Below are 53730 nucleotides of genomic sequence, written 5' to 3'. Positions count from 1 at the left end.
AGGGCAAGAAAGGGATCTACAGAAATAAGATACAAAAAGCATTACTAGACCCTTTAAAGTTCTAAATATACTACTACAAGCATATCAAGACCCACCTTGGAGACCAACCTGCATGCCATGCACTTGCCAAAGAATGCCACCACTGAAGGGAGACATTCCAAATGTAAAACACGGGCTCCTTGTTGTCCCATCATCCAAGGGCATCTCATGCTATTTCTATGACGTCTACCTACTCTTTCATCCTCGGTACTAGCCCTACAGATCACCTCTCCCTCATCTGCAGGAAAATAAGCATATCTGCAAAGTAGGCAAAGAGTTAATGGCCTGGAGCTAAATTAAGGACCTTTCCATGAAGACAACACAATGCTTTCTCTCAGCACTAGCTGTGGTGATACCGTCTTAATTGAAGGGCTTGCCAAAGGTGGCATAACCTGTTTCTTTTTCATTACAGGAAATGTGTATCTGAGTGCTGCAGAAGACAGATATACATAGCCTCCAAAATTGGGGTGAGAAAAGAAAGAACAGGATGGGGGTTATCAAAATCAGTGGGACATTAAATGTGACACAGATAAGAAACAGAAAAAATAAGAACATGCCTCACAGTGAAGTAATGAGCACCATCCAATAGGTCCCTGTGATATTACTGCAACCTCCATACAGCAAACGCCCCAAAATAATTTCCTTTTCTGTGAAATGAAATCCAGAGTTTACCAGCAACTTTGGTTAGTATGTTACTGATAAGCAGCTATTCGCCCACAAATTTAAGTACTTGCTGGGACAATGCCATCTAATTGGTTCAACAACTGTATCAACTTTGTAGCTGTGTCCAAAGGCCTGAAGGTTTCAATTATACCTTGCTGTGATCCAGTCTGAGGTGCAAGCTGTTTAGTGTGATCCTAAGCATATATACTCTAATAAGCAGTGACGCTCTAGTAAATATGCAGAGACTGCAGCTTCCCACTAATATAAGAAATGGTAACAGGAACCCCTCTGTCTCAGCAACCACTGGAAGTATACTGACTGCAACATCCACAACTGAGTAAAGCAATGGTGGGCGTCTCCGTGAAGCAAGCAACCCTTGTCAAAATATCTTTCACTGCAGTTGGCCAATTCAAGAGTTTATGGGAATCAACATGTCTTGTAGTTTACTTCCATAATGAAACTGACAGCCAGTCCAGGAATTCCTTCCTTTGTTTAGAACAGTAGTTCCCAAACTCCCCCCCCCACGAAAGATGACTTGAAAATGGCTGAGGGTCTTGTCAGACCACGACATAATTTTTCTGCCTTTTTTAGCAATTGCAATGCTTGTGCTAGATGCTATATGATTTTTAATTGTATGTTATTGCTTCGCTTCTTTTATTTCTTATATTGTATTTTATTGTGTTACAATTTGCAGTCCACAGAACTGAAACGGTAAAATACAAGATAAAGAAATAAAAGAAGCAATAAAGCTACAATTAAAAATCAATATGCAGCCATGCTCCGGACCACCTGAATGAAGCTCGCAATATGGGAACTCCTGGTGTAGAGAAGGTTAATAGAAAGGGTCTGCTTTGTTAAACAAATGTATTATAGTTTTAGTATGAGGTACTTTTTCTTCTTTGTGCTTCACAATATAAAAGTGCAAAATTCTGCAAAAAAAAAGTTGTTAGATGGGTTCAATAATTATCTTGAGAAAGATCTCACATATTTGACAATGAAATCAGGACAGAGTACTTCTGCAACACATAGGAACCTGGAGTAATACATACATGATCTAGCAAAGCCCAATTTCTGGAAGGGCATAAAACCATATGTTTTATGTCTCTTGGCTGCCTGGTAGCCTGCAATGAGAAAATCACCTCCAGGTATCCAAAGTGTTTGCCCCACTATCCAAAGCTATAGATGTGCCCCAAGTTATTAACTGAGGTATGTGTGGACCAGTGAGCTCACTGAATTTTCTGGATTTGCAAGGTTGTCAATACCCTGCTAGCAAGTCAGGCCATATTTTCACTAGAATGCATGGCTGTAGGACAGCTTCACATTTCTGTCACTAAGGGGAATTTTCCCCCTTGCAGTAGACAGGAACAAACACTTGCTGTGTTTATATGGTGAATATGAAATACTATTTTATCTCAGCTTCCTGGGTTTGTTCTTGACATTACCACTGCAGAGTACTATTGCATGGTATAGTAACCTACAAAATTTATTATTTTTTCATTTAAATTTTCTCAACACTTAACTTATTTATCTATCTAGAAGAGTATGCAGCTTGGAGAATTCTCTCTTTTTTTTTACAAGAGGGACCCCCCCCCTCCAAGGTACGGGATCTAGCATATGAATCCTCTCTTCTCAATGTCTGCTCCTGTCTTTGTCTCTTGAAGGAGCTGGGTGCCCTGCTTTGGCATTTTGATTAGTCCTAACAAAGATATTGCCTGACTGTGGATTCAGGAGACTTCAGAAAGAAAAGGACTGCAGTCGCAGTCTCTCACTCCAGCTGACCAGTTTATGATTCAGCTTATTTCTGCTTATTAGGAACACCCGTTAAGAAAACTTTAGACGGTCTCATATTGTTAGCACACTTTTCCTTGTGCAGCAAGAACTGAAACTGTTTTGAGGTGGAGCACCACCAGGAAGAAATGAAAATCGCCTGAAGGGATTATACTGTAGGAGGCTTTAGTTTTACAGCCACCTTCACTGCTCATATCTGTCAGTCTGTTCAGACTTTAAACCCAATTACTGTTTGTTGAATGGGGGAGGGCTAAATGAGAACAGCTTACCTGCCAGTACTGGGACACCAAGAGAAATAGGAAATTTCTTCAAAACCCATAAAAATGGCAACCCCTATGCCATAAGACCCACTGGCACTTAGGACCAGAATTACTGCATTTACAGTCTCTACACTACTCCTTATTGCCTAAGATCACCCCTCCCATTTGATCCAAGAGCAGCCATTTATCCCCTTTTTACCAGACACCCCCAAGCCATATGTCCCCTACCCATCCCAAGCCCTCCAAACTACCCTATCAATACACCCTTCAATCTTCCTCTCTCAAGGAACACAGCTAGAATTGAGGAGCATGGTTCAGCATCTCGGAAGCAGGTTTAACTACCACAGAAAGTAGCTAGATGAGCAGGTAGATCTGGGAAATTCTGAACAGCAGCAGCAGTTAAGATTTTTTTTTTTTAAAGGGGGCAGTAATTGTTTCAATTAATCCATTTGCTCTGGAGGTATAATGACTCAGCCTCCCCATTTTAGGCAGAATTTGCTGATCCAGAGGCTCCAGGTGGAGAAGGCTATTTCTTTTATATGTCCCCTTTCCTATCCCCACACACCTCTCAAATACATTTTACTCATCTCCTGTACCTCCCATTCTCCTGTTACACTCCAATTGTACCTTATGCCCCTCCTGTCCCAATCTGCCAGTTTCTGTCACCCCCTCTCCTGGCCCTTTTACAGTCACTTCTTTCACCTATAAGAAATTTCTTCCCTCATTTTTTCCCTACTCCCAGTTCGTTTCCTATTAATAATAGCAACCTTTTCTCTCACTTTCTAATTTCCTTTAACACCTTCTTTGGCTCTTTCCCCTCCAAGGAGGCTGAAATTCCTCTCCAATTTTTGATCCATTTTCCAGCCATCTTTGCTCAACACTCAAGGAGTTGCAGGTGGTGGCATCGATCCACGCAAAAGGTTATGACATGGCTAGTGGGTGGGTTAGCCAAGCAATGAGGCACTGGGCAGGCTGCAACACTTAAGGCCCACTGAAAGTGGCTGACAGCCCACTGTTTGAGAGATAATGCTCTAAACAAACCATGAGCTATAAGCAAACTCGTAGCTCCAAGTATGCAACGAGTACTTAAACACATCTAACTCATCTGAAAGATGAGAGAAGTTGGAGCCAGGGGAGGGGGACAGAAGTGGTTACTGCTTGTGGTTTGTATAGAGGAAACAAACTATAAGCCCAGGTTCAGATGACATAGCAAGCCAGACTCTGCCTTGTTTTTTTCCCATGGTGCCTGCTCATTTACATTAAGCCATAGCTTGTTTTTAAAGTATGGTTTCATGTTACGTGCAAACTGGGCCAGTCTCTCAACACAGCACCACATGAAGAGTTAATACCATTACCAGACACCCTAAGCCTCACCACACACAAGCACTTGCTTTCATGGTAAGCACTCTTCTTCCTTTTGGTACCTTGGGAAAGCACATCCTCTTCTCTACTGAAGAAGTTCCCTGCCAGAGTTTCTGAGGGCAGCCATCATTTCACACGCCCCACATCTTCCAGAATACTTAGTCAGTGCCTTTACTTTTATTACATGCTATGTTCCACAGAATTTGTAGAAGTGTTACATACACCACCATTTGGGGTCAAAAGTTAGAATTAACAACTAGGGGCCAGCAAAGAACCTCAGGGGTGAGAAAATGTGCCTTGCCATTCTATAGCATTATAGGATTCCGTTTCACTGCTGGATCAGCCATCCCTGAACCTCTAATACAGCAGATGGAGGATGTTGTGTGGAAGAGTTTGGAGGGGGCACTGAAGTCAGAGGATGCACACATCCCCAACCCCAAATTTGAGGGTTACAAGTTGGAGGAACACATCATCAGACCTCAGGGAAGTAGAAAGACTTCTGCAGCAACACAAACACATTGCCTTCCCTTGGACCTCTCCTTTTCTTTCTTTAAAAATCCCTAAATACCTAGGTTCTTCCAAGGTATATAAAGACTATCTCCTTCTTGCTGGCTAATCCCATTTCATCACCATAGCGAGATAGCGACAGCACTATTAGAGTGTTAACGAAGTATTTCACATGCATCATCTTGTTGCATAATCCTGACAACAGCCCTTTGGGGGAGGTCAGTATTAATATCCCTCTTCCAGACACAGGGCTAAGGCTGAAAAGAGAAAGTGGCTTGCCTAAGAGGGCATAGACAGAACTCAAAGCACTGGCGAAATCTGAACCGGGATTTCTTGCCCAGATTGATAATTTGGCTGCAACCTTCTCACACGCTTACATGGGCATAAACACCAATGAATTCAATAGGACTTCCTTCCAAGTAAACTTACACAACTGCAAGTTTTACTCACTAAGATACATCCAGGATAAAAATCAAATGTTATACTCTCCGCTCTGATTGGCCAAAACCTGATCATTTAAATAAACATTATAAATCGGCATCATAAGAACGTCCCAGGCTGGAGCTTTGGCATCAATGCGTAAAATAATTCCTATTTGTTAATTCCAAAGCTGGACCCCGAGACGTTATTACGACGCCGATTTACAATACTTGTTTCAACGATAAGGTTCTGGGACACAGCCGTGGCACAAATTAAGCCCTGCTGCGGTGGCTTTTTCCTAGGCAGGCAAGCTGACTGCCCCACAAACGTCCTCCTAAGGGGCACGCGCTGCTCCCTCTTTCATTCATAGTCATGGCTCACACGCGCGCGCACGGCTGCCTCCGGTAGGGAGATTTTTACAATCCCGGTTCCCGCCAAAGCCGCCCCGAGAGAACTCACTGTAGAAAAGCATGTACTCGAGGCTGTTGGGGCAGCCGCGTTGCTCCACGCTGTAGCTGGCCATAGCGCTCGCTCCAACCGGCTGTCTGAGAGACCGCGAGACAGCAGAGGCTGCAAGCGAAAAAGGACAGACCACGCACTCGCCGCCACCTCCCTCAGGCGGCCTCTTATTAGTCAGAGGCACACCCACCTATCGTCATCCCCGCTCCGCCTATCGCTGCACTACGCAGGCGCGCAATCTCTTCTCCGCGTTTCATCATCCAGGCGCCACGCCGGGTTCAGCGCTGCGCAGACTCTTTAGATACTTTCGTTAGGCTTTAGGGCGGCTTTCCTAATCCTACTTACCTGGGAGGAAGCCCCACTGAATTGAATAGGATTTACTTCTGAGTGTTCATGGTTAGGATTGCAGCCTTAGCTGCCCCAAGACGCCTTGGCTCAGCTGGTTTTGCCGCAAGAGACGTAAAACAGTTACCTCTCTGGTACGACCCTTCTCAACCCCCGCCGCAGCAGCTTTCCAATCGCCTAGAGCAAGGAGCAAGGCTGAACTCTGATAGCCCATTCCCCAAATTCCTTTATATATTTGGGATCTCCTTCGACCCCAAAGAGAATAGAAAGAATCTTTATTCGGTTAAGGGGTATAAGTAGTTATAGTGTTATCGAAAGGCAACCTGGCTTCAGCATCAGCAGACCCATCCTACATACAATACGGAGATATTGAACCGCTCGTTCGCTCTCAGCTCTACTTCTGCGATAAACGCAGGAAGTCTTCCAGCTTTTCCTTCCCACTTTTGGAACGCGGAGCGAGAGAAACCGCAATGGAAGTCTTCCACAAGCTGGTGGAATCCAACCCTTAAAGGGTGGAAGCTGATCCCTTAGGGCAGCCTTTCCCAACAGGTGTGCCTCCGGATGTTGTCGGACCACAACTCCCATCAGCCTCAGCTAGGCTGATGGGAGTTGCGGTCCGACAACATCCGGAGGCACACTGGTTGGGAAAGGCTGCCTTAGGGCAAATTCGGGCACTGCCCCACCACCCGCGGTCTGGCCTCAGCGAGCCACTATTTGCCTGCCTTCTGAGTTACAACCAGTCCTGGGGTGGCGCTGTCTGCCAGCTTCTTTCTCTTTAGTACTCAGCAGGAAGAATGCGTTGGCTCTGCCTGTCGGTGGCTCAGACTCCCATCTACTGTTGGGCTCCCTGTCTTCTGCCCTCCCAGTCCCACTGAGCACGAGCCACCACTGGAGATAATAGTATTTATTTATTTATTATTTGATTTATATCCCGCCCTTCCTCTCAACAGGAGCCCACGGTAGCAAACGAAAGCACTAAAATATAAAAACAGACGTTAAAATACATTAAAACAAAACATCTTTAAAAACTTTTTTAAAGCTTTCAAAACATCTAAAAAAAGATTTAAAAATGTTAAAAAAAAAGGTTTAAGAACATATTAAATAGCAATTCCAACACAGACGCAGACTGGGATAGGTCTCAACTTAAAATGCTTGTTGAAAGAGGAAGGTCTTCAATAGGCGCTGAAAAGATAACAGAGATGGCGCCTGTCTAATATTTAAGGGGATAGAATTCCACAGGGTAGGTGCTGCCATGCTAAAGGTCCGTTTCCTATGTTGTGCAGAACGGACCTCCTGATAAGATGGTATCTGCAGGAGGCCCTCACCTGCAGAGTGTAGTGATCGATGGTATATAAGGGATAAGACGGTCTTTTAGATAGCCTGGTCCCAAGCTTTGTACAGTAGGGCCCCATTCATATGGCAGGTTATGTTCCAGGCCCCCGCCAAAAAGCGAAAACTGCCCAAAAGTGGGGGCCCACTGTGCTCCAGCTGACAGCGATCAGCTAGAGCGCGTGATCAGCTGGAGCGCGGGGGCTCGTGCGCTACAGCTGATCGCTGTCAGCTGAAGTGCAGCAGCTGGAGCTCCCCATGCTCCAGCTGATCACTGCTGGCGCCGCCGTATTAATGGAACGCTGAAAAGCAGGGCCCTACTGTACACTAAAACTAGAACCTTGAACTTGGCCCATAGCAAATGGGCAGCCAGTGCAATTCTTTCAGCAGCGGGGTGACATGTTGATGATACCCTGCCCCAGTGAGCAGTTTCGCATTTTGCACCAGCTGCTACATCCGGACCAACCTCAAGGGCAGCCCCACATAGAGCGCATTACAGTAATCCAGCCTGGAGGTTACCAGTGCATGGAAAACAGTGGTCAGGCTATTCTGGTCCAGAAACAGCTGCAGCTGTCTTACCAGCCGAAGCTGGTGAAAGGCACTCCTAGACACTGAGGTCACCTGGTCCTCTAGAAACAAAGATGGATCCAGGAGCACCCCCAGGCTACGTACCTGCTCTTTCAGAGGGAGTATGACCCCATCCAAACCAAGCAACTAGCCAATTATCTGAACTCAGGAACCACCAACCCATAGTGCCTCCGTCTTGCTAGGATTCAGACTCAGTTTATTGGCCCTCATCCACCTCACCACTGAGTCCAGGCAGCAGTCCAGGGCTTGCACGGCCTCTCCCGATTCAGATGTTATAGAGAAACAGAGCTGGGTATCATCAGCATACTGCTGACACCTCGCCCCAAATCTCCTGATGACCGCTCCCAAGGGCTTCATATAGATGTTAAACAGGATGGGGGACAAGATGGTACCCTGCGGCACCCCACAGCCAGAGCTTGGAAGTAATTCGTTATAAGTAAGGAATTACTTGTAATTCATTACTTTTTTGAGGAACAAGTGGGTAATTCCTTTACATTTTGATTGTAATAGAATTAGGAGTAACTTTATTTCTTTTGTTTAGTAATTGTAATGTTTCCAGCATTACTTTTGGGCATTACTTGGGGTGGGAAGCAGGGGAAGTCTTCTGCTCCTCTGATTTGTGGATGAAAATCATGTGCCTCAAACTGGGCTTCTGTGCTGCATCGCTCTTCCCTCATGCTCTGTGGGTGGGTAGGAGGCGATGAGGGAGGAGGTGGAGAGCATGACGGGTGGAGTGGAGAAAACAATGGATGGTGGTGGAGAAGAACGGAGTGGAGGGAGAAAGGAGCTGGAGGGCAAGAACAGGGATAAAGGAGAAGGAGGCAGCAGGAGAATGGAGATAAAGAACTGTGGAGGTGAAAGATGACAACGCACGCACGGGTGTGTGTCTGTGTGTGTGTGCGAATGTTGTATTTGCACTTGGCACACAAAGTGGCCTCCACCACCCTCTGGCTACTGTGCTGCATTTGCAGTATTTTAGCTTTTTTGCATCTCGGGAAAATGTTTGGGTGAGTGTCCCTTAGTTGCTGGCAGGGCAGGGTCCGGGAGGTGGTTAAATGAGAGAGATTATGCTTGCTGGCTGGGGTGTGTATGTTGCACTTGGTTTGACATGCAAAGTTCCAAGTAGTGGCCTCTGCCTCCCTCCCCACCTCCCTTACCAGCGGAGAGACCACCGTTGCTATCTTATGGATAAAAAGAATTATTCTACTACCTCTGTATGTGTGTGTTTATTTTTAATGTTGTTTTAGGCTTATATGTGCAGCAGCCAAGGCCAGCACCTTGTAGGCATTTTTTTAAAGTAACTGAAATGTAATTGTAGTGATTACCTTTTTAAAAAATTAAGTGATCAGTTACTTTTAGAGTAATTGTAAGGGTAATTACTACTTTTGGGGGCCATGCAATTGTAACTGTAATTTAATACTTTTTAAAAGTAATCCTCCAAGCTCTGCCAGGGGGCCAAAAGACAGTCACCCAATGCTATTCTCTGAGAGCGACCTTGGAGATAGGACTGGAACCACTGTAAACCAGTGCCTCCAATAACCATCTCACCAAGTCGGCCCAGAAGGATACCATGGTCAATGGTATCAAAAGCCACTGAGAGATCAAGTAAGAATAACAGGGTCACACTTCCCCTGTCCTTCTCCCGATAAAGGTCATCCATCAGGGTGACCAAGGCCAATTCGTATCTCATAGTTTATTTCTCCCTTACATAAGAAGAGCCCTGCTAGATCAGGCCAAAGGCCCATCTAATCCAGCATCCTGTTCTCACAGTGGCTAACCAGATACCCACAAGTAAGAGACCAGATAGGTGCGTGCTTCTCCATCCATTACAGATATAGAGGTCAATCAGATTGGCTGTTGAATCTTTCTTCAGCACTGGACTGGCAGCAAGTCTGCATCCTTCCATCACATGAGGGCAGCAGGCTAGCGTGGGAGTGCAGCACAGGCACTGTGACACACACACAGCTCTGCCCTCCCACACCTCACCACTGCGTCACACATTGCAACATCTGCTGAGACAGTTACCTCATGATACCTAATGGTAGGGCTAGCTCTTAGACTGCTTTGATCTCCTGCATGTGCCTTCTGTGCTGCTTACCCATCCTGGGCTCTTTGAGATATGATGGGGGGGATGGGCAGAGGTGTCCCTTCCCTGTCAGACTTTTAATACAGCTTACAGATCTTTTGGGAAGGGAAAAGCAGGGCTTTCATTGTGACCATCCTCCAGTGTTTGCTATAGGAAAGTCAGGTTTGCAAAAACATAGCATCCTTAGCAAAAACAAATGCAAAGTTCTTTCTCATTGTATGCTCTCAAAGAATGTGTTAGTGTACCAAATGGAACTAAAGCTGCCTACTCCATGCCAAGATGCCCGAGGGAAGGGATGAGGAACCTATATCCTTCCATATACTGATGGGAGTCAAACTTCTTTCTTTCCCTGACCATTGGCCATACCTGCTCCAGATGATGAGAGGCAGATTCCAATAACATCTGGAAGGCCACAGGCATTCATCCCTGCACTAGAGGGATCTATACTAAATGATAGCTTTTTGCAGAAATTAATCCTAAACTTGGCTCCTCTCAACAGCTGCGTCCCGACAGGTACCATTTCCCCCTTCACAATACTTCTTTGAACAATGTTGCATCATAGCATCATACTGAGGGGGCTTCTGGGGGGAAATGATGCCACCCTCACTAGCATTCCCTTCCACAAGCTCTCTCATCATGATGCAGCTCATTGTTTTAATGAGCATTATGGAGAGAAAAAGGGCAACCAATGGGATGCAGCCAAATGAAGTAGGGCAGGAAGGCAGGGGCAACCCTGTTGCTGCAGCTGCTGCTGCCACCACAGAAACTCTTTCCCCAAAAACATTTTGCAAACTTCTGCCACCTGAAAAAATGCACAAAGCCTCCAGGGAGATAAAATTTGTAGCCTGTAAAGGGCCCTAAAAGTGAAGTGGCCGCCAGCTTGTTGCACCAGATTCAACTGCTCTTAAAGGGACAGCTGCAGGGACAGGTAGCTTTGCATGCAGAATGTACGGGTTCAATCCACCACTGCCCCCAGCTCCAGATTGGGCTGAGAATGTCCCGTCTGAAACCCTGGAGAGGTGCTGCCAATCCGTTTAGACAATACTGACTTGCAGTGAGGGCAGATGTGATGGTGCAGAGCCACACCCCTATGTTGTTGTTGCTTACCTGGAAGGGGCTGAGGTGAGGTTGAGACTATCCTGTTTTACCAGCACCGACCAATCCAGCACTCCTCTTGGTGCAACTGCACAACCCCAACTTCACCACTGCACCAGACCCATCGAGATAAAAAGCAGCAATGCTAGCGTTAGGAGGGAAGTTCTGCCCCACCACACACAGGCCAGTGCCAATACTGGGCTAGATGAACCAATGGCATGAGGCAGCTGCCTGTGCCCAAAAGTTGGCAGGCCTAAATGCAACAGTGATTTGCAGCAGCAGTTGCAGACATTCTTACAATTTAAAAACTTACGGCAACAAAGAGTATCCTTTATTTTTGTTTCACGGTCAACAACTGTGTAATAGCCACATCGCCACTTTTACAACACAGGACAACTAATTACTTAAAAGGCAGTTCAGAGTTCCACTAAGGAATCTTTACTCACAGTGTACAGTGGAAGACAATGGACCAATATAGGCAGCAGACACTTTGATTCAGCAAATGAATTCTCTACTGGGGTATGTCTTTGAGACTTTCTCATTCAAAAGTGCACACACTCCATTTTCTTGGTGGTTTTATTCTTTGAAATGTGGGTTTAATAATGGATATGAGGCATGAGTGAAATAAGTGAAGCTACCAGCTTTTTGAAAAAAGTGCCTGTCTCTGTGCCTTTAACAGAAGCTTGATCTTCAACCATTAGCATGTAGTAGTGCTGCAAAATTTCACCTCCTGACATCTGTAGATCAAGCTGCTGCCAAAAAGCTGCTGGTCATCTCACAACTTCATGCTATAGAGCTGCATCCCTTCTTGAAAAGAAATCAGTTTGTCATCTCCTCTTTAGGTGGAACAATTAAAGAACAATGAGCCACTCTGGGAGCTTGAGAGCTTGAAAGGCAGGCTAAAACTTTGAAGTCATCATCGAAAAATAAAATAAAGGAACACTCCCTCACTACCCTTCAAGAATTTTTTGAGTGTGCCATCATCATGTAGGTAGGGGTAATCCAACAGGTATGATATGCCTGGACTTTCAAAAAGATGTTCACAGACTCTGTCATCTAAGATTCCTAAGGAGACTTAGTAACTGTGGGACAAATAAACAGATAAAATCACAGATACAATCACAGATAGGTTTTCTTATGGGCATGCACCAGGAAGTAGGAGGAAATAGTTTTAGCAACAAAGGAAATCAAGACACCCCTCTTTTCTCCAAGAATATGTGCTGAGACTGGTGCATTTATTTATTAATAGGAGTCAGGGCTGAGTAATAAGGTAGATGACACCCAATTAGGATTGCCAGGTTCAGGGCCTCAGACTGTATCTTTAGGAGAAGAGAAAGTCAGTCAAGTGCAGGTGTTCTTTGCAACACTGTAATGGGAAAAACCACAAGGTGGAATTCTCCCTTCCCCCTGCACAACTTTTAAAGATACAGAAGACCTCTTGGAATTGTGGTTTTTCCCATTACAGTGTTGCAAGAACACCTGCACTTGGCTGACTTTCTCTTCTCCTAAAGATACAGGATCAGGATCAGGCCCTGAGCCTGGCAACCCTACACCCAATCAGTCACACTGGTGAACAATTAAGAGATCCAAAAGGATCTCTCTAAAGCGGGTGAATAGACAACAAACTGGCAAATGAGATACACATTTGCTGCATTCAGGTATAAAATGCATATTAACACAAAAAATCCCAACCAAATCCCGGATGGGATCTGGCTGGATTAAATATTTTAAAATGTGTGGCCATCATTTAAACTTTGCTCTTGGTGACATAAAAAACATATATACACATACCTTCCCATAATTTGGCAACATAAAAATAGAGTTCTGTTAACACTGTAGGTTTTCAAAATGCTTCTCAGAATGGAATGTATGCTAGATAATCGGCAGGACAGATGAATACTGACAAAAATGATTTGTGACAAAAGAAAAAAATGAGATCATGTTCATTTTTGTACCAATTTTGTTCTGAGAGGTTTCACATATATGTGCCCTACAATGTCAGTAGATATCCATAATTACTGATGTTCCTCTTCCTTTTCTTAAAAAAACAACTGGGATTTTAAAAAGAGAATAAAAAACATGGAGGGAAGTGTTTTTTTAAAACATGCCTGAATTATCCTGTAATGACAGGTGATATTCTAATGTAATTTAAGTTGCTTGCTCACTTGGACAAAGGATCAGTGACCTAGCCATAACACCGCTAGTCCTGATTTCCTCTGAATACCAGGGGCTGGTAATTGCAAGTGGGGACAACACAGTTACACTACTTGCAGGCTTCCCAGAGGCATCCAGCAGGCCACTATGAGAACAGAATGATGGACTGGATGGGCCTTTGGCCTGACCTTATTTTATTAACCATTGTTAGACCAGGAGCATGCATTCTCTCCCTCCTCTTTCTCATGTGACTTCCTCGCTTTTTTCAGTGGTTTGCTTTAACCATAGTATAGCTTTGAGAGGGCTCAGGGGTAGGGCATTTGCTTTGTATGTAAAAGCCTCAATCCCCAACATTTCCTGGTAAGGCTGGAAGAGATTCTTGCCTGAAACCCTGGAGAACTGCAGTCGTTGCAAACAAATACTGAGCTACAGTAGATGGACTAATAGCTTATGACAGCTTCCTATATTCTGCTTCAAAACTTGATCTCACAAATCAGGCAATAAGGATAATCCTGCTTATCGTTAACCAGCACTGGCACAGAGATTAAACTGGCTAAGTTTGCAGTCCTAAGCAGCCTTACTAAGGAGTAAGTGCCACTGAACATCATGGGGCTTACTTCTAAGCAACATGGAAAGGAACTGCACTGCAGATCAAATAATGGAAGGAAGAAGGACGCAGAGGCAGCAAGCCTGTATGCCCTGTTTCCTAGCCATGATTAAGAGATAGGGAAAGTTCATCTGTACCAGACCAAAGAACTGGATCTGCAACCTTTTATGCTGAGTAACACTCTGTGACCACAGAAATATCAGTACAACCCTTTTGATCTAGTCCTCCTATAGCTTATTGAGAAAGCACATAAAGAAACACCCTAATGCTTTCCCCATAGAGAAGTTGCTCCAGCTCCTTGATCATTTTAGTCAGTGGAGGCCGATCTATTAGGGTAAATGGGGCACCGCCTCACCAACCTCACTCTACCTGCCTGACTTCTTACTTACAACCAGTCAGCAGGTGGCTCTGCCTGTCATGGGCTCTGACTCCACTTACCGTTGGTCTTCCTGCCTCCTGCCCTGCCAGTCCCAATGGGCACCAGCCGCCACTGATTTTGCTTGCCTTTTTCTACACCTTTTCCAGCTCTACATTCTTTGGAGGCAAGGCAACCAGAACCCTACGTGATATTCTAAAAGTGACTGCATCATCTATTTGTGTAAAGGCATTAAGATATTGGCAGCTTTCAAAAAGCATCCCAGTGCCATTCCGTCTTTAAAGCTCAGTGGCCCAGAGCTTGGAAAAGTTACTTTTTTGAACTACAACTCCCATCAGCCCCAGCCAGCATGGCCACTGGATTGGGCTGATGGGAGTTGTAGTTCAAAAAAGTAACTTTTCCAAGCTCTGCCGTGGCCAGTACCTGGATGGCAGGCTATTGGCTGTGAATCCCATATGCCAGAGGTGCCTGCCCATAAGACAAACAAAAACCCATAGTGGCACCTGATCAATAGCAACCATGACACAATAGTAACATTTGAATCACCTCACAAAAGTCAATGGGGCTATTTTGGGGTTGACGTACAGCAAATGATCGATCCGCTTATGAGTGCGTGTTACAAATAATTATCTTCTTGTTTCCTGAATGGAGATTTTTCTTCCTCTCACTTTTCATCCTTACCTTGTTTTTATGACTTAGGTAGCATAACAAGCAGCCTCCAGCAGATGAGGTAGTTGAAGCCACAGTCAACTGTGCTCCTCCTTAGAAGTCTACTTCAATATAACTGTTTTGTCTGCTTCCCCTTTAAAGACAGGCCTGAAACCCAAAAACATCTCATTTGAAGCCCCTTCTGAAGATATATGAGACTTTGAGGGGAAAATATATATTTATAAATTGCAATGCTTTATAAAAACGTCTGTGCCACACTGAAGTAACAAAAATGGGATTAGAAAAAGAAGAGGAAGTGCCCAAATACCAAATCCTTTCAGATATCTACAGTGACAAAGGGTTTGGTCTCAAAAAGCTTACTGGAGATGGGTTTGGTTCACATTCTCTGAAAACAATGTAAAGTTATGTGGTAAAGTCAATCTGTCAGCATCTCAAACTTCCTTAGATATCCCAAGCTGGGATACTGACAGTATGGGGAGAACAACTTTTACTGTCAAAATCCTCCACCATCAGCCCATGGTGAGCTGCCTGCCCATTCTTCGCTGGGAACAGCCCTGTTCTCAGAAGGCTACTTTGGCCAGACTGAGAGGGCTGTGCTGAGTTACTGCCTTGAACTTCAACAAAAATCCGATTACGTGCCCCAAAAAGGAAGCCACTATTGTTCCTATTGGAATATGTGTTTTTGTGTCCCCTTTCCATGGAGCAGAGCTGGACTTTGAAGGCCTCTTGGAATCCTCTCCGGAAGTTCTCATTGAAGTACCCATAGATGATTGGGTTAATACTACTGTTAAAGAAAGCCAGCCAATGGGCAAATGGGAAAAAATACACTGTAATGAGATTGAGTTGATTCTCAGTGAGGTTCCCGTAGTCTGTCAGCAGCATTAAAGTCCACAGGGGCAACCAAGAGAGAGTGAAGAACAATGCCACAATGATCAACATGTTGATAACTCTGATTTTCCTCTTGGACACCCTCCTCCCCTCATGACCCTCCTCCGACTGGGAGCATCCAATGGGTGCAGATGATTTGAAGAGTTTGAAGGCAATCCGAGTGTACATTATGACAATGGAGGTGAGAGGAGCAAGGTAAATATGAGAAAAAAGAACAGTTGTGTAGATCTTGCGCATCTCCTTGTCTGGCCATGCCTCCCAGCAGGAATAGAGTGGGTAGGAATTGTTGTAAGCATCTAGCATGAAGTGGTACTCATCCCGGGTGACAGTCAGTGTGACTGCAGAGGGGCACATAATGATTAAGGCTAAGACCCAAATAATTACAATGGTGATCAGAGCTTTCCTTAGGGTTAGTTTCTGTCTGAATGGATACACTATACAACGGAACCTAGGAGGAGAAGAAAAAAGCAATATATTCAGATATTGGAACAGCTATAAGGAAAAAAAAGTCCTTCATGGTCTACCGAGAGAGAGGTTTGTGGCATGTACCAGATGAGCATGTGCTCAAAGGGCCTTTTTTAACTGACATTTTGAGAAGGCAATTTTCCTGCATGGCGGTAGTAACATGATGGTAATTCTTCCGGGTAATACAACATGCAAGAAATCTGTGTTTGAGTGATGACCTTCTAGTTTTTCCAAAAAGAGATGGTAACTGTGGGGCAAAAGTCATTAAATGGAAACATTTGTACAGACTGCAACAGACTCAAGAAGTTCTCATTAGTAACAGAGAAAATTCTTACTCAGCCATGAAGCTCATCAGGTGACTAACTAATCTGGGTGGCCAATCAGCCCAACCTACCTCACAGAGTAGTTGTGATGATAAAGGGAGGGAAGGGAAACTCAAAATATCCAAGGAAGGTTACAAGAAGTGAAAAACAACTAACTCATCCCATCAGTGCAAGGATTACCAGTAGCGCAATGGGACTTTACCCCCTCTTCTCCCTCCCCATGGGCTCTGTGCCCTCTTCAGATCTGCTCCAGAGGGTTGGGGGAAACCCCAGAACAGATTTAAGGACTGCACAGGCGGAAGAGAGGAGGGAAGTGCTGTTGCACTAGTGGTAAGTGCTGTTGCACTTGTGCTGACTTAGTGCTATGTTGGATAGAACCCACTGCAATACAGTCGGGCCCCGCTTTTTGGCAGCCCACTTTTTGGAGTTCCGCTAATACGGCAGCTAAAATTAGAGTAAGGCCCCACTCATATGGCGCTTGTTCCGCTTTTATGGCATTTTTTTGGGTGTCGGGCGCCATTTTATTGAAGGAGTCCCGCTTTTAGGCGTGCTTCGCTTTTAGGCGGGGATCTGGAACATAACCTGCTGTATGAGTGGGGCCCTACTGTATGTGATAAATATGCAGAGTCAGTGGGTTAAATAGAAGGTAGCAGTAATAAAAATATTAAGCATAAATAACAAATAGATAAAAAGGAGATAAAAATTATATACCAATGCAACATTTTCCATTGCTGATGAAGAATATTATTTTGGGGGTCAAGCCAAGCCTTTGATGGAGATTTTTAAATTGTTGTTAGTGCTTCTTTACTATGTAGGCTATTGGGGCTTGTGTACTCACCATATATTTGGGGACGAGCGTAGCTCAGTGATAGAGCATCTACTCTGCATGTAGAAGGTCCTAGGTTCAGTCCTTAGTATCTCTAGATAGAGTGGGGAGTGTCCCCTGCCTGTAACCCTGGAGAGCTGCTGCCAGTCAGTGCTGACAATTCTGAGCTTGATGGACCAGTAATCTGACTCAGTGTACGGCAGCTCCTTGTGCTCCTCTGCCCATTTAAAGCACTCCCCCAAAGGATCCTGGAAACTTTCATTTACCCCTCACAGAGCTACAAATTGTGCGTGCGTGTGTGTGTGGGGAGAGATGTGCTATGAATATGCTTTAAAGAAACATGGTTCAGAAGATTTGTCCAAATTTATTCATTTATGATTGCATTTATATCCCACCTTTCCTCTAAGGAGCTCAAGGTGGTGTACGTGGTTTTCTCCTTCTCCATGTTATCCTCACAATAACCCCATGAGGTAGATTAAGCTAAGTGGCAGTGACTGACCCAAGGACACCCAGTGAACTTCATGGCTGAGTGGGGATTTGAACCCTGGTCTCCCAGGTCATAGTCCTTATGCGATAATTCCATACCGCTCCCCCCCCCCGGAAATTCAAATAACCTACCTCCTTGATTTAGGTTTTCTTCATAAAAAATAATGCTATCCCACTCTTTACTTCAATTAGAACCCTAATTTTCCAGTTTTCAAATTATTACAATATGTACTGTACTGGAAACAGGGGGTTGGGATTAAATGCTGATAGAATGAAAAAAAACCAGATCGCAGACAGAAAAACAATGTGGCATAGTTGTCTAGGAAATGTCATCTATACGACTGAGCTACAATAAGCAGCTCTTCACTTGTTACTGTCTGCTAAACAATGAACAGCTAAGATTGATTATTATTTTTAAAAGAGCTGCATACTCAACCTGCATCTTGAGAGAATATGGGTGTTTTTTAACCACAAGATTTGGGAGTTTTAATGTGGCATTCTATAGTCTCACCACTTTCTTCTTGTAGACCAGAAAACCATGCTTCAGTGCTCGGTAGAATCCATGTTTTTTATAAATAAGGTCCCTGGTACAATCAGGCCACTTACACATTTCCCAGAAAGAAGAAACACATCATCAAAAAGAGACAAAAGACAACAAAGATTTGCACAAAATTGGCATATGCTAATTTATATGTATAGATGTAAATTCAGAAGTAATTACCATAAGTTAAATAGAAATTCAATACATATTCACATAGTGGAGAAGACTGTGATCAGGTAACTTGTGTGCCTGCTCAGTCTGTTGTCCAGGTGTTCACTGTTAATTAGCAACATCAGTGGTCCTGTTTTCCTTCCTTACGGTTCCTAAAAGAGCACCTTCTCCATGATCAACCATCTCAGGCCCTACAATTGGCAGGTGAGGGCCAGTTGGTGCTGACCCATGACAAGGCCTTTTCATTGGTAGCTCCTGGTTTGTGGAATGACCTCCCCAGTGAGGAGTGTCTGCCTCCAACATTAATGAATTTTAGGAGGAATTTGAAAACATTCCTGTTGACCCAGGCATTTGATGGCTGAGGGAGACTGATCCTGGCAACCCGGAGATCACTAGATAGAAGAATGCTTTTTAACTGTAACTAGAATGTTTGTGTTTTAAAATGCTTTATTGTTAAATCGTTTTGTTTACCACCCTGGGCTCCTTTGGGAGCAACGGTGGGATATAAATTTAATAAATAAATAAAATCTAAAACAATCTTGGACAGCCCTTTACATAGAAGACTCCTTCATGCAGAGGACTGTCTGTTGTAAAGAGGGCCTTAAACCCAGCCTGGAGAAAAAAATACTGGAGATGATGGATCAAGGAGCTAACATTTTATTTTATTTAGCTGCATTTATATTGTTGCCCCACAACAGGGCTTACGTTCTTAGGTAAAGTTTCTAGGACTTTTAACTTCCTGACTGCAGACCGAGACAGAACTAGTGATACAAACATACCTTTCCACTGCAATGGCCACCAGAGTGAAGACTGATGCTGAGACAGACATCCCTTGGACCAGCCCGCTCATTTTACACATGATAATGTCAAATGGCCAGCCTGCAATGATATGCAGAGTGTCACAGCAATGTATTTATTTACATCCTAGGCCCTAAGAGAGATAACATAACAAATGTGTAGTGATCAAACCTAAACCTTGTTCAAGAGCTGCTAAAACACATGGAAATTAACACAAAAGTCAAACGGTTGAATCCAGACTTATAGTACAGTCCTAACCATGTCTACTCAGAAGTAAGTCCTACTGAATTTAATGGGGCTTACTCCCAGATAGGGATGGGGGAGAAATTAGATTCCGTTCACATTTAAAGACGAATCGATCAAACTCACACTTTCCCAAACCATATGAGAACAAAAGCATAGCCATTGTTCAAAATTCGCACTTATCTGAATTTTGTGATGCAGTTCTCCAACCAACAAATGTTTACAAAAATTCATGTATTAAGAAAAAGTATGCAAAAAATTGACTATATTCATGAAAATAACAAACAGAAATGCATCATATTAGGGTAAATTGCTTTAAAATGTGTACACTAGTTAAAACTGCATACAAAAATGTGTTTATTAGGAGAAATTCACACTAAAATGCTGATGAATAAAATATTCACAAATTGCTGCAGAAAGGTAGGGAACTGGATTTAATATTGGAAAAATGAGAAACAGACAGAACCAAAACTGACAGGTCCTTCTATCCCTACTCCCAGGTAAATGAGGTTGGGATTGCAGCCTTAGTCATACACCCTTAAATCATTATGGGTCAAGTTAGTCACTGAATGCATGAACAGGGTTTAGCCTCAGAAGTTCAGGAAATAGCAGGCTATTCCATCCGATTTCACTCCAAAACTTATGGATGTACAAGAATTTAATCAGAAATAGAAGCTGATGAAAGATCCTCAGAGATACTGTTTCAATTCAACAGAAATATTCAAATTCTTTGCTCACAACAGATCCTGGAATACAGTCTTCCAGGCAAGTATGGAAATTATCTTCAGGTATTACACTGTATTACTTCTCCATTGCAATCAAGACCATTGCTGCTATATTACTCCTGGTTATCATACTAGAGCAGGACACGCTTCAGTTCTTCTAGAGGTCTGTAAAAGAATCTGTTATATCTAGATATAGATATAGAAAAATAAGCAAAGTTACAGTTACAAAATTAAACTCTGTAAAAGTGATTTACTTGAGCCCTTTCAAGAGCAAGGGAGGAATGCATTAGAAACTGGTAACCCTGTTGTCCAAGATGGATGATGTCATCAAAAGGGGACAACCTCATTTTGCAAGATGGTTGAAAGAAAGAAAGTAGAAATGGAAGCCCTTTCTCAGGTCATTTAATGAAACAGATTTCAGTGCTATGCAAATATATTTAAACTAAATTGATTAATGAGCTAAAAGGCAAGTGATTAATTAAGTTCTTGTATGTGATTGGCAGCCCTAATTATGATATATTTTTACTATGCGGAGATGTAATTTGGATTTGCTATCTTAAACAACAAAACATCCTGAGCCACTCCTGATCTATCTTTCTATATAACATGACTGTTTGTAGAGACACACTTACTGCAGTGCCGGTTCCAGAATGTCTCTACCCCTCTTTTCTCAAAACCGGAGCACACAACTGTAGTGAAACTCTGCCCCCTTTTACTCTTGAAACATCAGATCAGTTCCAGTGCGTTTTTTTAAAAATTCAGCTTCAGGGAGATTTCACAACTGATTGGTAGATCAACCCCTGTGTCTTCCAGGTGTGACTAATGGAAATACTTTGCTTCAGGCTCAGGCAGAGAAAGCGATTGGCCCAATGCTTTGCTGTGGGAAGTCCTGAAAGGTTATAAGGCAGCAGTGGGGGGAAGGGAGGTGTGGCCAGGAGAGGACAGAGTTGCTTCAAAGCACAGCCAGAAAAACCATTCTGGCTGCTTTTAAAGCAACTAGCATGCCCACTCCCTGTATCACCTCATTCCTTGGGGATCATTCCTCTTTAGAATTTATCCAAACCTGGTAGCCATACCCTGTTCAGCCTATACTGTTTTCAGCTTCCTCTAGATGTCTCCATTCACCATATAATCACAATCCCATTCATTTCTAAATAGATCAGATTTGTATTTTGCTCTGAGCTAATTGTATGCTGTAGCACCGTTACCCCTTTAAACCTTCTTATTATTATAAAAAAAAGTTAAGGTCAAAATCTTCAAGAGGGTGTGCAGAGCACTTTCCTGCTAACAAGCGTTTACTACGTCATTCCTTCCATCACTGGTACCTAATACGTTGGGAGATGTTAGCTGATTAGATCTGGAGGATAATGAATGGAGGGGCTACGGGCAAAGTTGGGCATGCCTCTTGCTGAGAATGTCAGCTTTCTTGATTTTCTTTTTATAAAAGGACATTTCTAGCCCTTATGACTGCAAAGATTTTAATGTGTAGAGGCAATGCCTATCAAAATCTCATAAAGGAATTGCATAAGATTTCCAGTGAAAGAGTGCACGATTTCAGTGCTGAAATTGCATAACTCCTTTCCATGACTAGCAGAAGCAGAATAATATATGCAAAAGCATGCATACATTATTATTTGTATAAGAAATTATACAAATATGCTTAATTTGCATAATGTATACTGGCTGCACGTTTTGAAAAACTGGTGTAAAGTTCTTCAAGAAACTAAATGGAGCAGATAGTGAAGTGGAATATGGAAGCTAGTATGCAAGCCAAAAATATGTGCAATGCACCATCTGCTTTTGCTGCAGGATTTGTGCCTCTTTTGAGAACAAGCCAACCTCTTTTTTTGCTTCAGTGCTGCAATTAGAAGAGCCATCAATGGCTCTCCATTGGCTTCCTGGGTCACAACAGAGGGACTCTACAGAGTTACTGGTGATGCATTCTTTCCTACTTCCTTCACAGCTTTAAGTGCTCAAGGAGACAGAGGATACATTGCCGACTGACAGCTGTCACTTGATGAGGAGGGGAGAGGCATACTTGGGGCCAACATTGAGACTAACTTTCATTGCAGAAGGAAAAGAAGAAGAAAACAGAAAGAAAGCAGGACAACTTGCATAATATTTCACCAATATCAGTTCCCCAAATGACAGCTTTCCAATTCAGAAAGCTCAAAGAGTGAGACGTGCTATAGGAACACAGGAAGCTGCCATATACGGAGTCAGACCATTGGTCCATCTCGATTAGTATCGTCTACACTGGCTTTCAGTGGACCTCCAAGGTCTCTCTCCAGGCAGGATTACCTGGAGATGGAATCTTCTGCATGCAAAGTAGATGTTCCACTACTGAGCTGTGGCCCTTGCCCCATAAGAAGCTGCCTTATCCTTAGTCAGGCCATTGGTCCATCTGGCTCAGTATAATCTACACTGACCAGCTCTCCAGGGTTTTAGATGGATTTCTCCCAGCTCCACCTGGAGATGCTGGGAATTAAACCTGGGACTTTTACATGCAGAGCAGATGTTCTACTACAGCCATGGAATATACATGGGAAGGGTGCTAGTTACTCTAAACCCCAATTGTTTTCCCAAAGTTCAAATTGCTATACAACAAAGCCTTCAAGAACAAAGATTCCATTGCATAACATTTTGTAGGTTTCTTATTTACTGTAGACAGTAGGTTTGTAATGGAGGATGAATGGTCTGACCTTTTCCTTGGTTCATCTCAGTGGATCAAGGCAAACTCTCTTGCTTGCATTGCATTGTGAGAATCAGTCCCTTCATGACCTCTGTCTTATTTGTGATTTAGGAATATAAAAACAAACTTTCTGACTTCAGGGATTATAACATAGCATTTATTGAATAAGCTATGTGGCAATAAGGAAAAACTTTAAATTTAATAGATATCAGTCCCCCTCTGATAATCTTCCCTCTAAATGAACAACGGGTGACAGTCCAGGCTCAGTTTATGACACCTTAGAATTTGGAAGGAAAAGCCTATTTTTCCCAAATGCAGGAGTTTGCACTATACACCCTCACCAGAGACAGAGAGGAAAATCTCTTCGCACATCTGATACACACAGGTTCCAAACATTTATTTCAAAAGACTTTGTTTGTCCCTTCCTTGTTATATCTTCATTCCCCTTCCAGTTTACATGTAAGTCTATACGATCCAAAATCCCATTTCAGATAAAATTAGCACTCATGGCTCCAACAATCTCCACACTTCACCTCTCTCTCAAGGACTAGAGGACACTTTGCTGGACATAAGACCGAAGGACGGTGAGATCCCTATTGTCTGTTGATTGTTGGTTTAATTCTTTATCAGGAGTAGAAATCTCCATCCTGACTTTGCGTCTTGATTGTTTTGAGGGTCAGGTATAACCCTTGCTCCTTCTTTTCTTTTTAGTGTGAGCTATAACAAATGTTATGCTCACTGTCTAGGATTCGGGATAGATTAGGGACATCTTTATTCTCTTTAGACTGATGTGTGTGAATGTGCTAGTCCTAATTGCTGCCTGTATGTTTATTTTATGTGCTATGCTATACTATACATGCTTCCTTTTCCTGTAATAAGTCAATATTTCATTTAGATCTTGGTCTGTGAGAGTCTTTTATTGGGTCTAAGGGTTAGGGCAGCCTTTCCTAGCCTTTGGGTCCCCAGATGTTGTTGGACTACAACTCCCATCAGCCCCAGTCAGTATGGCCAATGGTTAGGAATGATGGGAATTGTAGTCCAGCAACATGTGGGAACCAAAGGTTGTGAAAAGTTTGGGTTAGGATATACACACATTTAGAAAAATATGTGGTTTGGACCCCATGCAAACGGTTACACTTTTCTTTTAAGGTTGTGTTAAGATTCTCATGTGGAGTGGACACCTATGAGGGTTCAAACATACACGTGTTACAGGCTAAGTCAGTGGATTTCAAAATATGTTCTGGTGAACTGCAGGGGTTCTTTTTGATTTCTCAGTCAGAATAGCACTAACGTTGGATAGGCTTCCTTCAAAAGCAGTTTGTTCATGACCAATTGATCTTTCCTTGCAATCCAATAAATAGCTTCAGGAGAATGTATGGTGTTTCTACAGTGCCTTCCCAGTTCACATGGGGTGACCAACTGGGCTTATTGTGCACCTTAGAACATTTCCCAGAATCCTCTGCAACATGCTACTATTCAGTAGTAGATGTGCCATGGTTTCTTGGCAGGTAAACAATGCAGGATATGTTCGCTGAAGGCAAAAAGCATGAAAAGGACTGGGTGAGAACAATATGATAGAGGAGGGAACATAAACATAAGGCCCTCCAGATGTTGTTGGACTACAAATCCCATCATCCATTGCCACTAGCCATGCTGGATGGGACTGATGAGAGTTGTAGTCCAGCAACATCTGGAGGGCCACAAGTTTCCTATTCCTGTGTTGGAGGACACAAAAACCATGTAAATAAAATAAAAAAACTATGACCTATACAGGCAAAGTACCAACATAACAAAAGTGGAGGTGGGGAGAAACTGCTTAACTTTCCACAGATCAGAGCAAATGGAGATGTCACAAGCTCAGAAAAAGCTCTAGTTGAGACAACTCACTCTGACCCAGGACTGGGGGGAATTTTTAAAGTGAAGAGGTGGAAGTAGCCATCTTAAACAATGGTGCCTCACTGAGAGTACTTGCCACCACTTAACCACAGATTTATTTAGTCACATAGGAGAAAGGGATTATTTTTTTTACTCCAATATGCCAGGGGGAACCTAATGGGACCACTGCATGAAATTTGAAATGGTACCCTAAATTTCCAGAGCTCAATTATGTCCAGTCCAGAGCCGAAAGAATGAGGCCGGAGTGTGTGTGCGAGTAAATCTCATTTTATTAGAGTAATGGATACATCAAAGGCATTGCGCTTCATGGAAACTATACACTAACTCACTAAAGTCCCTAACTATACTCTAGACATGCTCTGCAACGTGCGAAGGAAGTTGACTCAACGAAACCCCCCTGGGGGCGGCAGGCTTATATAGGAAATGTTTTTGAACGTAATCTCTGACTTCTTCGTAATTCCTGCCTTTGCCCTGTCCATTTCTCGCGGCGGCGGGAACGAGGAGACGGGGGGCGCGCCTCCAACTGCTCATCCAAAGACACCCGCTCCCGAGCAACAGGCTCGAGGTCAGGAGGCGGTGCCACACTGGAATCCTCCTGGGAACTGCTTGGAAAAGGAGGGACTGGCACTGACTCCGAAGCTTCCTCCCACAAGTTCTCTGTGTCAACTGGGGGGGGGGCGGGCGGCTCTTCGGAAAGGTCATTACTCATGGGAACTGGCTGGAGCGAAGGCTGCCCCCCTCCCGTACGCTCCTGCTCAGACACAACAATCCCCAACGCAGCTTCTTCTGACTGCGAAGGAGCCTGAAACTCATGCCTCCCCCCTTCCTGTCCCTTCTGAGTTGGCTGCAGTGCAACATCATTCCCCCCTCCATGCTTTAACCCTTCCCACCCCTGAGGTCTAGGTTTCTCTGGATAAGCCTCGTGGAATTCTCTCACCAAAGTCAGAGCATGTACATTCTCCTGTTTCCCAGGAACGTTCAGTTGGATCGTACCCCTTCCAATGAATCAGGTACTGAAGACGCCCTCGGCGTTTTCGCGAGTCCAAAATCTGTTCTACTTTGTATTCCTCCTCCCCCTCTACCAACAACGGCGGCGCGGTCTCCACTCGCGGACGGTGAGGGTCGGGGGCAGCGTCCTTGGTCAACAATGCCCTGTGGAAGACTGGGTGCATCTTGAAGGTGGGTGGCAATTTTAGTCTGTAAGCCACAGGGTTAATCTGTGCCTCCACCTCAAAGGGCCCTACACGCCGATCCTGCAGTTTGCGACACTGGCCAGGCATAGCTAGGAAACGTGTAGAGATCCAGACCTTGTCTCCCACTCTTATAAGGTCCCCCTATCTCCGATGCTGGTCAGCGGCGCGTTTGTAATCCGCTTTGGCCTGTTCTAGTTGCTCTTGGAGTAGCTGTTGCATAGCGTGAAGTTCCTGCCAGTAATCCTCAGCGGCTGGGACTGAGAGACTGTCTTTTGGGGCAGGGAAGGCTCGGGGGTGGTAGCCAAAATTGGCGAAGAAAGGAGTCTGTTGCGTGTGCGAATGCACAGCATTATTATAGGCAAATTCTGCTAAGTGCAGGTAGGACATCCAGTTGTCCTGCTGATACCCCACAAAACAACGTAAATACTGTTGACTCTCTCGGATTGCCCATCCGTTTGGGGATGATGGGCAGAGGACAGTCTTAACTCACTTTGCAGCAACTTCCACAACGCTTGCCAAAAACACAAGCTGAATTGTGTGCCTCGATCGGAAACCAGGCTGTCTGGCAGACCGTGCAGTCGATACACATTTTGCACGTACAACTTAGCAGTATCTTGACCGCTTGGGAGTCCCGCACACGGAATGAAGTGAGCCATTTTTGAGAAGGCATCAACGACCACCAAAACTGTGGTTTTCCCCTGCGAAGGTGGAAGGTCTGTTATAAAATCCATAGTAATCATTCACCAGGGTCCTCCGGGAGTGGGGAGGGGTTCAAGTAGCCCTGGTGGCTTCCCAGTAGCATGTTTAGCTCTCATGCAAGTGGGGCAAGAGCGGACGTAATGCTCTACGTCCTTCTTCACCTTGGGCCACCAGAAATCCCGAGTGACAGCTTGAATGGTCTTAAAAACCCCAAAGTGGCCTGCCGTGGGGGCGTCATGGCACTGATGTAGTACCCTCACTCGCAGTTCTCCGGGGGGCACATAAACAGCTTCCTGATGATGCAGTATGCCATCTTTCCATGTAAGGTCATTCTGTTCTGCCTGGGGTGACGCGCCCTCTTCAACCTGCTGCTTCTGCACAAAAGGGTCCCGTTGTTGCGCTTCATGCACTTCAGCTTCCCAAGACTCTTGGCAACCCCCTACTACTCCCCGCTCGGGAGGAATTATGTACTGTACCGGTTTTGGGGTGGGATCCCTCAGGAATTCTGGCTTCCTTGAGAGGGCATCAGCCCGCTTATTCTGTGCTTGGGAGATATAATGAATTTTGAAATGGAACTGTGCGAAGAACTGAGCCCAGCGCACTTGCCTCTGATTGAGTTTACGGGCGGTATGAAGACTCTCTAGATTACGATGGTCTGTGCGCACCTCGATTTCATGCTGCGCCCCTTCCAGATGGTGTCTCCAGGCTTCAAAGGCATCTCTAATGGCTAATAGCTCCTTTTCCCACACAGTGTAGTTTTGTTCAGAGGCAGTTAGCTTTCTGGAAAAGTAGGCACAAGGCATCAGCTCACCTCCTTTCTGGGACGGTTGCAAAAGAACATAAGAACATAAGAAGAGCCTGCTGGATCAGGCCAGTGGCCCATCTAGTCCAGCATCCTGTTCTCACAGTGGCCAACCAGGTGCCTGGGGGAAGCCCGCAAGCAGGACCCGAGTGCAAGAACACTCTCCCCTCCTGAGGCTTCCGGCAACTGGTTTTCAGAAGCATGCTGCCTCTGACTAGGGTGGCAGAGCACAGCCATCATGGCTAGTAGCCATTGATAGCCCTGTCCTCCATGAATTTGTCTAATCTTCTTTTAAAGCCGTCCAAGCTGGTGGCCATTACTGCATCTTGTGGGAGCAAATTCCATAGTTTAACTATGCGCTGAGTAAAGAAGTACTTCCTTTTGTCTGTCCTGAATCTTCCAACATTCAGCTTCTTTGAATGTCCATGAGTTCTAGTATTATGAGAGAGGGAGAAGAACCGCTCCGATTGCAAAGTCCGACGCATCTGACTCTATCACAAAAGGGAGCGCCGGGTCGGCATGCTGTAGTATGGGCTCGGTAGCAAACCTTTGCTTCAGGCTCTCGAAAGCCTCTTGAGCCCCTTCTGTCCATTGGAAAGGTCCTGAGCCCTTCAGGCAATCCGTGAGTGGTGCGGTCTGATGGGAGTAGTTTGCTATGAAACAACGGTAATAATTCGCAAAGCCCAAGAAGTGTTGCGAATCCTTCTTGGTCTTGGGGGGTTGCCACGTGAGTACACAACAAACTTTTTCTGGGTCCATTTCTACTCCTGCTGGAGAGATCCGATACCCCAGAAAGTCCAACGTGGTTAGGTCAAACCCACATTTTTCCAGCTTAGCGTAAAGATGGTGCTCCCGTAACTTCTGCAGCACTGCACGCACATGTGAGTCATGTTCTTCGGGAGTATTTGAGTAAATCAAAATATCATCCAGATAAACTATCATGAAGCAGTCCACAAAGTCCCGGAAGATGTCATTCATGAAACTCTGGAAGACTCCAGGTGCTCCCGACAGCCCATATGGCATTACTAAATATTCAAACTGACCATAACGGGTCTGAAACGCCGTCTTCCATTCATATCCTGCCTTAATCCTCACCAAGTTGTAAGCTCCTCTCAAGTCCAGTTTCGTGAAAATTTTGGCGGATCGCAACCTCTCCAACAATTCCCTGATGAGTGGCAGCGGGTAACTATTGGGGATAGTGAGCTGGTTTAGGGCCTGATAGTCATTACAGGGACGGAGCTCCCCCCCTTTCTTCTTCACAAACAGCAGGGGTGCACCTGCTGGGGACTGTGAAGGGCGGATGAAGCCTTTCTTCAAATTGGAGTCCAGAAACTCCCTTAACGCTGCCAACTCTGGTTCAGATAGAGAGTAGATCCGCCCGGCGTGGATGTGTGCCCCTGGCACCAAATCTATGGCACAATCATAGGGCCGGTGAGGAGGTAGTTGCTCCGCTTCCTTTTTATCGAAAATGTCCCGAAAACTCGCATACTTGGCGGGCAAAGTTATCTCCCTTGGGGGAGACGCGCCTGCCAATACCTGTGGCTCCTCTTCAGGCTGGCAATGTTGATGGCAGTACTTGGAGGTAAAAGCCACCACAGCTTCATCCCAAAAGATTGTGGGGTTGTGCCTAACCAGCCAAGGCATACCCAACACCACCGGAAAACACGGCAAAGACGCCACATAGAATGACAGGTCTTCCCAATGCCCAGGGACCTTCACTTCCACAGACTCAGTCACCCTAGTCACCCCCCCAGACTTCAGAGGCCGGCCATCTATAGTTTCCACCGCCAACGGCTGGTTCAGTTATCTTGTGGGAATAGCGTGGTGTAGCGCCAACTCTCTGTCTATGAAACAAGAGGATGCTCCACTGTCGATCATAGCCTTGGCCGAGAAACTCTCGCCTGAGGATAGGGTGATGTGAATGGGCAACAGAAGGGCCCCTTGGGAGGGAAGGGGTCGTAACGGAGGCTCAGTATCTGTAGCACCCCCCAACTCTCTAGCCTCTACGAGAGCTGGGATGTGAAGTTTTCCAGCGGCTAGGATCTTCTGATTTTGGCTGCACAATTTCTGGCAAGGTGTCCAGACTTTCCGCAATAGAGACACAGTCCTTCCCTCCGGCGTCTTTCCCTCTCCTCCTCTGTCAATCGCGGTCTAGCCCCCCCAATCTGCATGGGCTCCTCTCCCGAGACAGTAGGGATGCCAGGATTTGGCATGGGGCGCGCGCGAGGCAGTGGAGCAGCAACCTGACTCCGTGAAGGCTCCATTTTTCACTCCAACTTTCTTCCTTCTAAGCGGCTGTCTATCTGCAAACTCAGTTGAATCAAACCCCTCAGTGAGTCTCGGGGTGTGGAGCGCACCAGTTCATCCAGCACTTCTGGGCTCAGTCCATTCCTGTAGAAGTACATCAAGGCTGGGTCATTGTACTCCGTCTCCTGAGACAAAACACGAAAAGCATTCGTGTATTGCCCTACAGACCCCTTTCCCTGTCTCAGGGTCACTAACTGGCGGGCAACCGTCTCCTTCCTCTGGGGGTCTCAGAACATGTCTCCCATTGCATTCTTGAAGGCGTCAAACTGGCGCAATATCTGGTTGTTGCAAATCAAATACGGGGTGGCCCATTTTGACACTTCTCCTTCCAATAAACTGATGATGAACGCCACCTTCGCGTCGTCATTCGGGAACTCAGCTCTGCGCACTTGAATGTATAACTCACATTGGGCTAGAAATGTGGCAAACTGTTCACTCTGGCCCCCGTATCGCACGGGGAGTCCCACTGGAGATTTCACAGGGGCTGCCGCCCCTGGAGGCGCAGCTTGGACTTGGGCGACCAAGGCATGGAGATTCTGGTTATCCACTTGCAAGGCTTGCGTTGCAGCTCTGAGGGTTTGGTTCTCGGTTTGCAGGGCTTGCATAGTCACTCGGAGGTTCTGGATCTCGGCATACAAGGCTTCCATGGTGATAGGTACTCCCCCTCTTGCTGGTCCATGTCATCCACCATGGGAACAGGTTCGAGTAGGGATGGTGGTTGAGTCAAACTGTCCAGTCCAGAGCCGAAAGAATGAGGCCGGAGTGTGTGTGCGAGTAAATCTCGTTTTATTAGAGTAATGGATACATCAAAGGCATTGCGCTTCATGGAAACTATACACTAACTCACTAAAGTCCCTAACTATACTCTAGACATGCTCTGCAACGTGCGAAGGAAGTTGACTCAACGAAACCCCCCTGGGGGCGGCAGGCTTATATAGGAAATGTTTTTGAACGTAATATCTGACTTCTTCGTAATTCCTGCCTTTGCCCTGTCCGTTTCTCGCGGTGGCGGGAACGAGGAGACGGGGGGCGCGCCTCCAACTGCTCATCCAAAGACACCTGCTCCCGAGCAACAGGCTCGAGGTCAGAAGGCGGTGCCACACTGGAATCCTCCTGGGAACTGCTTGGAAAAGGAGGGACTGGCACTGACTCCGAAGCTTCCTCCCACAAGTTCTCTGTGTCAACTGGGGGGGGCGCGGGCGGCTCTTCGGAAAGGTCATTACTCATGGGAACTGGCTGGAGCGAAGGCTGCCCCCCTCCCGTACGCTCCTGCTCAGACACAACAATCCCCAACTCGGCTTCTTCTGACTGCGAAGGAGCCTGAAACTCATGCCTCCCCCCTTCCTGTCCCTTCTGAGTTGGCTGCAGTGCAACAATGTATAAATAAATACAACTGAACACATAATGCTTTAAAAGTATAAAAGAAAAAACACAGCCTCTTTTGGGAATGGGGGAAAGTAATGACAATTTCTAATTGGTACATAACTAATTATTCTGTTGATTACAAGGATACAGTGTGGAACAGAATCTTTTAGTCATAACTCTGAAGTGCTAGCAGCAGTTCAGAAACATAAATAGGATTTTAACAAATTAAGGTTTTGAGCTTTTAACAGAGGCACTCAGCTGCAGAATGTGCCTACCTGCTCTGCATGATAATTAGTCAGAAATCTGATTTGGCTTTAAGTACAAATAAGCTACAACAGTGCAATGCCAAGGTCACCTAGAGCAGCAAAAACAGAACAAGAAGTGGCTGGTAGTGTAATATCCGTTTTCAAAACTCCTTTGTGTGGATCTGTCAGGCTCTGAGCCACTTGCTACTTTTAGTGATGAAAATGGGTCTGCCTTTGTGCTCTTTCATTTGTACAGCAGAAATGTGGATTGCAACTTAACATAATTTTTGAACTGTATTTGTGTGTGTGTGCATGAACATGCACACATATACACAGTATTAGCTTTGAACGTACTACCTAGCTTCTTTCCTTTTGCTACCTTGAGGATTAAAAACAACAATGGTCCAGTCCTATATTGCAGTTCAAAGCCAGACTGGAGCATGTTTAGATTTGGCAAAAATCAAAGTTCAGGCTTGCCATAGGGAAAGATTCAAGAATCATTTACAGTGAAGTAGTCCCACGGAGGCTAATCGGATCACATCAGACTAACTGGTCCATGAATTTCTCCCTGATGGGTTTTTGACATGCTGCTATAATGATATGCTAATACAGGGGAAGGTATTTGATGTTTGAGCAAAACATCTCAAGCATTTCCATATCTGCAGATCTCCATAAATAATTGTTTGCATTTTAACCTTTCCTTAACACATTTCCACTTTCTTGCTAGGTTAAAGGTATAAAAAAATAGGTTTCCAGCAACTACTTCCACTGCCTGTTCACTAAGCCAGCTCTGAGCTTTACTCCAAGAAAAATGAGTATAGGATTAAAGCTCCATATAGGGAAGGTTTTCAAAACAGGCTATGAATTAGAGAAACTGCCCTCTTCAACAGCCCAGAAAAAAATTAACTTGTTTGACTCCTCATAATTAGAAAAGTATAACACAATGTAATCATAAGCTGCATGTACACTTCTTGTAAATTTCTGTTCAAAAATTATTTGAAAGAAAAAATTCCTAATATGCTATTTTTGCAAGTAATTTTAAAAACCCTGCATGTAAACTTGTATTATAAGCATAAAGGAAATTGTTTACAGTAAACAATTGCCTACCAAGATCCTGCTGTGATTTTTTGTTCTACATCTCCTGACCTCCACACAATTTATGAGATTTTCAGACAAGCAGGAAAAGACAATAGCTTTCTGGCCTTGCAATATACTCTAGCTGTTGCCTGGAGGTCAACAAATCCCTTGTCAATCACAACCCTGATTTCACTTATTGGCTATAAACCTGAAAGGGCGAGGTTTGAGCAGCCAGCTACGAGCTCATTTAACAGAAGTTGCAGGGAGATGGCAGATGACATTTTGGTGTATATCTCTTCAACCAGACCACCTAGAAACTTAATTTTTTAAAAAAATGAAAGCTGAGAGTCCAGAGAGTGGCGTGACTTACCCGGAGACCTGGTGAGGACCCCCAAAATCTGGAGTCTCTGGGCAAAAACCAGAGACCTAGCAACACTATATTGTAAATAAGAAAATGAGGCATAAGGTGTTTGGAATATTTTAAAGCTGGCTGGGAGAGACCTTTTTCAGCTCAAGGGGTACATTCCCTTCTTGGCAACTTTTCAGGGGCTGCATGCCAGTGGTGGGTGGAGCCAGAGGAAAAAGTGGGCAGGGCAACAAATGTAAATGTTATGTTTACACAGTAGGCTAGTTTGTAAACACACACATACAGGCAAGCAAGAGGCAGTTTTGGAGTTCAAGGACACATTCCAGCCAGGCAAAAACACTCAGAGTGCAAGGCAGGGCCCTTGCGGAGTGTAACCTGTGAAAACTTCTAAGGGCCAGACTTAAAATGCATGTGGCCCCAGGGCCTGAGATTCCCCACCTTCGATCAAGCACTATGCTAAGTACTATGCTAAACAGGATTATTATTCCTAATACCCCCAAACTAATATGACACATTCATAGGATCCTATGGAGAAAGCTATGACAGTTAAGATGAATTATTCACTTTTGTAGTATAGATATGTTCACATTGTCTGTGAGGTCTTACAAAAGTTACAAAATGGCCAGGTCCCCCGCTCCCCAACTCATGTAACAAAACATGGATTTGTATTTTGGACCAAAACTGCCCTTTAAGATAAGAGGAACAAGCACTGTGAATGATCCACATTCCCATTCTAGTAGTCACTGTGACGCTCATCTTCTCTGTTGACCACAATTAGTGAGAGATTATTTAATGGGATATCATGTATGCCTGCATGGAGGGATTTGCTTAGTTTTTTGCTATTTTTTTGCAGCATTTACAGGCAATTTTCAGATCATTGATTCCCAATGTAATTTCACTGAATTCAAAAGGAGTTAATTTTTCAATAAGGGACTTTAGTTGTACAGCTTTAAAAGTTTCCATTGCCCTGAAAACCAAAATAAAACTTCATCCTAGTAAATTAAGAAAAAACCTTTATTTCACGGTGGTTCCAGATTATGCATTATTATCATTATCATCTTCATGATCATCATTATCACCACCATCATTATCAATTGACATTTAGCCCATCTTTCCTTCATCGTGGTGCTTGAAGCCCATTATGCTAAAATGCCATTTCACTCAAGAAACAGGGGTTTCCATGTGAACTTTCACACACATTTATTTATTTATTTATTTATTTTATTAAATTTATATACCGCCCGACTAGCAATAGCTCTCTGGGCGGTGAACATAGAAATACAAAGCATAAAAAATACAATAAATAACACAATATGATACAAAATAACACAATCTAAATCAATGCAGTAACATTTTAAATTTAAATCAATTTAGATTAAAATGCTTCGGAGAATAAAAAGGTTTTAACCTGGCGCCGAAAGGAAAGCAGCGTCGGCGCCAGGCGCACTTCCTCAGGGAGACTGTTCCACAGGTTGGGGGCCACCACCAAGAAGGCCCTAGATCTTGTCATCACCCTCCGGGCATCCCTATGGGTTGGAACCTGGAGGAGGGCCTTCGTAGCTGAACGTAGTGTACGGGCGGGTTCATATCGGAAGAGGCGTTCCGCAAGGTAACATGGTCCCGCACCGTATAAGGCTTTATAGGTTAATACCAACACTTTGAATCTAGTCCAGAAACATATTGGCAGCCAGTGCAGGCGGGCCAGGACAGGTGATATATGCTCAGACCGCTTTAATCATCGTATGAGGGGATAGTGGGAATGTGTTCACTGGACACACCTCCAGAAATGCTGCTCCTGCACCAATGTGCTCCCTGGACATGCCTCCAGTCCTTCCAATCAAATGAAGTCACACAAATATAGCTTTCTCACTAATGTCAAGCATGCAGATGCTGTGTGTGGATAGCCAGTGGGCTGTCGTCATTAAAGAGGCTCATAAGAACACTCCTTTTCTATCTGTGGATGTATGGAGGTATACAAGATGTTTTTCATTACTTCCTGTAATGTTCACTTTATCTAAAGCTAGAAAGGAATAATTGCCACCCACTTCTTGCTAAACTTCCATTTAATTCCACTTCTCAATTTGTGTTATGATTTGCTTTTAAATGGCAAAGATTGGTTAGTTGTTCAGAAGGCTGCATCGTATGCAGATGCAAATTGGTTTGCGAACAATGTTGAGTTGTCAGCATGATGTAATATGCCTTTTCTTGTTATAGGTGTAATTTTCTGTTTTGGGACTTGATGTTATTTCTTCTTAGCCTGTTTTTGTTTTCTGCTTTAGTGCATTGTGATACGTCATAGAAGGCTACAGTGAATAACAATGCAATCCTAGGCAGAATTAGGGGCACTGAAGCACAGTCCAGTCCAGGAAACTGGACTGTGAACCAAGACATCCCCCAGTCTTGCCTCTGCCATGGCTTCAGCAGGTGGACAATGCATTCATCCATAGACAAGCTATCTCTCAGCCTACCTCTCCCCTCTCTTTTGCAATATGGAGATAATAATATTGAAAAGGTTGTTGGACAGAGTATTCAGTTAATGTAAGTGAAATGCTCCAAAATCAGGGGTAGCCAACATAGTGCCCTCCAAATGTTGTTGGACTCCAACTCCCATTTCCCCTGACCATTGCCTATGCTGATTGGGGCTGATAGAAGTTGGAGTCCAAAAACATGTGGAAGGTACCGCCTGCTTTCAACACCCCAAAGTGATATAATAGTATTAGTCTTAAAGGCCTAGTTATCATTTCTGCCACATCTATCTATCTATCTATCGATCGATCGATCGTCTGTCTGTCTGTCTGTCATCATCATCATCATCATCATCCTACCAGTGGTATGAAAGGAGGTCAGTTTCCAAAGCTGACAATATACAAGAGATCTCAAGAGAGGTGACTCAGCATTCAGGAAATAATTACGCTATGCTTTTGGACATTAATAAATGTTTTCTATCAGTCACACTGTCTGGAGCTTGTATTTCAATGAGACATGGATGCTCAAAGTGATGGTGCACAATATGTTGCTCTCTATTGACAAGAATGTGCCTGTTGGTGGAACAAGAAAAAAAGAGGCCAATGCTCTATCCACAGAGGTTCAACATGTTCCCTGACATTCCTCGATGTGCCAGTATGTTCAAATCCTTGAAAGACCATTTCTTGAAAGAGGCAACCATTATTCATTCTCTTTCAGATTTTTGTCCCCTCCACTCTGACTGTTACAAGGATGCTAATGCTCAGGGATTCTGAAATTCCAGCCTCCTGTTTGGCCTCTCTATTGACTGTTGAACATTTCCTGCTACTTAGGCTCTGTAAACACCAGACCTTTAAGAATCCTGGAAACTGTAGTTTGTTAATTACAGGTGTAATCGTCCAGGTACTCAGGGGGTCTTAGGCCCTTACTTTTTTGGGAGCAAGATCCCAATGTCTCCACCATCCTATGAGCCAATAATCATGAAAGGGGAGTGCGTTAACCACTGAGAAGTATTTTCTAACATGCATTCTTGTCCTTTCCTGCTGATTTGAGCCAATCAGAGTGAAAGGAAGTGTGTCAGCCACTGAGAAGTCTCTTCTTAGTAGCTAGCACTCTTCCCATTCATGATGATTGGCTCCTAGGGAATTGTTGTGGAAAAAGAATTAATAAGGATCTAATTCTCAACCCAGCAGCAAAAAAGGGGGGTGATTGGAGGGGACGTGGCAGTAATTATCATGAAGGGACCCTGCACTTCTGGATTTGCCACTACACTTCTGGTTAAGGATGCTGAGAACTGTAGGTCTGTGAGGGGTAAACTACAGTTCCCAGAATTCTTGGGCGTGTGTGTGTATTTAGAATGTGCTTTAAAGGTCTGATGGGTACATAGCCTTAGATTTTGATAAGACCAGGAAAACCAGATTTACTGTTTTAGAGATGTTACCGAGTGCAGGAATTTCACCCAGAACTGTTGGATGGCAGGCAAAACATTTCCAACTCTGTCGGAGTACTATTATAATCTATAGGTTAGGTGATCATACCAAGTGGCTTATCAAATCCATGCTGGAATTCTCCAAAATGTCATTTGAAACAAAACATTAAAAGGGCACAACCCATCTCACACCAAAACAAGTTCCTACCCTGTGATATCACATCCTGGTGGTACTTCTCCATTCCCTATTCCCATTGGCAATACATGCCCATCATTCCCTGCTGTTCACATAGTCCCAGTGAGCCATAGGTTGGTTTACCTATGCAAGCAAACCAGGCAAATATGAAGCAGTGCTAAAGTTACATCTGTATTGTTAGTAGCAGTCCTCAAGGATTTCACACAGTCTGCGTTTTTAAGCGAACTAACCCAATTCACACTTTCCTAACTAATACATGAATCGGAATGGAGTTATATTTTGGTTTCTGCACTTCTCCAAATTTTGCAATACAGTTCTGAGCTCAAGAAATGTAAAAAAATGTGCATTTTAGGTTTAAATGCATACAACGCATATTTTAGAATAAAATATGCAGAAAAAGATGTATTTCAGGGTTAAATGTGTAGAAAAATGCATTTAAGTACAAAAATAATCTGAATTTAGTACATTTAAAAAAAAAAAAACGATCATAGCTTGATGCAGAACTGAGACAGAATGGACTTAAGAATGAACACATGGGAAATTCAGAGAAATAAGAAATAGGCTAATCCGTCCATCCCTAATTTAGGGCTCATTTAGATGTTGAAGCCATCACTTAAGAACATAAGAAGAGCCTGCTGGATCAGGCCAGTGGCCCATCTAGTCCAGCATCCTGTTCTCACAGTGGCCAACCAGGTGCCTGGGGGAAGCCCGCAAGCAGGACCCGAGTGCAAGAACTCTCCCCTCCTGAGGCTTCCGGAAACTGGTTTTCAGAAGCATGCTGCCTCTGACTAGGGTGGCAGAGCACAGCCATCCCGGCTAGTAGCCATTGATAGCCCCGTCCTCCATGAATTTGTCTTATCTTCTGTTAAAGCCATCCAAGCTGGTGGCCATTACTGCATCTTGTGGGAGCAAATTCCATAGTTTAACTATGCGCTGAGTAAAGAAGTACTTTAGCTACTAGCCGTGATGGCTGTGCTCTGCCACCCTAGTCAGAGGCAGCATGCTCTGAAAACCAGTTGCCGGAAGCCTCAGGAGGGGAGAGTGTTCTTGCACTCGGGTCCTGCTTGCGGGCTTCCCCCAGGCACCTGGTTGGCCACTGTGAGAACAGGATGTTGGACTAGATGGGCCACTGGCCTGATCCAGCAGGCTCTTCTTATGTTCTTATGTACTTCTTTTTGTCTGTCCTGAATCTTCCAACATTCAGCTTCTTTGAATGTCCCCGAGTTCTTGTATTATGAGAGAGGGAGAAGAACTTTTCTCTATCCACTTTCTCAATGCCATGCATAATTTTATACACTTCTATCATGTCTCCTCTGACCCGCCTTTTCTCTAAACTAAAAAGCCCCAAATGATGCAACCTTTCCTCGTAAGGGAGTCGCTCCATCCCCTTGATCATTCTGGTTGCCCTCTTCTGAACCTTTTCCAACTCTATAATATCCTTTTTGAGATGAGGTGACCAGAACTGTACACAGTATTCCAAATGCGGCTGCACCATAGATTTATACAATGGCATTATGATATCAGCTGTTTTATTTTCAATACCTTTCCTAATTATCGCTAGCATGGAATTTGCCTTTTTCACAGCTGCCGCACACTGGGTCGACATTTTCATCGTGCTACAACCCCGAGGTCTCACTCCTGGTCAGTCACCGCCAGTTCAGACCCCATGAGCGTATATGTGAAATTCAGATTTTTTGCTCCAATATGCATAATTTTACACTTGTTTATATTGAATTGCGTTTGCCATTTTTCCGCCCATTCACTCAGTTTGGAGAGGTCTTTTTGGAGCTCTTCTCAATCCCTTTTTGTTTTAACAACCCTGAACAATTTAGTGTCGTCAGCAAACTTGGCCACTTCACTGCTCACTCCTAATTCTAGGTCATTAATGAACAAGTTGAAAAGTACAGGTCCTAATACCGATCCTTGAGGGACTCCACTTTCTACAGCCCTCCATTGGGAGAACTGTCCATTTATTCCTACTCTCTGCTTTCTGCTTCTTAACCAATCCCTTATCCACAAGAGGACCTCTCCTCTTATTCCATGACTGCTAAGCTTCCTCAGAAGTCTTTGGTGAGGTACCTTGTCAAACGCTTTTTGAAAGTCTAAGTACACTATGTCCACTGGATCACCTCTATCTATATGCTTGTTGACACTCTCGAAGAATTCTAGTAGGTTACTGAGACAGGACTTTCCCTTGCAGAAGCCATGCTGGCTCTACTTCAGCAAGGCTTGTTCTTCTATGTGCTTAGTTAATCTAGCTTTATTAATACTTTCTACCAGTTTCCCAGGGACAGAAGTTAAGCTAACTGGCCTGTAATTTCCGGGATCCCCTCTGGATCCCTTTTTGAAGATTGGCGTTACATTTGCCACTTTCCAGTCCTCAAGCACGGAGGAGGACCCGAGGGACAAGTTACATATTTTAGTTAGCAGATCAGCAATTTCACCTTTGAGTTCTTTGAGAACTCTCGGGTGGATGCCATCCAGGCCTGGTGATTTGTCAGTTTTTATATTGTCCATTAAGCTTAGAACTTCCTCTCTCATTACCACTATTTGTCTCAGTTCCTCAGAATCCCTTCCTGCAAATGTTAGTTCAGGTTCAGGGATCTGCCCTATATCTTCCACTGTGAAGACAGATGCAAAGAATTCATTTAGCTTCTCTGCAATCTCCTTATCGTTCTTTAGTACGCCTTTGACTCCCTTATCATCCAAGGGTCCAATTGCCTCCCTAGATGGTCTCCTGCTTTGAATGTATTTATAGAATTTTTTGTTGTTGGTTTTTATGTTCTTAGTAATGTGCTCCTCAAATTCTTTTTTACCATCCCTTATTGTCTTCTTGCATTTCTTTTGCCAGAGTTTGTGTCCTTTTTTATTTTCTTCATTTGGACAAGACTTCCATTTTCTGAAGGAAGACTTTTTGCCTCTAAGAGCTTCCTTGACTTTGCTCATTAACCATGCTGGCATCTTCTTGGCCCTGGCGGTACCTTTTCTGATCTGCGGTATGCACTCCAGTTGAGCTTCTAATATAGTGTTTTTAAACAACTTCCAAGCATTTTCGAGTGATGTGACCCTCTGGACTTTGTTTTGCACTTGATGATGCACTCCTTAAGCACACATGTGAATCAGCTCCAAGTTTTGGATCCCACCCAAGAGGCAGTAGGACATAGGTCAGACCGTAAAATCAAAAACTGATATAGCATAATGGCTACAAGACCAAGCTATGATTCATGATGTCCCTGGTTTAAATCTTGCCTTTCATGAACTCTGTAGGTAGCCTTAGTCTTTCCACTCTCTCCAAGTTCTTCCAGCTGCAGTATGGGGATAATAATTCTGACCTACCTTACAGGGTTGTTGTAAGAGTTGCAACAAGATAAAATAAGTGTGAAATACTCTGAACATTCACAAGTGCTATACAAGCTATGTATTGTTATGAGCATGGGGGTTGGGATGGATGATTCCTGTGGGTCCCCTTTCCAGCCTCTGATTTGGAATCCTGTGCCTTGGAATGAGGAACTCTCTGCTGGTCAAATGAGTCTTTTGTTAACCAAATAGATTGGCCAGGTAAGATAATGGGCTGATCAGTTGCCTAGCAACATTGAATGGGCCAGGGAGACCCTTTTCTCATTGAAACTCTTCAGGAGAGCATCCCTCCCTCTTGGAGCCCAGCAGAGGCTTGTAGTTTGAGTGGTGTCTAGAGAATTGCTGGGAACTGGAGGCAGGAGAGTGACTGGCTCTCTGCACCATGGCATTTGGGGTGCCTCCTGCAACCCAGATGGAAAAGCTGGATATTGGACTGCTGATGCCTTGAACCCCCTCCATCTTGAGCTCAGGTTGGAATGTGTGTAAATAAATAAACCATATTTCATAAAGACACCGTAGTCTCCGCTGACCTTCTTCCCAAAGGAAACCAAACCCTGGATTATTCCAGGGACCCCGGAAATCTCACCGCTCTTAGATTGGGGGAGGCACGCAACAGTATTATTGGTGGGAAACCATGTTGCAGGGAATGAAGATAAAATCTCAAGAACAAAAGCAAGAGCAGAAGTGTGAGACACTGCAATACTGCCCTCTAGCCTTCTACAGCGGTAGTGCCTAAGCAGAGGAGAGCCCCGGTCACCAGCTCCCACTTCTGCTGTGCTGCCACAGTGGAACCCATAGTCAGGTGCATATATATGGCCACCAGAGTCTAAGCTCAAGACCTCAGTTGCTTCACACTGGATTGTGTTGATTGCTCTGTGGAGGGACCTATGGATGGATGATCCTTCCTCTGGTAGAATGTTGGACTAGATGGCTTTTTGGTCTATCTACACTCTATGACTTATAGAAGTTACAAGCCAGAGAAAGTTTGCCAAATTTTTGAACTTGGTATGTCTTCCATTCAATTGACAGAGAGAGAGCCTTGGCCAAAGACGGAACAGAACAGAACTAAAAATTCTGTTGCAGACAAATTAATAAAACACACCCAAATAAAGACCAGCATTGGACAAAATTGCTGGTAGATTAGCATTTGACACACTCCCTATTTAGCAAGAGCCAATGATTGTAGGTCATTCTTGTTCAGAGACCCTGTGTCAACCACCCTTGATAGTTAAGATGGAATTTCCCAGCTCTTTGCCCCACATTTCCAATATCTTCTCCTCTGCCTGCAGAGAGGACAAACATATAAAGCTGCTGTGATCAGGCATGTCATAAATGTAGTGAAGTCTCAGATCGGAGACAATCTTGGGTTCCTCAACACAATTTGCAGGGCATGCAAGTGCCACCATATTTGAGTTGGTTGCCCATTTAATGTGAGTGCACATTAAAAAACTGAAGATGATCATGTTCCCTTCAGGAGAATCTTGGTAGAAGATTCTCTGAGACTGTGGTCCTATTTTTCAAAAACAAAGCCAAGTTGATCTATGTGTGAATGAACCCAAATCCCAGTTCTTCCCATTTCATCTCCTCAAAAACTTAATCTGTGTAGGCAATATTTGTCAGTCTGTCACCAGTGTTCGTCACCTGAACACTAGCTCATTAGAAAAGGATACACTTGAAAATAGGAAAAGGCTGCCTGAAGAAAATAATCGCATTCTGGAAAACCTTTGCACAATTCCATATTCTGTTTTTTTAAGACAGTCACATTGGAGTCACTAAACTGGTTCCAAAACCAAGAAGGCCCAACATTTATAAATAAGCTTATCCAACAGTCCTGACTACATTGGAGGCTCTCTTTACCAGTTCCTTTCCCTACTTCACCCAATCATGATGTTTATAAATTAGTATTGCCTCTAGTATAACAGGAAGTATGCCTCTGACTACCTTTTGCTGGGGAACAACAGTGGGATAGTACTATTGCTTGTGGGCTTCCCATGGGCAGCTGGTTCACCACTGTGGGAAAAGGATGCTGGTCAATATAAGTCTTTGGTCTGATCCATCAGAGCTCTTGGTATGTTCTTATGTGTTTATGTTCTGGTACCAGCTACACTTTGTTCTTTCACTCACCTGTAATCAGGTTGTCCACCAGGGTGGTTGGCATGCAGAAGATCCCCACCAAGACATCACTGATAGCCAGGTTGAGGATGAATATGTTGGTGACAGTTCGCATCTGCCGGTTCTTTAGCACAATGAAGCATACCAGCATGTTGCCAACCATGCACATGAAGAAGATAAAGACATAGGCAACAATGAACATGGCAGCCACTGGAGAAGAATGCTGATAGTAGGAGGAGAAGGTGTAATTTCCTTTATAGATCTGGTTGCGGCTTTCATTCTTAGGGAATGCTGGGCTGCTGTTGGTAGGACAGAAAGTGTCACCTGGGTAGGGGGGCAAACAAATCGATGAAAAATAATCTTGCAGTTCAAAATGAAGTGAACAGGAGTCCACGAGGTATATGAAAAGATGTTATATAAGTATTAATGTATATATATCTCCCACTCTTTTGCAATTGTATGCAGAGCAGCTTACATCAAAATTACAGAAAAATACATCAAATCTAGTTATACAAATATACTTAAAACACAATTAAAAAATTAAAAAACAGCCATTAAAAACAAAGATAAAACTGTGGCAGCAGCCAAAAACAAACTTTTTAAAAAAGTCAGACAATAAAACACACCAAAGCACATACATGTTGAGGTTTACAGGAGGTTTATCCATTTGGAAATACTAAAATGTACAATCCCCCCTCCCCGCAACTGAGATTTCAGCCTCTCTATGCTTTATTTCACTGTAAATTGCTTCAATGATTTTAGCTCCTTTTCACGTTAAGATAATAAGCAATCCTGATACATAGGTTCCAGAACTCACGTGGAACATAGGAATCTGTGTTGGTCCATCTACCTTACTATTTTCTACACTGACTAGTAGTGGCTCCCCAGGATTTCAAACAAGGTTCTCTCCCAGCCATAGGTAGAGATGCTGAGGAATGAACCTGGGACCTTCTGCACACAAAGCAAAAACTCTGCCACCGAGTTACAGCCTTTCCCCAAAGGAACTTCTGTGAACTTCTGACCCCAGCTTCCCTCAACTTGAAGAATTCCAAGGAAGAAAGCTGTTCCATATGTGCATGCAACATTCTCATACGACAATAGTGGCAGCCCTGCTATGCACTTTCTCTAGCAGCGATCACATATTCTAGCTTTTGTTGTTTTTTAAAAGGAGCAGAAAAGTCAATATTTAATGTAGTGTATTCGCCCTCCAGGCTTGCCATACCAGGAACTGCTGAGTCAGCAGCAGGCTGTGGCAGTTTCAGTTCCAGGCCTCCCTTAGAAGCAGCACCATGCTGTGGACCTTGTTCTCTGTATATAATTAGTTATAGTAAAGTTCTTGTTATTTGTTAGATCCTCTGTGTGGCCTCTTCCTTCATGATACTTTTCACTGGCGACGAGGATGGTATACTGAGGCACACAGAGTGTTTTCTTCATGCATTAGAGGCTTAAAGGGAGAGAACGTTTCTTCTTAGACTGGATTAGGACATCAGCTTGGGCCTTGCGGAAACCACTGCAAAGCACTCCAGGTCAGTGTGTATATTATGGAATATGGCCACCCAAGGGCATCTTGAAGAATTTAACCCTGCATGTCCCATCAACATTGTCATTCAGTTTTAATCTTGTATCATGACACCACCAATACAAATACAACAACTTTAGAAAAGTTGAAGCTTTCGGTTTGTCCTAGAATTAAAGTAATTTAAAATTTTATCAAAATTCAGGAAATCTTTTTCAAATGCAAGAAAAAACAAATTTCCTAAATTCGTATGAGTAATTGAAAGTGTGTGTGGCTCACTGATTCGAGTCACAAATGAAAACTGGAAAATAAGAAATTAGGCAAGTTACAACCTAGGTGATCAGCTAGCCAGCTAACTGTGGTGTGCACAGCAGTATTTCTATTCCTCTGGGACTGTTTTCATCTTTTGCCATCAAGTACTCATGAAAAAGAAGAAAAAATAGCCACTATGACTGTGAGTATAGTGAGTACTTTAAAAGAGTAAAGGGTAACTTAGGGTAAATATTTTTTCAGATCACTATAAGTTGTCTATTTCACCCTTTAGCGATAAGCACCCAATCTTGCTCTAATCATAATAACTGCAGAATAAATCAACTCTTACTTCTTACTGCAGGCAGACAAATATGCTTCTTTATTGCTGACTGGGTAGAAAACACAACTGAAAGTGAAACAGAAAAGCAGAACAAAGGAAAGTCCAAGGGGTAGAGCCTAACTCTTGCTCATTATGCCTTCTAATATAAAACTCTTCAAGAGTCATGATACCATACAGGCTCTTGTTTTTTCAGGATCACTAGTAATTATAATTGATTGTGATCATGAAAAATCCACTCAGTCAGGGAAGGTCTTGAGTAAGCAGACGTTGTACACTTGCTCTGCCTTATTCACTGAATTTTTCAGAGGGTCCTATTCAGTTGCTCCTGTTCTTAAAACAAGATGTCATTCCTTAAATGGAGGCTGTCATTGTTTCTCGTGTAACAAATTAAAAAGACAGTTTTCCAAAAGAAATCTGGAAGGTCGGGAGCACAGCTCTAGGGGTGGCGATGCACCCATTTGCTCCACCCTGGATCAGAGCTTAGAAGTAATTAGTTACAAAAAACAAATTGCTTGTAATTTATTACTTTTTTGAGGAATGAGTGGGTAATTTCTTTACATTTTTATTGTAATAGAACATGGGGTATTACTTTTGAGGTGAAATTGTAATATTTCTAGCCCTGCTTTGGGGCATTACTGGGAGGGAGGAGCAGGGGAAGTCTTCTCCTCCTCTGATTCATGAATGAAAATCATGTGCCTCAAACTGGGATTCTGCATAGTGTCGCTCTTCTCTCATGCTCCATGAGTGTTTAGGAGGCAACAAGGGAGGAGGTGGAGTGGAGAAAACAATTGTTAAAAAAAGGACAATTAGTGGAGAAGAATGGAGTGGAGGGAGAAAGGAGCTGGAAGACAAGGACGTGGATGAACGAGAAGGAGGCAGCAGTGGAATGGAGATAAAGAACTGTGGAGGCGAGAGGTGACGACACGTGTGTGTGTGAGTGAATACTATGTTTGCACTTGACATGCAAAGTGGCCTCTGCCGCCCTCCCTGGCTACTTTGCTGCATTTGCAGTGTTTTAACTTTTTTGCACCCCAGGGGAAAATGTTTGCTTAGGTGGGTGTGCCTTAGTTGGTGGCAGGGCAGGATCCGGGAGGTGGTTGAGTGAGAGAGATGATGCTTGCTAGCTGAGTGTGTATGTGTGTGTGGGAGCATTGCACTTGGTTTGACGCACAAAGATCTGAGTGGATCTGAGTGCCTCCCTCACCAGCAGAGAGACTACCACGACTATCTTATGGATAAAACTAATTATTCTACTACCTCTCTGTGTGTGTGTGTTTATTTGTAATGCTGTTTGAGCTACTTAGATGTGCAGCAGCCAAGGCCAGCACCTGGTAGGCACTCCAATTTTTGCTTAAAGTAACTTAACCGTAATTGTAGTGATTACTTTTGAGTAATGATAAAGTAATCAATTCCTTTCAGAACAATTGTAATTGTAATGGTAATTTATTTCTTTTTGGGGCCATGTGACTGTAACATATTCCTTTTTAAAAAATAATCTTCCAAGCTTTGCCCTGGATACAGGGATATATGCACCTTGACTGAGCGGATGGGGGAGTTATTTATTATTCTACCGCTGGCAGCAAAATGCCTTAGGCCTGCTCTGCTGACCGTGACTCCATCATGTCTCTTCTCGTGAGAAGCTACAAAACCAACTTCTCCTCCACTACAAGCTTCATGGCATAAATTTCAGTTTGTAATTTGCAAATGGAAGGTTGATCTTCTCAGGCTTCTGTTTCATCAGCCCACTGTCAGGATTTAACAACAATGGTGGCCTGTGGCAGCAGCAATAGCCAACATGGTGCCCTCCATACGTTGTTGGGCTACAACTGCCATCATCCCTGACCATTGGCCATGCTGGCTGAGGCTGATGGGAGCTGGAGTCCAGCAACATCAGGGGAGTGTCAGGTTTTCCCCATCCCTGACATATTGTGAAGGTATTTTGCATGCCAAGAACTGGGGAAATTAGCCATTTTGGTATTAGCGGATGGACACAATAGGATGTTTTGAGGGACGAGTGAATCAAGATGAAGAGGACATTTTCTTCCCCCAAAGGAAAATGAGTAGTAGACAGAAACACACTGCTCGCAGGCGTGCGTGTGCACGTACACACACACACACACACACACACACACACACACACAGAGCACGTGGTCAGGCTATCCAGAGTCAGGAATTGGAAGCAGATTTTGCACTCATCCCATTTAATGTCCCTCAGAGAAATGAAGTATTATTCACTTCTATGGAAGAATGCAAAAGGTGCACTGCTGTGATAGGAGCACAACATACCCTTGCCCCTGATATTGGAGTCACTAGTATCTGGGCAGGTTTGGATAAGACCTCATCCAACCCATAACCAAAATATGAGATTCCCCATATGCATCCTGAAACGACATCATCTGAAACAGTGACAAAAGTGGATTACCAAGCTTTTCTTTTTGGAACTCCTGAGAGCGTATATTGAAACTCTAATACAGCCTTCTCCAACCTGGTACCTTCCAAGTTTTTGGGGGACTATAATTCCCATCATCCTTGACCATTGTCCACACTGTCTAGGTCTGATGGGAGCTGGAGTCCAGCAACATCTGGAGGGCAACCCGGTTGGGGACGGCTGCACTAATGAATGAGAATAAAATGTTTTCTGTTGCCTTCTTCCATCCCTGCCCACTTTCACCACTGCATAAGGACTTAGGAAAACAGCAGGTTTTCCCCATGCCTGATTTGGCATTCAATCCTGGCGTGGAGGTGTTTCATTTCTTTTTCTCCCAGGAGTTCTCCACAGTGGATGCTGCCAGTCATATGGACTGCACAGCCTACACTGGTCCCCATCAGGTGTGTGGACCAGTAGAGTTCAGGACAATCAGAAGCACAAGTCTGACCTGGCAGCATGCATGGATTGTAGCAAATACTGAAATAGAACTCTTTGTCCCCGGGGCCAACAACAACAAAGCATTTGGAGAATCCCTGGAAGTATAACTCTACATTTATGAGACTCATATAAGAAACAAAAATGTCCAAACCAATTCTTAGCTACAGCAGATGTATAGTTGCTTTGATGTAAAGAAGCACTCGGGTGCATTGGCTACAGCAGCAGCAGCTGCATTCTTTTCTTACTCATCCTTTCTCCAGCTGTTCAGCCTGTTCAAAATAATGCATATTTTGCACATGGGAAACTGCAGCCAAAAAAAAAAAAGACTATAAAAAGAAGAAGTTCATTTTGATAGTTGGGTGATCTCATGTAACTACTCAATTCTACAGATACTGGATTAGCCACATAAGAAACATCCACCTGATTGTTTTAAAATGGACTTTGGATCAGGTCTTAAGCAAATGATTTTTCATTCAAATAAATAATGTAAAAGTCCTTACCTTCCTCATCTTCCATGATGCTGACAGTCCCCTGTTTCTTCTCCAACTATATAGGGAGGGAGTTGAGTTTTCGGCCGTGGGCCGGAGTACACAAATCAAATCTGTTCCCCCTTCTCTAGGCTTACTCTCTCTTATCTCACACACGCAGAAAGAAGGCAATCATCGTATTTCAAGCAAAGAATATTCAATCTTGAATAACAGCTGGCCTGAGAATCTGTTGCTCACACTTAAATCAGTGTTCCCACATTTCGGGGAGCTTCCAAGGACTTGCCAAAGATGCCGCTTTTTTCTATACTCCCGTTTCCCCAAGACTGCCTCTCTGATTCAGTTCCAGATTGCAAAGATGGAAGCAGGCAAGCACTTGGCAAACAACAGTTTGCTCAAGATCTCACTGGAGTCCCCAATTAGGATTTCAATGAAAGAAATGCTCAGAGGCTTTGAAAAGAGTCAGTTTTGCCCCTCTTCATTTTTTTTCACCCTTAAGCCCACACCCATACACACCCCTCAAGGATGCTTGATACTTGTTGGCATGAAGTTTCTGTGCAATGGGTTGGGGTTAGGTCCTTTCCAAATATTCCCATCCACGTCTAATGAACAGCTCCAGAATCATCTTGCCCATCAGCAGCCCTGCAGCAAGCATAACTCTCAGGGCTGTTTCCAGTCTAGCTGGTGACTGAAGCAGAGGCTGTTAACTGGCTTTGCACTCTCTCTCCCACGCCCCCCCCACGCCCCCCGCCTCTGCTCCTTGGAATCTCTCTCCACCAGCCAGCTCACTTAACTGAGAGGCAAAACGGAAAGCTGCTCTTATCAGTAATGGGGATGGGTCGGTGGGTGGGAATACACCTCTCCCCAATGCCATGGTTACAACAACACCTGGTGGATGCAGAGGCAAACAGCTGGCCAAGTAATTACTGGACCTGCAGGAGCTCTCATTTCTCGAGCAGGCAAAGTGCTCAGAGGCAGTGTGCTAAATGACGAAGGAACTCAAACCAAGCCTGCTCTCCCCAAGGCTTCTCTTGCTCTGAGATGTGCATCACTTGTACATCACTTCCGCTTGCCCTCTTCCCCATTAGCCCTCCTCAGGTAGATCTGAGTAATATTTTGCAGCTTTCTCTCTGGGATCCCGAAGACCAGGATTAGGGAACCTTTTTCAGTCCAAGGGCCGCATTCTCTCCCGGGCAACCGTTCAGGGGCCACATGCCAGTGGCAGGCGTGGCCAGAGGTAAAATCGGGTGGAGCTAGCTACAGATATGATTCTTACCTTTGTACAGCAGGCTGTCATTCCAGACAAACAAAAGCCACTTCTTCCCATCCAGAAGAGCAACAGGAATTATCAGACACATTCTAGCCAGGCAAAAGCACTCAAGGAGGGTGTGGAACAGAGCCTGGGGAAAAGTTCAAGGGCCAGAAAGAGAGAGATGGGGGGATGCATTTGACCCTTGAGCCTGCCACCCCTGCCTAAGACCTCCTCCCAAATATCCGCCCCCTTCCAAAGATCACGTCCAAATATTACTAGTGTGTCATCTGAGTGGCACCTCTTCACAGACTTCAGATCTGGCAGCATTAGAAGAGGCAGCTCTCTGAATGAGCAAAGCCATCAAGACATGTTTGTTTGGGTGGGTGTTTGGGGGAAGTTCTGCTCCAAAACAGCCTTCTCCACGCGGACTGTGGTAGATGGGATCAACAGTCCAAAACATCTGGAAGGTACCAGGTTGGAGAAGGCTGCTCTTGAGGGTGGCAGGCCAGGGCCTTAGTAGCAGCACAAACCTTATTGCCCCAACAACAGTGCCAACAATCTCGCTACTTGGACCATCCAGTTAGGCCACTTTGGGGAAAGGCCATAGCTCAGTGGTAGAGTGTCTGCCTTGCATGCAGAGGGTCCCTTCACATCTCCAAGTAGGACTAGGGGAGACTTCTGCCTGAAATCCTGGAGAGTCACTGCTGGTCAGCACTGACAATATTGAGCTATATGAACCAATGGTCCGGCTCAGTATACAAGGCACCTATGTCAGAGGCATAGAACTCTCTGTTTACCTGCCCCACATGTTCTGTTTAAGGAGGCCCAGTGATGGTGCTTGCTCAAAAGACTCCAAAACCTTGGAGTCAGGAGTCCATTGTCTATGTTTGAAACTGCTTTGTAAAGTGTAAAAAATACCAATACCTACAAAATAAATAATTCTCTCTCTCTCTTTCTCTCTCCCTTTTAAGATAGCACTTGTTTTTATTTTATTTTATTTTTTAAAAAATATTGTTATGTGCTCCCAAACAGTGAGATGTTCCAGGTGAAATTGTGGCAGGGCTTGACTTCCTTTTGCAGGAGAGATCACTGGAAACTTAGGGCATTTTGTAACATTTATTTACAAACATACATGGACAAGAATAAATGGGCAGGTTAAGAAAGGGCAGGTTAGGGGGAAGCAAACAGCATAGCATCCTTCTAGGAACATAGCAACATTGGAAACTGCCTTTACAGAGTCAGACCATTGATCCATCAACTCTGGCAATACCATCTGAAAGTGGCTGTCCAGGGTTTCAGACAAGGAACATTCCCAGCCTTATCTGGTAATGTTGGGTTTGAAGATGGGACCTTCTGCATGCAAACACGCAAAGCAGATGCTTTGCCACTGAACTATGGTTGAAGAGCAAATCCATTGCTCCAGATCAGACCCAAAAAGATGCACCCCAACACCCCCAGATGCTACAAAGCTTAGAGCCACCAGCTTAGTTTTTCTCTGCCTCTCCCCAAGCAGCAGCTTCCTTCTAACTGTCCCAAAAGCTGCTTCCTGTCTCTGTTTCAAAAACATACCCTCAGTCAGGATTAGAGATGGGTGAGAAATTTGATTCACTTCGCATTTCAAGCCAGATCTACCAAATCTGCACTTTCTGAAACAATATGAGAACTGAAACACAGCCATCCTTTGAAAATTGCACTTACTCAAATTTTGCAATGCAGTTCGCCAACCAGACAGTGTTTCCAAAGTGCATATGTTAGGGGAAAGTGTGCATAAAAATTAATATGAGTGAACTAGGGGCTCCACCCCTGCTTGCTTTGCTCATCAACCACACCTACCATCACCCTGCCTACTGTTGCCAACCCGCTTCCCCCGGGTCACCAAAGCCCGCCCCCCATTTTCTGTAGCTCTCCCCTGTTCCACTCAGGTGTTGTTAGAGCTCCCCTTCCCTCTTCTCCCCCCACCCCAAGAGTCACCAGAACTCCCCTCCCCCTTCTCCCCACCACTCCAGGGGTCACCAGACCTCACCTCCCCAGGCCAGTCTCCTTCCCACCTGGTGAGGCTGTGTTCCCGGCCTTGCTGTTGCTCTGGGCCTGCTCACCACTCCCTCACCTGTAAGCAACATGCTACCCATGAACGCATCTGTGCAGGCATGCGCTTGTGCAGAAGTGTTCACGGGTAGAGTGACACTTACAAAAATATAATGTAGGTATAAATAACATGCAAAAAAAGGCATTATATGATGAGAAATTGCTTGCAAAAATGTGTACATTGGTCAAAACTGCATACAAAAATGTGTTTATTAAGATAAATTTGCACTAAAATCCTGGAGAATTTTCATGAAGATTTTTTAAAATTGCAGATTGCTGCAGACATGTGGAGGACTGAATTTAAGACTCGAAAAAGGAGACATTGAGAGAACCGAAACTGACAGATCTTTCCATCCCTAGTTGGGATGGAGGCATGCATCACATTCTGTGGTCCCTGTGGATCTAAGCCTTGCCATAAATCTTTAGCTTAAGGCATATTCTCTGGGATAAGGTGGCAGCCTTCTCTGTCCCTCATCCCAGCCATTTATTTGGGAGATAATCTCAAACCGAGGAAGATAACTCTTAGTGCCTTTGCCTCATCCTTTGCAGGTGGGGCTTGTGTACACCAGGTGTATGAGCCTGATCTGTGGCATGGTGGTAAATTCTGAAGTTCAGGTGCTCTTCGTGGCAACCCCATAGCCACGCCACTGCTATGAACTTTTTACCATTGCAGACCTTACGGCTTCAGTACCAAACCAGCCAGCTTTGTTCCTCACCCTGCCTCCTTAACATCCAGCCTGATGAAGACTCCCAGTGGACTCAAAAGCTTGCTTGCTGTTTTGTGACATTTTGCTTGGTCATAAAGGGATTTTTGAATTCTTCAGAATAAAAGGTGTGGTTTCCTTAGCCATGCATGCTAATGTAACCTACTTTTTCCTCTGCTTAGCTGATTTTGTGGGTTTCTCTCTGAAGGGGGGAAAAAGTATTTCGCCTGCAGAGGCTTGCCAAATAGTACTCCAGGAGATGCCATCATCATCCCTGATGTGAAATAAGTGGCAGCTCTTTGCAGGGGTGTAGTCTTCCAGAGTCATGGGGGGTCACAGACCCCTTATTTTTTGGGAAGCAGAGCTAGTCAGCATGAAAGGTGAGTGTGTTAGCCACTGAGAAGAGTCTTCTCACTTGGCTAACAGCATGTTTAATTGTCCTTTCATACTAATTGGAGTCAATCACATTGAAAGGAACGGAGTAAGTCACTGAGAAGAGTTTTCTCAGTAACTAACATATGCCTCCCCTTTCATGCTGACTGGCTCCTAGGGAAGGTGTGGGGAACCTTTGGCCCTCCAGATGTCGCTGAACTATTATTATTATATCATATTATTATATCATATTTATTAGTCGCCCATCTGGCTGGTTGTCCAGCCACTCTACAACTACAACTACCATCAGCCCCAGCATGTATGGCAAATATCCAGGGATGATGGCAGTTGTAGTTCAGCAACATCAGGAAAGCCAAAGGTTCCCCACACCTGTCCTAGGGTAAGTGAGAAGTGAGCTTCATGGCAAAGTACCTTTCAAATCCTAGTCCCATACTTGGCTTCATTTCAGAATTCTTAAAATCAAAATGTTTCTGGCCACCTTTAGCCCTCAGAAAGTGAGAGCGAGCAGGGGGAAGCTTATGCACACAGCGGTTTTATTCTGGTTCTATAATTCTGTAACTGCAGAAGAAAAGGGTGAATCCTGGGGGCATGGCTGTGAGGTGGCGTGGTGTGATTGTCATGCAGGGACCCTGCACTTCTGAATTTGCCACTACGATACTGGCTCTTTGTCACTGCTCATCTCTGCTCCACTACATCACTGTCACCACCTGAGAGTATGAGCAGAGGCAAATGGCATAGCATTCCTTCAAGCAGCAAATCCATGGGGTCACATCAGATCCCTATAGAAGCATCTCTCTCTCTCTCTCTCTCTCTCTCTCTCTGACTGCAGCTTCTTTTTCACAGTCCCCAAGCCAGCTTCTTTTCAGTGTTCCCAAAATGTTTCTGCTCTTCACTCTCACACGTACCCAAAGACCAATCCTCAGCTGGAGGGGGGCGGATTGGGCAGGATGAGTCACCTCCATTCTCTGATGGGTTTCCCCATTCAGAACATAGAGTTGTGTGTCATTGTTATAAGCAGACGTGCTGCATATATCTGAATTAAGGATGCATTCTTTACAACAGCAGCCTACAAAGAGGCAAGGCTTACCCACCCCTCATGAGAACTCAAACATAAGTAGCTGCAGCAAGGTCAGTAAAAGATGGCATTTTCAAGCATGGGTTCATATAGTTCCCGGCAAGGGAATTAAAAACACCCTGATGCAATGATCGTTTCCAAGTGTGGGTTGGGATCTCTCAAGCATGCACAAAATAAATTTCAGTGGATTGCTGTCATCTGTACATGCAAAGAAATGCATGTGGAAATTGCGATTCTCTGCTGAAATAAAAAGGGCAAACACATTGATCTCTGGATTGGTACATGGCTCCGTGCTAACATGCATCCTGCAATAGCTAGCAATAAAAGTGCAAAAGTCAGCAAACAGAAA

The 53730-nt window shown here is 44.3% G+C and overlaps 2 protein-coding genes across 4 annotated transcripts in view; both read right to left on the bottom strand.

Annotated features, from left to right (window-relative positions):
* The window catches only part of PPA1 (inorganic pyrophosphatase 1), a 22402-nt gene extending 16137 nt beyond the window's left edge, over window positions 1–6265 (bottom strand). The window contains exon 1 of one of the 2 annotated variants that reach the window (XM_061635286.1): window positions 6167–6265. In XM_061635286.1, the coding sequence (XP_061491270.1) occupies window positions 6167–6191 (25 nt within the window). In that variant the 5' untranslated portion in view covers window positions 6192–6265. Of the gene's footprint in view, window positions 1–5498; window positions 5676–6166 lie in introns of those variants that run through there. The other variant, XM_061635285.1, reaches the window with a different exon arrangement.
* A 5029-nt stretch (window positions 6266–11294) lies between these two features.
* On the bottom strand, window positions 11295–48010 carry NPFFR1 (neuropeptide FF receptor 1). 2 transcript variants are annotated; one of them, XR_009763760.1, is made up of 5 exons: window positions 47888–48010; window positions 42426–42737; window positions 19227–19326; window positions 14760–16083; window positions 11295–12023 (listed from the first exon to the last, which is right to left on the bottom strand). XR_009763760.1 is itself a non-coding variant. In XM_061634337.1 (4 exons), the coding sequence occupies exons 1-4, from the start codon at window positions 47901–47903 to the stop codon at window positions 15189–15191; spliced, it is 1323 nt and encodes a 440-aa protein (XP_061490321.1). In that variant the 5' UTR covers window positions 47904–48010; the 3' UTR covers window positions 14582–15188. The 2 variants fall into 2 exon arrangements, 1 of the variants encoding a protein (XP_061490321.1); XM_061634337.1 differs by lacking the exon at window positions 11295–12023 and having other exon boundaries at window positions 14582–16083.
* Between the last annotated feature and the right edge of the window lie 5720 nt (window positions 48011–53730).

This window comes from Rhineura floridana, chromosome 7 (assembly GCF_030035675.1).
Source record: "Rhineura floridana isolate rRhiFlo1 chromosome 7, rRhiFlo1.hap2, whole genome shotgun sequence".
Taxonomy (NCBI): Eukaryota; Metazoa; Chordata; class Lepidosauria; order Squamata; family Rhineuridae; genus Rhineura; species Rhineura floridana.
This window is presented reverse-complemented; position numbering and strand designations above follow the sequence as displayed.

What these genes read in the sequence shown, in the direction of transcription:
- NPFFR1 (XM_061634337.1), bottom strand. An exon ending in GGTGGACAACCTGATTACAG is followed by an intron (nt 19,327 to 42,425) that starts GTGAGTGAAAGA and finishes ATATCATTGCAG; the next exon opens with GCTGGCCATTTGACATTATC. An exon ending in GTGGCCATTGCAGTGGAAAG is followed by an intron (nt 16,084 to 19,226) that starts GTATGTTTGTAT and finishes TTCTCCTCCTAG; the next exon opens with GTTCCGTTGTATAGTGTATC.